This window comes from Pangasianodon hypophthalmus, chromosome 19 (assembly GCF_027358585.1).
Source record: "Pangasianodon hypophthalmus isolate fPanHyp1 chromosome 19, fPanHyp1.pri, whole genome shotgun sequence".
Classification (NCBI taxonomy): Eukaryota; Metazoa; Chordata; class Actinopteri; order Siluriformes; family Pangasiidae; genus Pangasianodon; species Pangasianodon hypophthalmus.
In genome coordinates, this window is record NC_069728.1 from 16,994,683 (window position 1) to 17,055,630 (window position 60,948).

At 37.9% G+C, this 60,948-nt stretch overlaps 5 protein-coding genes across 6 annotated transcripts in view; 2 read left to right on the top strand and 3 right to left on the bottom strand.

The window, feature by feature from the left end:
• Positions 1 to 6,733, top strand: part of slc22a2 (solute carrier family 22 member 2) — a 9,206-nt gene extending 2,473 nt beyond the window's left edge. Inside the window, exons 3-11 of the mRNA XM_026923620.3 lie at positions 1,206 to 1,360; positions 2,235 to 2,403; positions 2,498 to 2,612; positions 3,028 to 3,128; positions 3,207 to 3,421; positions 4,345 to 4,453; positions 5,340 to 5,452; positions 6,280 to 6,379; positions 6,476 to 6,733. Of these exons, the coding sequence (XP_026779421.1) occupies positions 1,206 to 1,360; positions 2,235 to 2,403; positions 2,498 to 2,612; positions 3,028 to 3,128; positions 3,207 to 3,421; positions 4,345 to 4,453; positions 5,340 to 5,452; positions 6,280 to 6,379; positions 6,476 to 6,563 (1,165 nt within the window). The 3' untranslated portion in view covers positions 6,564 to 6,733. The remainder of the gene's footprint in view (positions 1 to 1,205; positions 1,361 to 2,234; positions 2,404 to 2,497; positions 2,613 to 3,027; positions 3,129 to 3,206; positions 3,422 to 4,344; positions 4,454 to 5,339; positions 5,453 to 6,279; positions 6,380 to 6,475) is intronic.
• A 1,824-nt stretch (positions 6,734 to 8,557) lies between these two features.
• On the bottom strand, positions 8,558 to 26,960 carry plg (plasminogen). 2 transcript variants are annotated; one of them, XM_026923762.3, is made up of 20 exons: positions 26,834 to 26,960; positions 26,575 to 26,604; positions 25,491 to 25,614; positions 25,287 to 25,393; positions 23,701 to 23,815; positions 23,479 to 23,618; positions 22,136 to 22,256; positions 21,236 to 21,354; positions 20,901 to 21,063; positions 18,255 to 18,379; positions 17,986 to 18,142; positions 17,274 to 17,473; positions 16,449 to 16,597; positions 14,258 to 14,351; positions 14,054 to 14,168; positions 13,901 to 13,975; positions 13,667 to 13,807; positions 13,023 to 13,129; positions 12,765 to 12,910; positions 8,558 to 8,902 (listed from the first exon to the last, which is right to left on the bottom strand). In XM_026923762.3, exons 1-20 carry the CDS (start codon positions 26,880 to 26,882, stop codon positions 8,738 to 8,740), a joined length of 2,442 nt encoding a protein of 813 aa, XP_026779563.3. In that variant the 5' UTR covers positions 26,883 to 26,960; the 3' UTR covers positions 8,558 to 8,737. The 2 variants fall into 2 exon arrangements, with proteins under 2 accessions (XP_026779563.3, XP_026779562.3); XM_026923761.3 differs by having other exon boundaries at positions 16,449 to 16,600.
• A 2,213-nt stretch (positions 26,961 to 29,173) lies between these two features.
• si:ch211-140l13.3 (centromere protein J) lies at positions 29,174 to 57,109 on the top strand. The gene is made up of 18 exons (XM_026922904.3): positions 29,174 to 29,383; positions 30,284 to 30,539; positions 31,569 to 31,647; positions 36,504 to 36,695; positions 40,801 to 40,942; positions 42,365 to 42,464; positions 43,318 to 44,317; positions 44,946 to 45,066; positions 45,406 to 45,499; positions 46,830 to 47,027; positions 51,592 to 51,652; positions 52,840 to 52,928; positions 53,634 to 53,768; positions 55,415 to 55,504; positions 55,589 to 55,729; positions 56,214 to 56,298; positions 56,384 to 56,504; positions 56,818 to 57,109. Exons 2-18 carry the CDS (start codon positions 30,297 to 30,299, stop codon positions 57,005 to 57,007), a joined length of 3,081 nt encoding a protein of 1,026 aa, XP_026778705.3. The 5' UTR covers positions 29,174 to 29,383; positions 30,284 to 30,296; the 3' UTR covers positions 57,008 to 57,109.
• Positions 36,651 to 39,659, bottom strand: gpr31 (G protein-coupled receptor 31). The gene has a single exon (XM_026922778.3). It carries the CDS (start codon positions 39,487 to 39,489, stop codon positions 38,542 to 38,544), a length of 948 nt encoding a protein of 315 aa, XP_026778579.1. The 5' UTR covers positions 39,490 to 39,659; the 3' UTR covers positions 36,651 to 38,541.
• An 826-nt stretch (positions 57,110 to 57,935) lies between the features above and the next one.
• On the bottom strand, positions 57,936 to 60,112 carry ttll2 (tubulin tyrosine ligase-like family, member 2). The gene is made up of 2 exons (XM_034313493.2): positions 60,046 to 60,112; positions 57,936 to 59,926 (listed from the first exon to the last, which is right to left on the bottom strand). The coding sequence occupies exon 2, from the start codon at positions 59,865 to 59,867 to the stop codon at positions 58,233 to 58,235; it is 1,635 nt and encodes a 544-aa protein (XP_034169384.2). The 5' UTR covers positions 59,868 to 59,926; positions 60,046 to 60,112; the 3' UTR covers positions 57,936 to 58,232.
• Positions 60,113 to 60,948: the final 836 nt, after the last annotated feature.

A 60,948-nucleotide genomic window follows, 5' to 3' on the forward strand; every position in this document is an offset into this window, starting at 1 on the left:
TGATCAGAACAAAAAACATGAGCAAGTCAAAAACCAGAATGAACAGGAGGCAGGAAAACAGGTGCATGGTAAGACTTCGCAATGAAAGACATAAACAGCAGGGTTTAAACAGATGAACTAATTACAATCTTAACATGGAACACATGGACACAATCAGGAAACACACCAATGACAGGACAGGGGCGGAAGGACAGAAATCTAAACAAAAGCAAATGACAAAAACAAGTCACATGACGAACTCAAAACAAATCAAATTGGAACAGCGCACGTCACGCTGGGAGCCATGCTGCATGCTTGAGAGGAGGGATTTCTGACCGATAGCTAATGTTGCATAGTTAGCTAGTGTCAAACCTATTTTAACTCTATTTAACTAACTGAGCAAGTTTGCAAATTACCTAGTTAGCTACTGTTTAACATGGTTTCAGAATTCCTGAATAATCTGACTGGTCAGAGGTCTGACAGTAATTCCCACTGCAATGCAAATGACAGTTTTTTTTCTTTTAATTAATGCATTCATCCTAATATGTTATTGTTTCTATAGTAACATCTTGGGGGGCATGGCGGCTTGGTGGTTAGTGCTTTGCATCTCCAGGGTTGGGGGTTTGATTCCTGCCTCCCCCCTGTGTATGTGCAGAGTTTGCATGTTCTCCCTGTGCTTCGGGGGTTTCCTCTGGGTATTCCTGTTTCCTCCCCCAGTCAAAACACATGCATTGTAGGCTGACTGGCATTTCCAGATTGTCAGTAGTGTGTGAATGGGTGTGTGCGATTGTGCCCTGTGTCCAGGGTGTCCCCTGCCTTGTGCCCCGAGTCCTGTGGGATGGGCTCCAGGCTCCCCCCTGACCCTGTGTAGGATAAGCGGTACAGAGCATGGGTGGGTAGACAGTAACAACTTTCCCAGATGTGGCTGCTGACATAAACAGATTTTTTTCATTGATATGGTTTTCTTTGAGGAGAAGTTTGTTTAGCATTTTTGGAAGGCCAGCATTAGCGCTTTATAACAGGCAGAGGTAAATCTGTTTCTTGTGTATGGTATCTTATGTATGTTTGATTTTGCTTAAATACATGAGCCTGTTTTATTTAGGAACAATATAAGAAGGCAACGTCATTCACAGAGTGAACTAAAATATATGCAGTGTATTGATGTATTTCAGTACCAGTAGAACCTTAATACATTGACACACTTTTCTTCTGCTCTGTTTCTATAGGTTTGGTCGAAAATCAACTTTCCTGATGTCCTGTGTTCTGAATACAGTTACAGGAATTCTAGTGGCAGTATCTCCTAATTACATCTCCCTGCTGGTGTTCAGAGCGCTGTATGGGTTTGGGTCTAAGGGCGGCTGGATGGTAGCATTTGTTCTGAGTAAGAAAGCAAGCTCTCGCTGTTATTCAATGTTGATGTAAGGAATTTTCTGGAAAATAAAGAGAAGGCAGTGTTATACAACTCGTATACAGCCCAGCTCTAAGAAACCCAGAAATAAAAACCAAAACACACTACACAGTGTTCTTTAGTTAGCCTAGTTAGCCTAAGTTAGCCTAGCTAAATTTAGTAAAAAACTTTAACAGCAAATTAGCTACATCCAGCCAGTTTGTAATTATTATTAAAAAATAATTAATTAAAAAAACATGTCCACAGTATCTCAGAAAAGCATATTGTGACATAAATTTCATGATATTGGTATCATCATATCGCCCAGCCCTATTAACCAATATATGTAGAATACTATAACTGTACATCTGATTGAGATACATGCAGAAGTGAAACATTTTTCAAATTCAAATTTTATTGGTCACACACACAACCATACACAGTACGATGTGCAGTGAAATACTTTTTATGACTGTCTGGTGACATAAAAACAGAATTTACATAAACCAGAATTTATTTATTTATATAAAGGATATAAAAGTATATAGATGGCACAAAAAAATATGGACTATATGTGAATAAAGTGCAGATATGTGCAGTTGTATGTGCAATATAATGCTGTGCAACATCAGGGTGAGGTAGTTGCAATGAAATAGCTAACATATATAATAAATATTTATAAATACAGGGTAATATGGGTATATTAACAGGGGGTGTGAGTGTTGTATTTCAAAATATGCAGGAATTTATTTAAAAATATGCAGTTTTCAGAACTATATATAGTAGAAAATGTACATTTTCAGCATATGAAGGGTTTTCCCAGGCCACCACATGTAGTAAATCCATGCCTCCTCTGTTCTGCTCTCAGTTACAGAGCTGGTGGGCGTGGAGTACCGGAGGCCAGTAGCTGTGTTCATTCAGATGTTCTTCAGCATCGGTATCCTCATCCTGCCCCTCATGGCCTACCTCATCACTAACTGGCGCTGGCTGCAGGTGGCCATCACAGCTCCATACCTCTGCTTCCTGGCTTACTATTGGTGATTCATGGGGTTCATAAAGTCATACAGCTTTAAACATTTTGAGTCACGGATGGCGTTTTTTATAGTTTTACTGTATGGATTTTTCCTCCAGGTTTATTCCTGAGTCACCGAGGTGGCTTATCTCCCAGAACAACTCCAGTAGAGCTGTGGAGATCACAAAGAAAATGGCCAAAGTGAACAAGAAGACGCTCTCCAAAAACATTGAGGTGGGTTCATACTGCTGCGTTGTAGGGTTGATCATTCATTTGAAGCATGCATTTACAATTATTCACCAAGCAGAAAGGTTTTGTGCAAAAGACTGTAAAATGTCATCACCAATGCACACTTGAGATCTTATAAATTCACCACAGAATCCTTACTTCAGTAGAGCTTTAGCATGATACTCACAAGCTGACATTCAAAAATCATCCTGGCTTAGAAATTATAAAAATAAATTAATTTATTTAATTTAAATAAATTTATAAAATAATTTTAATTTTTTTTACAGCAGGGATTAGAAATGAAAGAGAATGAAAGTGAAAACACAAAAAAATGATAAGGAATGAAATTTGTAGTGAACATAATCAAAAACAAACAAAATCAGGTTAAAGAACGGTATTTGAAAAAGTCTTTTTCCCACAGACACTTAAAGACGATAGCATAGACACTGCTGTTGCCTCGTTCATGGACTTGATCCGGACCCCCAAGATGAGAAGGAACACATTCATCCTCAGCTACAACTGGTACGTCTGAGAACCACAGCATAGATGTGAAGTGCAGAACACAGAGGTGTGTGTATGAGATGTGTGTTTGCCTGCCAGGTTCACTAGTGCTGTGGTGTATCAGGGCCTGATCATGCGTCTGGGGATCCTGGGTGGAAATGTCTACATTGACTTCCTCATCTCAGGCATAGTGGAATTCCCCGCTGCCATCCTCATCCTCTTCACAATTGACCGTATCGGTCGACGGCTGCCGTTTGCAGCAGCCAACATTGTCTCCGGAGCCGCCTGCCTTATAACGGCTTTCATTCCAGAGAGTAAGTTATACACTGCAGCCTGTAGGAATATGTTTAATGGAAGTAAAAGCATGTTGATGAATTGATGCTGAAGGCTTTAAAGAAACAGTCTTGCCAAAGAAGAAATTTTCAGTTTTCACTTTACGCCTAATGTATTCATTCAGCCATTCAGTTGAGACATGTTTACTATCAGAAATGTGATTTTGTAGTTTTGTACAGGCTAATGTAGCTAAAAGCTTAGACTGTTTTGTCCTCATTTATCAATCTTTTAATAAAAATGTGTGTAAATGTTTTTGTAACCAAACTAAACTAAAAATTCCAACCAAATTTACAAAACTCTCATTAAATTTCTTCGTACTCATCTGCATATGTTAATAAATGCCAATCACCCGTAAATTTCGCTTGGGCATGGATTTAGCCATGTCCACAAAACTCCATAAAAGAGAAATTTCACAGAAACCCGAAAACAATAAAATGGCAACTAAATGATGAAAGAGCACCTCGTAAACAAGCCTTGTGTTAAATCTTGTGCTAAATCAGATATACACTAACTCTTCCTACTTTTATAGGATGCCTTTACTTTTGTCCTAGTTGAATTTATCTTATATGTTGTAATTTACGGATTTGCATTAATATGAAACCATTGAGTTTCACAAAATGTGATTTAAACTTGACAGTGTAATTTGTATATAAATTCACAGTAACTCTCAACAGTTATACAGTTTGAAGCCAAGATTCACATTAGTGTGTCTCCTTGTATGGAAATTTACACAAACTCAGGAGCCAGCCATAGGATACGAACGTTTTTTTTTTCTGAACCTTTTTTTTCAGTCTCGTGTCAGATTAGTAAAAAATTATATTAAGAAATTATTTTATGCACCATTTGCATGAACTCCCAAACACTCTAAGGGTTTTCCTTCCCTTTAAACATCTGTTTCCTACAGGTCTGTTCTGGTTAAAAACAGCTGTGGCTTGCATTGGGAGACTGGGAATCACTATGGCTTTTGAAATGGTGGTGTTTGTAAACACTGAATTGTACCCGACCTTCATCAGGTAAAGTAGCTCTGAGGTCTGAAGGTCACATGCTGCCAAATGGCCCAGTATGACCTTGTACATTTATGCACGTTACATATTACACAAAAGAACACTGTGCTGCTGGTTCAATTTGGCCTTAATATGCAGGGGTGTAGACAATTCAGATAATCACGAACCCAGGCACCTGGGACGAGCACAATACATATCCGGGTTATTCGGTTTTCCATTCACGGGTGGAAACACGGCAGCGAAGCCCGGTTCAGTAGACTGTTGATGTAATTGTCACCAATGCTTTTTGCGTCGCAACTCCAATCCGTATTGAATTTCACAAAAGAAAACTTTCCATTTGATACGTTTGTTTACACTTAACACTCTCCAACTGGTTTTTATGTTTCTCTGTGGTATAAAGCATCTCAAAGTTATGGCACACCCTAATGTTTTCCAAATCCTACCACATATAGTGCGACAAAAAGTAGAACTCTAATACTAGCAAAACCTGTGTTTTTTGTGTTTTCTCTCCCCCGAGAGAAAGCAAAGACGCTCAGCAGACTCAAAAAGCTTTTATACATGAGACGAGAGAACACCACAGCTCATAGCCAAAATGTTAGCCAAAGATTTTTTTGCCTTTTTGTTGAGGGCAAAAACACAATGCTGGATTAACACAGACTGGATTAATATACATTATTAGCTTGTCATACATTTGAGTTAAATTACATTTGTTGTTGCTTTTTAGCCTAGTTAACTGGACATCTGGGCAAACATAACATGGGGCTGGGACCCCGGTGGGTTTACTAATGAATTTTTGCATCCAATAAAGAATTTGTCAACTTCTGGTGTGATAAATTTGGCTCACAATATAGCATAGTAATTTCTAACCAAAGAGTTATGGCGCATATTCCCACAGGAACTTGGGTTTTTCTGTGTGCTCCACTTTATGTGATATCGGAGGGATTGTAGCCCCGTTCCTGCTTTACAGACTTGCAGTCATCTGGCTGGAGCTACCGCTTATCATTTTTGGTATGTATGAAACACTGCAGTTTTTCTTGAAGTGATATTTTGGTTTCACACTTTCTTTTCATCATGGCCAATCTACAATCACTTTTTATTTCTAACAGCATTAGCTCCATTTTATTACTTTTTTAATTGTCTTTTTTTACTCTTAGTTTCTCTGATTTATGCTATACTCAAAAAAGTAAAAGTTTGTGTAGCCTTCAGACAAAATAAAAGACATTTACTTTGAGTTCTATCATTACTGCAGATAATACAAGGGGTTAAATAGTGTATGGTGGGGTGGGGGGGGGCAATTTGGTATCAGTTTAGAAGATTGCATCTCCGTTTTGGAATGTGATATAAATATTCTCTCATAACTTACAGTGGCTTGAACAAGTATTCACACCCACTGACCTTTTCCACATTTTGTGGTGTTACAACTTGGAGCTAAAATAGACTTACTTGAGATTACATGTCATGAAGAAACCTAGAGGCCAAGGATAACGCGCAATATGATGCTACCACCACCATGCTTTACTGTCAGGACAGTGTTTGGAGTTTCTGCCAAATATAATGGATCTTAGTCTTCAACATGTCTTTTGGCAAACTCCAAACAGGATTTCATAGGGCTCGCCATTGTTATATACAGCCCAGCTTTTTGGAGAGAAGTTCCTGATGTCCTGTGAACAGCTTCTCCCATCTGAGCTGTAAAAGTTACATTTAAATTATTGAATTAAATGTTTGCAATGACCTCAGCTCAGTAGAATATCTGTGGTAGTATAGAAGTACTCAGAGAGAGAGTACAGTAAAACAGTACATAGTGTATTAGACATAAATTCTAACAACTCTGACAGGAATCCTGGCAGTGGTTGCTGGTGGTTTGGTGCTGCTGCTTCCTGAGACCAAAGGCGCACCCCTTCCAGAGACCATCGATGACATTGAACACCCGCACAGGTGAGATTTTTTTTCTTTGTTTGTTTGAGTTGTTCGAGCAACATCACTGGCATGACATCACATGCGGTTGTTATATTTTGTCTATTCTTATCACAGAAATAAAGAGGACACGGTGAAAAGTCATCAGCTGGAGAATCTACTGAATCCAGATGTGACAAATAATAAAGAAACTACGACAGTCTGAGTGGAACATTAGCAAGTCTCCTTAAAAACTTGAATTTACACAAACTCAGGAGCGAATCTTAGGATACACTGTTTTTTCCGACTAACAGGAATTTCATGAACACCAGGTTTCTTGTGTAAACACTCCTGCAAGTGATTTACAAATAAATTCATTCACATCCAGTTTGACAACTGAAGCCCACTGTGTGCATCATTCTAATAACCGTGTTGCATGTTTAGTAGTATGTGAATTGTCCTTGTGAAAACAGATACATAAAACATTTAAGCTATACATGTTGGTGCATGTTTTTAAAATTCTAGTATTGTGACACAAAATGTGAATTGAATGAAAATATTGGTGCTAATTTATGAATAATTGCTGAGTTTAGCCTCCAAAATATCTCCAATCTCAATTTCTGTCAAGCGGTATCTTTATTGAAGAAATGTTCTTTGCATTTGTAGTTGTTGTTGGTGTGAAATAAGCTTGAGTATTTGTTAGAGGTTAGAGGTTTAACCTAATGGGTGTTGATTGTAAAGTCTGAAAACGCACAACATGTATTCAAAACTTTATATCAGTAAAATAAATAGATAATATTCAGGAAACACTCAGCATTCATTATATCTAGTGTTTGAGTTATTTTACTCCTCTTATCTTGCAATTCCTTATGATGCAGTGTCTACGGATGCTGCCCCAAAACAATGGTCTTGTAAGTTTTCTCAACATCCATAATAAAATGAAGGCCTTGATTTACTGACATCCCAAATAACAACCACTAATTTGCATGTGCATGAGGATACGTTGTGTTTGCAGGTAGTGGAATTGTTGTGGATCATTTATAAAGAGTCACAGCATGAATGACATCACATGCAGGAAGCGCGTGAACCAATATGTACATGACGCTTTTATGTTGTTGTTTTTTTTACTTTACGTTTTATGTGCTTTTTGTTCTTGATAGCTGAGGTGAGTTCAGATCTCTTAGGGACTCGTGTCCCGTATAATAATTAAAAGTGGTGTGTTGTGTTGAAAAACTAAGAGTGTGTTTTGTTCATGAGGTATTGTGTGAATGAAAACTTTTTACATACTCTGCTACAAATCCTGTTGCCATGGAAATATTAAGACATTTTGAAATATTTAGGCATAATCTTGATAGACCTTCTCATTATTAATACACAGTCTGGAGAAAATGGGCTTCTGCAAATTTAATGCCTGCCATTCAGTCGTATTAATGACCATTATTACGTTACATTGCAAATTTAATTAATTTACAATGGCAGCACCCTGTGTATTCCACTTTCAGGCAGAAGTGCTCCAAATTGCATATCAGTTAAAGCAAACATAACAAAAAATGAACATTGCTATTTTGCTCATTTAAAAGATGCAATCATCTGTAGACCCTGTTAAGTTAAGGCTATGGGCTGCTAAGCAGAAGGTTGTGAATTCAAGTCCCAGTACCACCACTGATACTCCCCTCTGACTCCTTTATCAAAACAAGTTGGGATATGTGAAGAAAAGTATTACTTACTTACTTACTTTACTGTACAAGTGAGTTTTTTTTTTTTCTCTTTTGGTGCCATGGTGCCGTTATAACATGTTTTAAAGTATTTTATTTTAGTACATGCATAGTGATGTACAGTATGTCTGTTATATTTTTGCAGAATTCTTTGCTTATTACTGTGGTTTTTAGATGATTTACAGATTCTGTGGACACTGCAGTTTCAAGTGTATATCCATCCATCTTTTTTCTGTACTGCTTATCCTACACGGGGCTGCAGGGAGCCTGAAGCCTATCCCAGGGGACTTGGGGCACAAGACAGGGGACACCCTGGCTGGGGTGCCAATCCATCGCAGGGCATAATTGCACAAATACTTACACACTACGGACAATTTGGAAATGTCAAACAACACGTCTTTGGACTGGGGTAGGAAACCGGAGTACCCGGAGAAAACCCCCAATACACGGGGAGAATATGCAAACTCCACGCACACAGTTAAGTGAGTAAAGAAATACTCCAGAATCCAAATTTTTCTTCTTTAATGTGTGCATATAAATTGCCATCTGATAAAATTAGGTGCAAAATGAAAGCATGTTTTTATTAAGCTTCAAAAAGAGTTCAGAAACAGAGAACTGTTGATTTACATTTCCTAAGTTTTAATTTGCACTTCAGACTTGGATGCCTGTCATTGGACTGATACACTCAAGAAACTGACTTTGTCTCGTTTTCGATCCAGTCAGTGAACTTGGAGACACGAGCATACACACCAGGCTTCATGGGATTGGCGCAGCCGAGACCCCACGATGTCACTCCCTGAAGAACGAAGGTGTTCTGAGCAAAGCATACTAGAGGACCTCCACTGTCACCCTGAGAGAGAGAGAGAGAAAAACTGAGAGTGAGACTGTGAGAGTGAGTTAACCAAATGCTGTCACTACAATCACTGGATATTAAACACAAGGTCACCTATAATGGCTTCTAATAATTGACTTTTTCTATTCAGTCTTGTTTAATGCCATGTAATGCACATTAAAAGCATTTTATCTTTAGTTTACTTTATTTACCTTGACACTTTAGTTTACTTAATACTGATACTTGACTGAAGGCACGGCCTCCCAAGCATTGTTCCTGCCAGTGGCCGACGGTACGGCCTCCCAGGTCCTGCTTCTGCCAGAGGCCAACATGGCGGTCTCACCTCCAGAGCTCCAGCATGAGACCAATGAGGTGATCTCCCATGCCGAGCTCCAGCCAGAGGCCAATGTGGCGGCCTCACCTCCAGAGCTGCAGCCTGAGCCCAACGAGGTAGTCTCCCCTGCAGAGCTCCAGCTTGAGACCAACAAGGTAGTCTCCCCTCCAGAAGTCCAGCCTGAGCCCAATGAGGTAGTCTCCCCTGCAGAGCTCCAGCCTGAAACCAACATGGCAGCCTCACCTCCAGAGCTGCAGCCTGAGCCCAACGAGGTAGTCTCCCCTGCAGAGCTCCAGCTTGAGACCAACAAGGTAGTCTCCCCTCCAGAAGTCCAGCCTGAGCCCAATGAGGTAGTCTCCCCTGCAGAGCTCCAGCCTGAAACCAACATGGCAGCCTCACCTCCAGAGCTGCAGCCTGAGCCCAACGAGGTAGTCTCCCCTGCAGAGCTCCAGCTTGAGACCAACAAGGTAGTCTCCCCTCCAGAAGTCCAGCCTGAGCCCAATGAGGTAGTCTCCCCTGCAGAGCTCCAGCCTGAAACCAACATGGCAGCCTCACCTCCAGAGCTGCAGCCTGAGCCCAACGAGGTAGTCTCCCCTGCAGAGCTCCAGCTTGAGACCAACAAGGTAGTCTCCCCTCCAGAAGTCCAGCCTGAGCCCAATGAGGTAGTCTCCCCTGCAGAGCTCCAGCCTGAAACCAACATGGCAGCCTCACCTCCAGAGCTGCAGCCTGAGCCCAACGAGGTAGTCTCCCCTGCAGAGCTCCAGCTTGAGACCAACAAGGTAGTCTCCCCTCCAGAAGTCCAGCCTGAGCCCAATGAGGTAGTCTCCCCTGCAGAGCTCCAGCCAGAGACCAACGAGATGTTCTCCCCTGCAAAGCTTCAGCCACAGACCAACGAGATGTTCTCCCCTGCAAAGCTTCAGCCACAGACCAACGAGGTGTTCTCCCCTGCAGAGCTCCAGCCTGAGACCAATGAGGTAGTCTCCCCTCCAGAGCTGCAGCCTGAGGCCGAAGGGGCGGCCTCCCACGCCATATTCCTGCCAGAGGCCGATGGCATGGCCTCTCACGGCCTGCTCATGCTAGAGACTGACAACATAGCCTCCCGTGTTCTGCCCCAGCTTGAGACTGATGGTGTGGCCTCCCACGCCATGCTCCTGCCAGAGGCTGATGGCGTGGCCTCCTCCATCCTGCTCCTGCCAGATGCAGACAATATGGACTCTCCCGTCCTGTTCCTGCCAGTGGCTGACGGCGCGGCCTCCCCGTCCTGCTCATACCAGAGGCTGACAAGGTGGCCACCTAAGCCTTGTTCCTGCATGAGGCTGACGAGATGGCCTCCCACACCACGCTCACACCTGAGACCAAGGAGCCGGCCTCCCACACCATGTTCCTGCCTGAGGTTGACAACGCTGCTTCCCATGACCTGCTCAAGCCTGAGACTGACGAGGCAGCCTCCCAAGACTTGCTCACACCAGAGGCCAATGGTGCAGCCTCCCAAGCCTTGTTCCTGCGAACCTGTCCCCGCCCCTCCACCTGACCCCAGCCAGCCTGTCATTGACCCACCACCTGCTACCCACCAATATGCCCCATGTTTGCTTCCCGGGTCCTCTGGGAGAGTCCAACAGGAGAGACAATGCCTGCCTTGGGACCTTGGGTCTTTGGTGAACATTTTGCCCAGAGGGGCAGGACCACATCAGGAGAGCTGTTGTAGGTGCTTTGGGAGAAGCATCCTTGGTGGGGGGGATCTGTCAGGTGTTTCCCCCTTGCGCCGAGCTCCAAGTGCAAAAGCACTCAGCACGCTTAAGCAACCGGCAGCCCGACAGTGTGTGCTCCCAGGTTTTGTCCTTGTTTATGTTTGTGGTTTTTTTTTTTGTTTCTATCCTATCTCTGCCTCTGTATTGTTATTGGATGTTTCCCCTCATGTGTCATGATCAGTCTCACCTGTTTCCAATTTGCCCATGATTAGGAATTATACCCTCCTGTGAGTCTTTGTTCTTCACGCAGTATTGTTCAGTGTTTTGCTGCCTGCCTTTACCTAGTTGTTTTGTTCTGTGTGTCCGCTCCCAAAAACACGTCTGTTTTTGGATACTGTCTCTGCCTGTCATTTTCGGGTTTGTCTGCCTGCCTCTCAATAAACGCAATTGCATCCGTCTGCACTCCCATTACATGACAACAATAGGTCATGTTTCAGCATGAATCATTATGTCTTGAAGGGAAATGTATGTGGACTACAGGGCATTATCATTAAAAGGGGAAAAAAGGGATTCAGTATGGCGAGACTTAAAAACGCCTGTTGAACGTTACCTAAAAAAAAAAAATACAACAACGTTATAGAAGCTATATAATATAAATACGTGTATGTGACGAGGAGGAGGGAGTGGCCAGGCTGTGAGGATGCACGCTCAGTGGTCTAATCAGGAGGAGAGAGAGACGCACGCATGTTTTATGTTTGCTGTACGTTTGTGTTTTATGTTCTGTTTTGAGTTTTGTTCATGATTAAACTTTACTTTTGTGTTCAGTCGGTTCCCGCCTCCTCCTTGCCTATCTTTGAAGTTTGTTATATTGGTGCCGAAAGCCGGGAGGGAAGAGGGACATGCTGTCAGAGAACCCTCACTGCTGTGGGTGGATCGCGGTGGTGCTGGAGCGGTTGCCAGGGGACAGAAGACCTGCTGCCGTCCGCTGGGAAGGCAAAGGTGTGGCTGCCGTCTGCCTGAAAAGGGGAGGAGCTGTAGCCATCTGTCAGGAGGTCCCGCGCCATCGCCCGGCGTCGTGGGGGATCGCTTACCAGCTGGCTGAGGACCAGATGACAGCATTTCTGGGGAACGGGGAACCAGTTTTCTTTCTCTTTCTCTCTCTGGTCTAATCAGCAGGAGAGAGAGATAAGGAGCAGGTGGAGACGCGGGAGAGGGAGAAAGAGATGTGCACATGTTTTATGTTTGCCCTACGTTTGTTTTCCATTCTATTTGAGTTCTGTTCATGATTAAACTTTATGTTTGTGTTAAGTCGGTTCCTGCCTCCTCCTTGGTGTTTCTCCCTGACATTTGTCCTGTCCCAGAGAAAAAAGCAACAGCTATACCTCTGTCTGTTACAAAGTGCTGACACTGGAGACTCCTTCCTTAAATGTTAAAGTAACATCTCCTTACAGAAAACATTTTCTTTTAATCTGTTTATGTGGTGCGTCCACCATAGGTTGTTACTACAGAAACGATAATGTATTAAAACATGTGCATTAATATAGACCTGTGATTTGCAGCTGCACTACTGTCAGAGCTGCTATTGGAAAGGAATGAAAATGAACTAATGAAAATGAAACGAATCAACATTTTATGACCAATAAGAATCGAGAATTCAACAGCACAACAGCACTGTGGTAAAAGTATAAACCAAAGGATTTATATCAGTACCTGGCAATTTCTTACTTTGCATGTTATGGAAATATGGGGCCTTAAAATAAATAAGGTAAAATTTGTTGTGGTTATATACAGTAAACTGGCGTATTCTTTAATTGAGTAACTGATCATCGGGTGATTCAGCTTTTGTGAGTGTTGTTACCTGACAGCTGTCAGTTCCTCCCTCGATGTTTCCTGCACACATCTCATTGTCCTTCACTCGGTTGTTCAGGTAGGCTGCACGGTTGCACACTTTATTTTCAATGACTGGGAAGCCGGTCTCCTTCAGAATGCCGTCTCCCCCCGTTCCTGATGAACACATCATGAGGGGGATATAATTACTGATTCTGGTTAGTGTAAACTAACATGCAAAGAAAAATGAGGAAGTGTGTGTGGGTGTGTGTGTGTGTGTGTTCTGTACCTTGGGTGTCTCCCCAGCCTGTAACATAGCATTCTGTCCCGCTGGGCACGATGTAGTCTTTCTCAGGCAAACACACTGTAGACACTTTATCATTTAAAACAGCTGGCCTGAAATGAGGGGAAAAAAAGTCTCTGTGGCTTGTTTAACAACTATATAATAAGGACCTATAGTTCTCTCCAAAATTATTGGCACCCTTCATGAAGATGAGCAAAAATTAATAACATGCAAATGAGGGATATTTTGATATTTGATCACTGCATATTTTACCCTGAGGGGAAAGTGACATTATATATTTATACCCCTGGGAATCAGGATGTGGTTAAAGGCAACAACAGAGATTCTAAGGACTGAGAGCCATTTTAAAAAAACAAAATATTCTTTTCAAGAATGACAATTTGTTGCCACAGTTTTTAAGAGAAAATATTATTAGTTAAATTATTAGTTTTTTTTTTTTGTTACCATGTAGACACTCCCCTCCCTCATCATTTTTACTCATTTTTCTGGAGGGTGCTAATACTTCTGGAATGCACCATATTGTTCTATAGTCTAAGCAGAAGTGGTCAACAAATATTTTATTTTTCAGATCCTTACTATGCAAGGTCTAGAAATCATAACAAGACTAATGCTGCACAAAAATTCCTCACGTTTCCAGCTTGAGTAAAGCGATATCTGTTCCTGCTGGCCCCTTTATAATCTTTTCCAGGTTTCGGATCTGTCTGGACTCCTCATTTGCCCTTTCTGAATGGATTCCCAAGTATACTTTGTAGGCAGATGGTCTGTTAGATCTGGAGAATAAGTGTAAATATGTCACCATCAAGACAAGATGTTGTCAAAGACCAAACTCTTGATTTCTTATAAGTGACATCACTGTAACTCACCGTTCAAGGCAGTGAGCTGCTGTAAGGACCCACTGAGCATGGATTAAAGTTCCTCCACAGAAGTGGAAGCCATTGCTATAACACACAGTTACAGTCAACAGTGTGGACACGGATGTAGTAGATAATCACTGTAATATGTTTAGAGATTCCTACCTGGTTCTGAGACTGATCTGCCAAGGCCAAGAGTGAGGCTTAGAGACGCATCCTCCGACGATCCGGCCAAAGCAGCGTCTTGGTTTTACTGCTGGCTGTCCGCATTTTGGTGTATCTGTTTGGAAAAGGGTTGCTCATATTTAAAACCTCTGCTATGCCTTGACATGACATCAGGAAGTCAGGTAGAGGAAAGACATTTCATACCACAGTCTGGAATATAACAGTAGTCCCACTTCTTTCTAGGATCCATAGTGTAACACCAAGGTCCGTTTGGGTCATTATCAGGATTTCTGCAATTCTAGCCATTAAAAAACAAGTTAGAAAGTATGGGAACTCTTTACTTAAGGGTAGCATTAAGCCCTTAATGGCACGTGACATTAACATATGTAAGCATTTCTAAAAGTTTATCGTAAGAGGCATCAGCTGTCACAAAGCCTGTTTTTGTCAATCTTGTCAAGTTGACTGAGGTTAACACCTCAGTTAAGTGATGTAGACTTTCGTCATCATGAGTTTGGGGTATGACATTTTCCTGGTTGACTTGGAATGTTAGAATTTCATGGTATTCATAAAAATCTTAAGTGGAACTATAAAACACAGTTTACATTACAGTGTCATGACATTGACGTAGGTATTCATAAAAAAATGATAAGCAGAACTATAAATCTAACTTTACTTAAGGGCCATGGAAAATATATATGATACCGACATTACAGTGTCATGGTACTGGCACAGGTATTCATACTGACATCACAGCGTCATGACATTGTCATAGGTATTCATAAAAATCTTGTAAGCAGAACTAGGAAACTCACTTTACTTGAATGTCAAAGAAAATATACATGACTGATATTACAGTCACATGACACTGACATTACAGTGTCACGACACTGACATAGGTATTCATACTGACATCATAGTGTCACCACACTGACGTAGGTATTCATACTGACATCACAGTGTCACGACACTGACATAGGTATTCATACTGACATCATAGTGTCACAACACTGACGTAGGTATTCATACTGACATCATAGTGTCACAACACTGATATAGGTATTCATACTGACATCATAGTGTCACCACACTGACGTAGGTATTCATACTGACATTACAGTGTCACGACACTGACATAGGTATTCATACTGACATCACCGTGTCACGACACTGACGTAGGTATTCATACTGACATCATAGTGTCACGACACTGACATAGGTATTTATACTGACATCACAGTGTCACGACAGACATAGGTATTCATACTGACATCACCGTGTCACCACACTGACGTAGGTATTCATACTGACATCAAAGTGTCACCACACTGACGTAGGTATTCATACTGACATCACAGTGTCACGACACTGACGTAGGTATTCATACTGACATCATAGTGTCACGACACTGACATAGGTATTCATACTGACATCACAGTGTCACGACACAGACGTAGGTATTCATACTGACATCACAGTGTCACGACACTGACGTAGGTATTCAAACTGACATCACAGTGTCACCACACTGACATAGGTATTCATACTGACATCACAGTGTCACGACACTGACGTAGGTATTCATACTGACATCATAGTGTCACCACACTGACGTAGGTATTCGTACTGACATCACAGTGTCACGACACTGACATAGGTATTCATACTGACATCATAGTGTCACGACACTGACGTAGGTATTCATACTGACATCACAGTGTCACCACACTGACATAGGTATTCATACTGACATCACAGTGTCACGACATCAGCGTAGGTGTTAATGTAAATGTTAGAAGTGGAGCCCTAACCATATGAAACTCACTTTACTTAAGGGTAAGAGAAATTATACACGGTTCTGACATTACAGTGTTATGACATTGACATATGTATTCATAAACATATTATAAATAAATAGTGTTTCTTATTTCTGCTTATAAGATTTTTATGAGTAATGTCCTGTCTAACAACAGTCTATATTTTCTCTGACCCTATTCATCACCATTATGTGACATTATGTGACATACCTGTACACAGAGCTACAAAGTCACTTGTTATAACATTCTAATGTAAGGCAACCCTATGTCTCTTGACTCAGGTGTTAAATCAACTTGCTATCAAAATTGACAAATGTAGTCTTACAGCTGATATTTGTTGGAGCAAGCCTTTATAAGAGATTATGTAGTTTTATGTCAGGTGTTATGTTGGAGTTATATAGCCTTAAGAACACTACTGTTACTGTAGTATAATTATTAGGAATACATTGACACAGCCACTGGTATTGGGTACCAGTAAAAAATAATGATAGTGATGCATTTCTAATATGTACTGTGGAATATGTATAATTAAAATATAATTATTAATAAAGCCATGACAGTCTCCAAGCTTTATGACCTACATTAGACTCCAGACCCTTGTCAGGGTGAGTTGAAGGTGTAAAGGTGGTACTGTGGGGTGTTGTGGCACTCCAGGCTTGGCAGCTCACTCCTGTTACGGTCCTCGATATCGGACCTCGATAATTTGCTCCATTGCCAAGCTTGCAATCTTCTTCTTTTTTTTTTTTAAAAAAAAGCACAAGCAGTATTAAAAATAAAAGCCCTGCTGAAAGGAAAACCCCACAAAGTCAATAACACAGCAAATAATGATGCTTCAATTGAGGGCAAAAGTTTGTACACCCTTGGACAACAATAAAGACGACAAATTTATTTTATAACAATAATGAAAAATCTAAATATTTAATAAATATAATCTAAATATAAAAATAAATAAGATAGAGCTTATTTATAAAAGTTTGTACCTAGCTTTATGAATGTGATAATTATCATCTGCTAACGTGTATCCTCTTGCCATTTTCTTTATTTTTTTAACCCCTTTTTCTCCCAATTTGGTCATTTTGACAATTCCAACCCTAGTGCTCCCCTATCACATGACAGCTACCAAATGGGGAAGGTGAAAGCTTGCACGTGCTTCCTCCAAAACACGTGAAGCCTTCACATCTTTTCAGGGAGAGTAATTCCATCACTCCCCCCAAGAGTGCAAGGTCAATTACACTTTCCTGAACTCTTCATGGTTGTGGCATTGTTGGGATTCGAAGGCTTGCTTGTTTGCTAAATTGCAAAATAGAGGCACATTTTCATTTTTTTACATCCAAGAACCATGATGGACACAAACTTTTGCACTCAGCTGTATAGTTTCAGATATATTTGGTTTCATGAAGACAGACCTGCGGGTTGTGAAGAAATAGGAGCCTGTGTTACGGGGGCCATAGGGATACGCCCACTCTGAGTGGACTGAATGGTCTGATTGGGGCGAATGCTACAGCGCTCTATCTTACAGTACTCCCAGCGCACAGAGGGGTCAGTTGTGTAGCACCATGGAGCTGTGTCACCATCAGGGTTCCTGCACAGGTTTCTTCTTAAATCTCTGCGTGGTGAAAGAGAAATATGGATTTAAACATATAGTCAGAAATTTTAACAGGGGTGAACTGAAGCTAGCAGTTTTGAAATTTGAAGTCCAAACACACACAGCTATACTACTAAGCCCTGCCGACAAATTACACGCCTAGCCTGGAGCTCCTGAATGCTAATGTTTTGACATGTCACTTATAACTTCTGGAAATTTTAAATTGAATTTATTTTTAATAAACTGTAAAATAGAGGTGATAGTTTGCTAGAGGTAATAGTGTTCTTTGCTGCATCTCACAGTAGAAAGTAACAGGGTTGAAAGTATGCAAATTTTTTGCATGTTTATGAGAGATTATTGAGCGCTTTACGGTTTCTAAGTAGAACCCTTTTAGCTAACAACCTTTACCAATGTGAAAAACTCATGTGAACCAGGTTTTTTTTAAGCATATTGAAAAAAATGGTTTGTCAAGGTTTCTTTGGATATTTAGAGGTTCTAAGCTTCAATTCATTTTGCAGCATCTTTTGCCTTACGCATTGGGGTATGTCTGTGGTGTCTTTGTATGTCTATGAGGTTCCATAGAGGCCCAGAACTGGCACTTCTTCCCACTGATGGTCTCTGACATGACTCCACGGTACGAGCTGCCATCTCCTGTGTAGCAGTCCTCAGCTGGAGCGATAACTGGCTCGTCTGTAAACACATTCACATTATATAAATGATATTTAAATAGTAACGCACTCATCGAGGGTGTGTATGATGAGTTATAGCAAAGGAAGAAGTTATTCCTGTATAGAGGGCTGACCTGGGCGTGGCTCGGCACCACAGCTCGGTATATTGCAGTACTCCCAGCGAGTTTCTGGGTCGGTGGTGTAACACCAGGGACTCCTTTCGTTGTCAGGGTTTCTGCAGTAGTTGTTATCCAGACCTCTGCAACAGACACAAATAAATGTTTCCACATACAGTACAGTGCTATCTGGCAGTGTTAGGGTGATTCCACATTTATGGTGCCATTTGGCTCTTGTAACTTCTTAAAAAAAAATTTCAGTACTGAATCTAAGAAAACCTGCATTTAACCATGTCAGGAAACACTGTGTAACTTTTTACAAGCTTCTTTTGCTGCATCTCACAGTAGAAAGCAACAGGGTCAAAAGTAATAGGATTAAGGATTTTTAAATCATAGAATTAGCAGATGCACAAAATGCTCTGAACCGAGCAGCTCTGTTCCGCTCTGGAGGAACATTTCAACACCATCAAATTTCTCAGAGAAAAAACCTTGAAACAAAGAATTTAGCAAGAGCCATGGTATGGCAATTCTGCAGTAGACTTTTACGCTTTTAAGGTTAAATCTAGAACCTTAAAGTATTTGTCAGCTTGTTATAGAACCCTACAACAGAGGATTTTTGTTTCAGAGAGACTTCAGAGCAGAACCCCTTAACTGAGCTTTTCAATTCAATAGACATCATCACAACTGGGTTCTTGTTGGAAACCTTTTGTAAACTGAAAGCACTCTTTTGTAGGTAAATGATAAAATGATAAACCAAAGAACCAATTTAAGGTGCTACAGGAAACCTTTTGTTTCTTTAGTGTATATTCTTGGGGGGAAAGGGTTCCTCAAGGGCTTGTTGGATTGTTAATGGTTTCAGGTTTCTAAAAGAGTACTTCTTGGAACCTATTGAGCAGACATGATTGCTTTAAGACTACAACTCTTCCCCTAAAACTTTATTAACATGTGGCAGTGAAAAGTTTACTAATGTGTCTATATTATTCCTTACTGAAATTCAATATTTTAGTGAATCAAATTATCAGATATCTCTCTGCAATCTCACACTGTTCATTAATTTAACACAAACTGTTTTCAGTGGGCTGCGTAGCCTGCATGATGCCCGTAGACACCCCACTGATAGAACTCAAGTGAAATCAGGATTCTATGCGCTTCTATATGCTTCTATGGCAGATTCAAGTACAATGTGTTTTAATGGGAGGAAAGATTAATGGTTATTGGACAACAGACTTTTAATACATTATTTTGGGTCCTGCCCAGGTGCACGGCTTCACTGGGAGTGAATGGGATTGTGTCCGGTTGGGTTTTGCATAGAAATAAACACAGTCCCCTAAAAAGTATTGGAATGGTAAGGACAATTCTTTTGTTTTGGGGTGTCTGGTGATGGACTTGGCCAGTCTAAAACTTTCCACTTTTTTCCCCTGATGAAGTCTTTTGTTGTGTTGGCAGTGTGTTTTGAGTCATTTGTCTTGCTGCATGATCAAGTTCCTCCCAATTAGATTGGATGCATTTTTCTGTAAATTGTCAGTCAGAATGTTTCTGTAGGCTTCTGAATTAATTCTGATGCTACCATCATGAGCTACATCATCAGTAAAGATTCCAGAAACAGCCATGCAAGCCCAAGCCATGACACTACCTCCACTGTGCTTGACTGATGAGCTCATATGTTTTAGATCATGAGCAGATCCCTTCTTTCTCCACACTTGGCCTTGGTGATGGCCTTTCCATCACTTTGGTAGAGGTTTGGTAGAGGAGGCCGGACCTGTTCCATGTCTGGTTGTTAGTACACTGGTGGTTTCTTTCTTTGTCAGGACATTCCAAATTGTTGTATTGGCTATGCCCAATGCTTGTGCAATGGCTCTGATTTTCCCTCTTTTCTCAGCTTCAAACCAGCTTTCTTTTCTCCCATAGACAGCTTTCTGGTCTTCATGTTGGTTTATTCTTTTTTTATCCTTTTTAGCTACAAATGCACTCTTCACAGGTGAAACCCAGGGCTCAAACCAAGAGTAGACATTCAGAGCTATAAATTGTTTAAATAATCAGTCTAACAGAGCACACCTGGGCAACAAGAAACACCACAGTCACCTGTTCCAATATTTTTGACACTTGAAAAATGGGTGGGTTCAAACAAAAGGTGCCATGTTCTAAGTTGCTTAACTCAACTAGATGCAAATATCAGGAAATGAAAGTTGAAATTCTATCATCTCACATTTGTCTTTTGTTTTCAAACCCAAATGTGTTCAGCGTATAGCAAAAACAAAAGAATTGGCCTTGCAGTTCGAATACTTTTAGGAGGGGACTGTATCTCAACATTTACTGGACAATGCGCTCTTTGTTTGTCCCTCCTGGAAACACGGCTTCTCTGTATAATTGCAAGCTCTCTCAAAGGCGCCGAACCTCCTAACCAACTGCCAATTTCTTGAAAAATCTTTGGAATGGGTAACAGGTCTGAAGGGGTTGTACATAGAAGCATTTACTATTACCCTAGAGGCACCAAGAAGCCATCAAAAGAACCCTGCTAGATGAAAACACTTTTATCTTTGTATCTTAAAGATTACTTGATTATTAAATGCCTAGAAACACATAAGCATTAAACTGCACCTTTAATTGACAACACGTTATTTACGCTCATCATGCTGTCATAGGCAATTACACTTTGTTCCTCACTTGCAAGGGTAGTTCTGTGGTGTTCTGGAATGCTTCTGAGGAAACTGAGATGACCACTCTTGGCAAGTTTTCCCTGAAATGGTCACAGCAATGTTGCCTCTATATGAATTCCCGTCTCCTGTAGCACAGGTCAACTCTGTTGCGATGGTTGGAGGCTGGGACGCTGTGGGGTTAAAAAAAAACATGTATAAAATGTATAGTGTTCAGTGAAACCATACAGTAGGCTCTTGAGAAATTATTTAACAAATTAACATCTCTCGATCCTCTCTTATTGGGTTGTTAGTTCTGTAATGGGTGTGTTAGTTATCCGAGAAGAAAAAAATAAAGGAGCTTACTGCAGCGAGGGACGGAGCAGTAATCCCAGCGTTTGGATGGACTTGTGGTGAAACACCAAGGTCTGGGTTCTCCGTCTGGATTTCTGCAGTAGTTCACCTCCAAGTACTTGTCAGGAAGACTACACACACACACACACACACACACACATACACACACACACACACACACACAGGCTCAGTATGAATTTAATAATTAATCAGTATGAATGTGATAATTAATTATATAATACAGGGTTTCCCAACCTTTTTTGTCATCTGAATACCTTCAACCTAATTAATTTTCCTCATATACCTCCAGAGGCATTGAATCTCACTTAAACTAAGTGAATCTTTTGCTCGTTGAAGAACTTTGTTTTATTCCTTTACAGCTTTTGTAACTGTTTTAATCGACGCAACCTTACCTTGTTTGGTTTTATGGCCAGGTTTTCATGTTTTGCTTCAAAATGTCTTTTTAAGAAAGCTGCTTCAAAAATATAACACACTTGGGAAAAGGTTTGGCCTTCTTACTGTCCAAATGTGAAATATTCCTTCACTGTACTCACAGAACTTTCCCCAGTTTTTGTTGTTCAAATTTTGTTGTTCAACTTGCACCTGGATGTTCCTCTTCCTTCCCGATTTTCTTTTACTGACAATGTGAGTGTCCATTTCAAGTGATTTTAAGGATGATTTAGCTAGCTAACACTGTAATTTATATTTAAATATCACATGCTAGGAACTGTTATCTCATGACATGACCCATGAGCAATTCAGTCATCAGTTTTTTTTTTTTACTTTTAACAATATTTTATTAAAGTTTAATTTAATGTGTCATTGATATTTCCATCACAGTCTCATGACTCCCCTGCAATGCCACCATGAACCCAAAGGGGTTGGGAAGCCCTGACGTAATAAAAGTCTTACACTGAGGGAATGTATCCATGGTTATGGGGTTTCTGGGAGTCCCAGCGTTGACAGGTGAATCCTCCCTCAGTAATGGAGATCTTCCCTCTGTAGTTTTCTCCACTACAGTACATGCATTCCACTGTAGGCATACAAGAGCATATAATAAAAATAATCCTAATCATAATTATTTATATAGCACTTTTCCAACCCAATCTCACAGAAAATAGCGTTTGCATGCAACTTCTCTTTATATATGTTAAATCAATGTTAAAATAATATTCTGGCTCAAGCATACGAGGGAAATCAGCATATCAAACATTCACTCAAATGCTCTGTATGTCGTGTTCTGCACAATCAGACTTGCAAGTCACTTGGCAACATGTGGCAACTATGGTAAAGTGAGTATTTTCAAACCGCGCAAAGTTGCTGTGTTTTCAGTAGCCGAAAGAATTTACAATTCTTTTGTAAATTCCTGACTGTGTTTGCAGAGAAGAGGAGAAGTTTATTCATATGTGTCATGAAAAGCACAAACTTTATGCATGAAGTGGGCTATGCTCAATATGTTTAATAAAAGAAGGCAAATTATTTATTACGTATTGATTTTTATTCTAACAGCATAGTGGGAGCAGTGGGTGTGGTTAAATGACATTGGTGCAGAAAGTCTCATACAGAGCATTAAAGTGAATATTTGATAATGATGATATGCAATGTATGCTTGTGCCAGAATATTGATATTTAATGTATATCAGAATATTATAAATAAATAAATAAATAAATAAATAAATAAATTCTAAATTAAGACCATTGCATCAAATCAAATATAATATGTGATCACATAACTTTAAAAAATTAAACCAAAAAAAGAAAAAGGAATCAGTATGAAGACAAATGGTGAGGTGAGAACAATCTTAATGGTAGATTTGTGCGCTGTAGTCATGTCACGCCTGTCACGGGCAATTCACCTCCAGGCCACCAGAGGGCACTCTCCCCTGGGTTCTGAACTACTCTCTCAGTTGTGGTTCCAATTTCCTGTTCCCACTGTATATAAAGCACAGTCTAATTGTGAATGCTTACTTCAGTCATGGGAGTTCTATGCTCTAGATTTATCTTGCTATACTGCATAGGACTCCGTCTAGTCCTGTCTTGTTCCTGCTGGATTCGTTTGCATATCTGATGACGTGTATTGCCCCTGCCTGTGTTTCTGACTTCTGACCTGTTTTGAATCTGTGATTATTCTTATGTATGACTCCGACTGGTGTTCAGGCTCTGATTTTTTGGGGATTGGGTCATTAAGCCTCTTGCATATGCATCCTAACCCCTTGTCTGTGTCATCTGCATTACAGGTGAAATTTCAGTTATACCACTGCAGCTGGGGATGTCACAGTGCTCCCATCTCTTATTCGCATCCACGGTGTAGCACCAGGGGCCCTCGCTGTCTCCATCTGGATTTCGACAGAAGTTGGACTCCAGGTCAGCTTTCGGATGCGTCTTCGGTGTGATGCTGCGAGGACAGTATAGTTATCTTTCAAAACCTTAGTCATAATCTGTTACTGTATGAATACTATGACGTTAGTAATGCATACTTCGGCTTGTGAGGGAATGTAGATTCCCAGCGCTGACATATTATTCCCGATTTTGTCCTGCTCTTTGTCCCTCTGTAGTTGCTACTGCTGTCAGTCAGACATTCAAGTAAATAATCTGAATGGAAGAAAAATGCATTTTTTTCAGATGGCTTGTGTGAAATCTAGAACTTTGAATAAAAATAACTCAAAAATAAATTGGTGCATAACAATCTCTCAACAATATATAGCAGATTCAATCTCTGTTTAGTCAACGCTGCAGTGTATCTTAGCAAAGGTGTAAAGTACTTAAGTACATAAATTCAAGTTCTGTACATTTTAACTTCATTTGTTAAGTATGGAATAAAACACAATGGGGCATAAAAACTATAAACGAAAGAATTTTTTAATAACAGCATGTCCCAAAGTGTCTTATTCCTCTAGTATCACAGGAATTTGCCAACGTTAAAACAAACAAAAAAAAAAACCAACATTAAAACTTCCCTTTTTCAGAAAAATTATAGTTACAGCTTTACCTCTGACTGTTACAAACCACTGACACTGGAGACTCCTTCCATAAATGCTACATAAACATCTTATAATTACATACGATCATCACAAGCCAGACAAGTTGCTTTGATTGAGCTCTTACTATAGAAACAATGACATATTACAATGAGTGCATTAATATAAAGCTGGGGTTTGCAGATGCACTACTGTCAGAGCTGCTGTCATTGAAAATTAATCAACACCTTCTCACCAATCAGAATCCAGAATTCAACAACAAAGCCATACCAATTTGCATAAATACCACAACTAGTCATTTTCGAGCAAGGACAATTTGTCTATTACGCTTTCCCTTTAACTTAAAATATAACCTCTGTGCAAATTGAGTCATACAAATTTTATAGTTTTAGTTGAAGTCATTTATTTATTTTGCTTTATCCAATTACTTTGAATAGTAAAATTTTCTAATTATTTAAAAGTTATTAATTTAAATACCTAATTACTTTAAATATCTTACTAATATAATTATATAATCAATTAAGTTATGGACACTTTCAAACTTAATAGGTTTGCTAGAATTATAGTTTTGCTACTTCCACAGAAATTCGAGTCAGATTTTAACACAAAAAGTCATCTTTTTTGTACTTTATATGCTGTATATTGGTTATTATTATTATTATTATTATTATTATTGCATCTTCGATAAGAAAAGCTTAATTTTCTAAAAAAAATAAAAAAAAGAGCTCTTAGAAAAACCGGGCACACAATCACCTTGAAAAATAAAATCCTAAAGGAGGAGGCAGGATTATATAACCTTTTTCACCCATTTTATGTTTGTTTAGTGACATAAACATCATAATGATGGGAAGTTGGAAATGACATATTAATGAGACACTGGGTTGTTTTTAGGGCTGATGTTTAAACTCATCTGAAAGCAAAACATAATTAGTTTATTACAATTACAAAAAAAAAACCAACAATTACAATCAATACAATTAGTTATTATAATTACAAAAAGAATACAAGTCCTGACTAAATCATATTAACTTCTTTTTTTCTGGTTTAATGACTCCATCTAATCAACCGTCTCTCTAAACACTTACCTTTCTTCTCATAAAGAGCTGTACTCATTCTCCGAAGCACCGGCTCTATCTTCGAGTTGGCTGGTATTGTTCTGCACTCCTGATCTTTTTCAGTGAATAGAAAGGACCTGAAAAAGACAAATTGAATCCAGATTTAATAATCAGCTATACGCCGTATAGACTGTAAAACTAAACGACAAGGTTCAGCATGTCACAGTGTGTTACCTGCATGTGAGCAGTGTTTCTGCGTTGCACTTTAGTGCACATTCTTCCGCTGATGTTGCACGGTACTGATTTTTTTGCAGTGTGAGAATCCAAGCACCATCAGTTTTAGTGTACTCATCTAAAACTGTGAACAAAAACAAAAAGACATGACGAGTTAACACGACAGTGAGAACGCTAGTAATGATGTATTTATAAAGTCTTAATAGAGTGACTATCTAAATACTTAATCAAATCCTTAAGTGACTAGAAACAGTGATATATATATATATATATATATATATATATATATATATATATATATATATATATATATATATATATATATATATAAATATATATATACAGTCAAGTGCAAAAGTTAGCATACCCTAGCATTAAGTATGTTAGTCAATGAGCAGTATTAATCAGTATTAAGTTGGAAGGCTTGTGTATGACCACATCTTTATTTAGTCTTTGCAAAGACATGTTAAAAATGTTTATTTAAAAAAAAAAATCAACACCTTCTATGTAAAAAAAAAAAAAAAAAAAAACACTGACTACTATAACTGTTTTTTTATGTTTACTGTGTAAATTGATTTCATAGATGCAACTTACAGCTTAATCTTCTAAAAATAAACAGGAACAGGAAGACCTGCAATTATCTAATAAGCATGCAATTCATGCAATTATCTAATAAGCCAATCATGTAGCAGCAGCACAATGTATAAAATCATGTAGATACAGCTCATGTAGTTACTGCTCACATCAAACATCAGAATGGGGAAATATGTGATTAAAATGTGTACATAAATAACACCCTGTGAGCATGATAAAGCACTAAACTATTATACTGATGGCATGGGGTCATGTACCTTAATTCAGAAATCAACTTGATAACTAGAATTTCTTGTAAATGAATGAAATTTAACTGCATAAAATTGAACTGGAGACAGAGCAGTTTATGAAGGTATGGAAGGGTAACATAACTTAGATTTAAAAAATATCAAATGTCATACACATTCAGCATTGTGATATATTAACTATTTCATATTTCTGCAGGGAAGATCTCACTCAAGTTTTGATCATGCTCTGATTATTATCATACCTGTGCTCTGGGTCTGAACTTTAAAGACACCTGTTAAGGAAAGAAGTTACACTGTTCAGCAAGCAAAAAGTTACAGACAAATATATACGCATATAATAGAGTTCAGCTCGATTAAAAACCTACTTTACATAGAGATTTTCTGAAATCACTAGAAAATTTAATGCATTAGTCGCTACACATTACCAATAGCACATAGTCTCATCCTGAGAAATAACATTATTATTATTAGTATTATTACTCTTTTAATCCACAGTCTCACCTGCGTAAAGGAAAACACAGAGAATTAGAGTTGCTTTGTTGACGTCCATGCTGTAGCACTAACACACATTGATTTCAGAGCAGGTTTTGTCTCGTAGGCCATGTCAATAAGGCAAATAATCATCGGTCAATCATTTTCTTAACAAGGACATAGAACAGAGTTCATGTTGTGTTTACTGGACCTACATTTACTGTTTGTGATCACGTTGTATCGTTCAGTTGTATATATATATATATATATATATATATATATATATATATGTATATATTCTTGTGTATGAATTTCGATTCACAGTTTGTTTTTCTGTGTAATCAATTTTCATTATTTTGTTGTTGATATTTTTTTTTAAAAAGTGGATAACCGGTCTCGTCCTTCAAAATCGTCTCACCCATGTTTATCAGTGATTGAGAGAGGCATTATATATCACTATAAACAAAACTTTTACAAAACAAGCAAAGCATTTAGCACTAAATCCAGCTAGGCATTAAAAAAAATACAACAATTTAATCTCCATACATTTTGAAACTACAATTCCAGCTCTGAGTCTCAAATCAATAAGTTAATAACTAACCTTTGTCCAAACTCAATTTGCCAAACATCCAAGTTTTCGCAAGTCTAAACACAATGTACAAATAGAGCTGGAGACAAAGATTTTCACCTCTACTGAGCAAAATATCCTTACTTATCCTTAGTCACTTCGTACACAGGAGGTTCGTTGAATTAAAATACTAACCATTTTGTATTTTAGAGAAACGATTGTGCCGGATTTTATTGAGTTCTTGATTCTGATTGGTCAGAAGGCGTTGATTAATTTTCTATAACGGCAGCTCTGACAGTAGTGCATCTGCAAATCAGGGTACTTATTCTAATACGTCATTGTTTCTATAACAACAGCATACCGTATACAGGGACTTGTTTAGTGAATGAACAGATTTAAAACCTGTGTAAGTGTCGATATGGTGATGTTTTTCAGGAGGAGACATTTATTTTAATAAATAAAATTTATTTCTTTTTATTACTCATTCACAGAGGCTTGTATGGTGAACCACAAGAATCTATATCTAATAATAAATGTATTGTTTTTAACAAAGTGTCAACATCGACATGATGAAGTTTTCTGTAAGGAGATGTTTAAAATTTATAGAAGGAGTCTCCAGTGTCAGCGCTTTGTAACAGTTTAACAGCATAGGAAAATCTTCAGGACTTCCTTGTAACATGACAAGCTGCAGTTTCTGTCTTGTTAAATTTGAGAGAGGAAGAAGAGAGAGGTGAAGGAACGACTGTTTATAACTGTTATTCATGATGGCGGCATGCATGAGTGTATGCACTGCTACTTTCCTAATTTGCACTAGATATTGTCTGGTGATTAAGTATTGTAACTTTGTATAATAAATAACACTAAAGACCTTGGAGAATAATGCTATTTCATCCTACTGTATACTTGCATATGGCTAGAATGACTAGTCTAGTCTTATAACGTAATTGATAACAAAAACTATCTTGTGGATTAAAAAACTATCTGCAACATTAAATGTACCTAAAAAATGGATAAAAGCGTGTGCCATGTCGTTCTTTAATAAATTAAAGACTTAATGCTTGGCAAATTGCTGTCGTATAAGAGGAATAAAACTCTTCAGGATGTCCTGTTATAGTAAAAATTCAGTGATTCTGCATCGTGTCGCATCATATCAGCCTGTCACTGATTACTTTCCTATAACAGCACATCCCCAAGTGGTTTATTCCTTACTTAATTATTGGGGAGATGATGGGGGGAATATGACCCTGTTTTGTGGGTTATGTGCCTTACATGTAAAAATTTAACATGCAAAAAAACCCAGGCTGAATCATGTGAGAAAAATGAAACTGTAAAAAATTAAAAAATTGAAAATCACATATAAGTAATGAAATCACATGCTCCATTTGTGGAAAAAAATTACATAAACTTAATTAGATTAATTAATTAATTACATAAAATAAATTAATCATGTGAGAAAATCCCAAGTGCAAAATGTGAAGAACGAACATGTGAAAGTAATTTCATTGTGAAAAAAACTAACATGTGAAAATAAGAAATCATTTGTTAAAAAAAAAACTTATGTGAAATTAAATGAACAACAATTATTGTTAATTATTGTTATTGTTAATAATAATAATAAGTGTGTTATCATGTGTAATTTTGTGTGTGTGTGTGTGAGTGGGTGGGGTTTGGAAGAAAAAGAAAAAGAAAAAAACCCTTGCACATTATGGGAAAAATGTAAGAACTATGTAAAAACTGGACGTGTCTAAAAACCAGGTCTTTAGTGTACGAGGTGTTTTGAGAACCTTATTAGTGTCTTTGTTTGCAAGAGGATCCTCGGACAAAAGAACAGGCTGGTTAAGTAAAGCTTGAGTAGTGAAGCTGTGTTTATAACGCCTCAGCGTCCTCTACATGTAGTGTTTACAGTTACTATAACTACTGAACACCGTCAGCTGTCCCAGTCAACACCAGTGACTTCAGGACGGAGAAACCATTTCTCTAATTCACTCTTCATTAAAGAAACAGCAGAGAGGGTAGGTGTGTGTGTGTGTGTGTGTGTGTTCCTGCTGTTTTATAAGCATATAAACTATTGTGTAGGCCTAAATAATAAAAGGAACTCTAGAGTAAAGACAAACGGGTTTACCACTTTAGAGGTCTTTAGAACTGATGAACCTGCATCCATCCTGTACGACTCTGATTCCATTCCTCACATTCAGGTTTTGCTGTGTCTATATTTCCTCTGTGTTCTTGGTGTCTGTACACAACACAACACACAACACAACACAACACACAACACACAATACACAATACAGCTGTACAGTGGATGTGCTGAGAGCTTCTTCGCTCTTATTTAATAAAGAAGTGACTCACACCAGAGCACTCTTTATATATGCATGTATGTGTGTGTACAAATAAATACAGCTTACGCTGTGTGTGTGTGTGTGTGTGTGTGTGTGTGTGTGTGTGTGTTTGTGTGTGAGAGAGAGAGAGAGAGAGAGATTATTTCCTTTTCATGGACACACAGCTTTCAGAAACATTATCATAAAGTCTATTTGTTTGTTTTTCATCCATTTATTTATTTATTTATTTAAGCTTCTATTTCCTTTTTCTTAAACATCATATTTTCTTTCTTTCTTTCATTCTTTTGAATATCATTCTTTCTTTTACTTCCTTTTATTTCCTTTTTGTTGAACATCATACTTTCTTTCTTTCTTTCTTTTTCTTTGGTTTTACTTCCTTTTATTAAACATCTTTCTTTCTTTCTTCCTTTCTTTCTTTTTATTTCCTATCATTAAACATCTTTCTTTCTCTTTTTTCTTTCATTTATTTCCTTTTATTAAACATCATACTCTTCTCTCTCCTTCCTTTTTCCTTCTCCTATTTCCTTTTGTTAAACATCTCTCTCTCTCTCACACACACACACACACACACAGTTTCCTCAGGTCAATGTCGGTGAAAATCCCTCCAGCCGGGAGATGTGCCGCAGGAGCTGACCCTGAGAGGAATCCTGACCTGACTGAGGCTCCTGTGAGTGAAGAGAAGATAAAGCACCAGCTTCCTCCTGCCAGTCAGTCATGTCCACTTCCTCCCTGTGAGTCAGTGAGCCGAGGAGTCCTGCAGGGAGCGCTGCAGTCTCGCCTGAACCAACACGACTACCAACATACACACAGCCACACCGCCGCCCGAGAGGTCAGGAGCTGTGTTTAAGAAAATAGCTTCATACTCACACTGTCATAGTGTTCACACTTACCCATGAGTGCCTCTCAAATCTAGTGTAATAATAATATAGCTAATTATACTTAGTGGCCAGATATGTTACACACACACACACACACACACATTGAATTAAAGTAATAAAATAATTCAAATAAAAACTAAGACAACCCAATGACCCCTAAATGCTCCACTTCATGTAGATAATTTCTTTAAAAAAAAAAAAAGGTATAAAAAACACTTCATAAATGAAATTGAGCCATTCTGTCTTGTTTTATATATTTAATTTTTTAAACATAAAATTTTAGCCTATTTTTTTAGCCTGTTTATGGGTCACTGGGTGCATTTTAGTCCTTTAAATTCTAATCTTAGAAAAATAGTATATATCAGGCTCTCTATAGCACTTCAAATACAATATGAGAATAAATTTTAATAAATAAAGTACTTTAAGTCTTAGCATCTTAGTAGATTACCTACAAAAGACCAAGTTATGTTTTTTTTTAACCTTGTGATATACTGCTTCGTGCCATGGTGTTGTTTGTCTCTTATTTCCTCATGACAGGACACTGTGTTGGAGCTTCTCTTTAGATTAGATTAGATTAGATTACATTACATTATATTACATTACATTATATTGTGTCTTAAAGACTCAAAAGCATTTCTGTTCACTGCTTTCAACTTCTTGCACTTTCGTTACTACTTTTCACCTAAAACCCTTTATGTTATCTCAGGACTTCATGAGGTTATCACATTACAGTTTTGTTCTCTAAAAGAAATTGCAGTGTGTGAATTTGAATTCGGTTCAGCTGACATTGTGGGTCAAAGCAAGCAAAACAAACTTGTATATTACACTTTAATTATTTCTACAAGTGAATTATTTCTGTGCTAATCAGAATTTATTGTAACTCTGAATGACTAGGATAATTTTCAGTAGTTCCTCTTGGTAATGATCCGGATTGGTGTGTTTGTGAAACTGAGGTGTGTGTGTGTGTGTGTGTTTTTTAGCAGCTCCTACAGATGCAGGTGAAGCAGCTCCAGAAAACTCTACACGAGCAGAATGCACTGCTCAACTTCCTGAGCCCGGGTGAGTCAAAAACACAAGACATGCCATTATAGAAACATTATGAGTTAGGAGTTCTGATGACACATTTTTATTGTTTAGCTGGAAATGTTGTAAATCACACAATTATATTAAAGCGATTAGATAATTCAGACTATTAAATGGTGTTGTGAAAAATGTAAAATTGTTGATATGGTGAAGTTTGCTGTAAGGAGATGTTTAGTTAACACTTATGGAAGGAGTCTCCAGTGTTAGTGCTTAGTAACTTTCAGAAGTAAAGCTGCAACTGTAACTTCTCCAACATGCGAGGATGGAGGAGGATGCACTTTGTTGTGCAGTTTCTCTGTAATATAAAAAGCTGCATTGCTAACATCAAGAGAGAGAAAAAAAAGTGAGGCTGGCGAGGGAACAACTGTTTATAGCTGCAATAACATAAGTGATAACTTGTTCTATGGATGTTTCATGACATTACATGTAACTATACATGTAACAGGCAGTAAGTTTTCCGACATGGGAAAGTCTTCAGGATAGAGGATGTTGTGCTTTTCGGTGTATTTGATAACAATAATATTAATAATAATAATAATTATTATTATTATTATTATTATTATTATTATTATTATTGTTATTATTATTACCTTCAAGAGAGAGAAAAGGAGAGGCTGGTATAGGAATGACTGTTTATATCTCCTATAACGTAAGCGATAACAGTAATTATGTTGCTTCACAGATGAAATTGATTTTTTTGAAAAGTACATGTTGATATTTTATTAATTAAAATAAATAATAATTAACTTTGTGGTGGTAGCAGTAACTCTGCTTATCCACAGCATCAACTATTTTCTTGGAAATGAAATGGAAATGTTTAATTAATCTCAAACTTTTGTGTGGTTTCATTGTACAAATCCCCTCAAAACTGTAGGTTTTAGATAAATGTAAAAAGAAGAAAAAAGTAAAAGCTCTAACATAGCGGCCTTGGCTATTATATTACAGAATATAATACTTACCTTGATGTTAGCTAACTTGTTAATGACATTCTCCACAGGTTTACACAATACAGTATAATAACTGTTAGTCAAATGTTAACCAGTATAATAACTGTTAGCCTAACTTGGAATATAGTTTAGCCCACTGTAATGTTAGCTAGTTTGCTACTGGTTGAAAATTATTTTCTGGTTTACACAATGTGCATTAACTTACTGTATGTTAGCTTGTGAAACTGGCTACCGGATATAATTACAGAATATAGCAGTTAACCTAATGTTAGCAATCATGGCTACTGATTTATGCAATATTTTAACAACTGTTAGCTTAATGTTGACTAGCTTGACAGTGATCTTAGCTGCTGCAGTATCTGGGTTTATACAATATCTTAGCCTTATGGTAGCTATCTCCACTGTGCTTGGTTTTGATTGTATGGAATAACACATTAGCTAGCTTGTTAGAGACCTATAGCTACTGTTAGCAATGCTAACTATTGAACTACTTAGCTGGAACTAACTTAGTTGGTGCTATAAAAACAAGAAAGACACATTCATGTGTGTTCCAGGGTGAAAATAGCTGCTGTGTGGTAAATGCTAGGTGCAAAGACACCTTATTTTATTAGCACTCATAGCAGTGTAACGTAAGGCTTAAAGCGAATACACAGGCACATGTACAGAAGCACAGGAAGTATAGCAAGATATAATTATTAAACATAATGCTCATGACATGACTCCAGACATAGTAAATAAAAGCTATTGGGTATAAATAGAGGATAATGAGTCCAAACATGTGAGTGTTGACACATGAGACTGACAGCCATAACCCAGAGGAACAGCAGTTCACCTCCTTTGGCTCATGACTATAAAAGTGTAAAACCATCAGTTTTGAAACATTTTTAAAATCAAAAACAGGTAATAAATCAAGAATATGATCGCAACCCTTGTAATGCTGTAGTAATGCTGTCATGTTTTAAGAGCAGGAGTTCCTGACAGATTTAAAGCTGTTGAATTTACTACATATATGTTGAAAACAATAAAAGTATAGAAAAACCATTGAATAAGAAGGTGTGTCCAAACTTTTGACTGGTACTGTATATACATACATACATACATACACATACACACACACACACACGCACAAACACACACACACACACATATATATATAAAACAATCTTGAAGGAGTTCCCAGAGGTGTTGAGTAATTGTTGGCTGCTTTTCCTTCACTCTCCTGTCCAACTCATCCCAAACCATCTCAACTGGATTTAGATCGGGTGATTGTGGAGGCCAGGTCATCTGATGCAGCACTCCATCACTCTCCTTCTTGATGATGATGGCCCCACTAAGTGCAAACCAGATGGGATGGCATGTCTCTGCAAAATGCTGTGGTAGCCATGCTGGTTAAGTGTGCCCTCAATTTTGACTAAGTCACCAACAGTGTCACCAGCAAAGCACCCCCACACCATCACACCTCCTCCTCCATGCTTCACAGTGGGAACCACACATACAGGAACCGTCCATTCAGCCTCTCTACGTCTAACAAAGACATGGCAGTTAGAACCAAAAATCTAAAATTTGGACTCATCAGACCAAAGGACAGTTTTCCACTGATCTAATGTCCATTCCTTGTGTTTCTTGGCCCAATCAAGTCTCTTTTGCTTGTTGTTCTTCCGAAGTAATGGTTTCTTTGCCACAATTTGACCATGAAGGCCTGACTCATGCAGTCTTCTCTGAACAGTGGATGTTGAAATATGTCTGCCACTTGAACTCCGAGAAGCATTTCTGTGGGCTGTAATCTGAGGTGCTGTAAATTGGCGGTTTCTGAGGCTGGAAATTCTAAGAAACTTATCCTCTGCAGCAGAGGTAGCTCTTCGTCTTCCTTTCCTGGGACGGTCCTCATGAAAGCCAGTTTCATCATAGCGTTTGATGGTTTTGCCAACTGCACTTGGGGATACATTCGAAGTTCTTGAGATTTTTCGGACTGACTGACCTTCATTTCTTAAAATAATGATTGAAAATAATATAATGATGAAGGACTGTCTTTTCTCTTTACTTAACTGAGTGTTTCTTGCCATAATATGGATTTGTACAGTAGTTGTAGTAGCACTTAATAGGGCTATTGACTCTGTACCCATCCTTCCTCTGCACAAGACAACTAATGGTCTAAAGCACATTAGGAAGGCAAGAAATGTCACAAATTAACTCTTGAAAAGGTACACCTGTGAATTGAAAACCATTCCAGGTGACTAACTCATGAATCTGATGTGAGAATGCCATGAGTGTGCCATGCTGTCATCAAAGCTAAATGTAGCTACTTTGGACAATCTAAATTATAAAACATATTCTGGGTTGTTTAACACTTTTTCGTTTACTACATAATTCCATATTATGTGTTCTTTCATAGTATGGATGTCTTATGTCTTCAGTATTAATGTACAATTTTGAAAATAATAAAGAATTTCTTTATTTAAAATAAAGAAAAACCACTGAAGGAGAAGGTGCGTCCAAACTTTTGACTGGTACTATATATATATATATATATATATATATATATATATATATATATATATATATACACACACACATATATATATAATGTGTGTGTGTGTATGTATTGACATGGCCAAAGATAATACAAATTTCTGCTCATTTTAATTCAGAAAACATATAATAGTATAGTATGTGACATCATTATTATAGCATTATTCTAATTACTTATAAATAAACAATGACGAAGAGGTGTGATGAAGTGCAGTTACTATTAAAACCTTGAAGTGGATTATTTTCCAGTTACTGCACACCCTGAACTGTTTGATTCCTTATACATAACAGCAATTTTCCAATACTAACAAAATTTCATTTGTTAAAGAACAGCGTACTTTTTGTCCAGTTACATATAATGTCAAGCAACATCTACAGAACAAGTTATCACTTATGTTATTGCAGCTATAAACAGTTGTTCCCTTGCCAGCCTCACTTTTTTTTCTCTGTCTTGATGTTAGCAATGCAGCTTTTTATATTACAGAGAAACCGCACAACAAAGTGCATCCTCCTCCATCATAAAGGCTTTCCCATGTTGGAAAAGTTACAATTTTACAGCTTACAGCTTTACTTCTGACTGTTGCAAAGCACTAACACCAGAGTCTCCTTCCATAACTGTTAAGTAAATATCTGCTTACATCAACAATTACATGTTTTTTCAATCCGTTTATGTGGAGTTTCCACCATAGAAGTCCCTATTAATTAGCTGTTACTATAGAAACAATAACACATTAGATCTACCGTATTAATATAAACTTGTGATTTGTAGCTGCGCTATTAATTACTAAAAAATAATCAACACTTTCTGAACAATTTAAAATTGAGAAGTCACATTGCTGTAATATGCGTAGTTTCGTGTGTGTGCGTGTGTGTGTGTGGGTGTGTGTGTGTGTGTGTGAATAAAGTAGAAAATAATGTGTGCAAGTTTTGGAAAGATTGATCTGGCAACCCTAAAGATAGAGCATTCTCATGTCAGTACATGCTGGACTGAATTTAATTTTGCCTTCATGAAGGGGCTTGTTGTAAATTACTCAACACAGTTACTGGGAAAAAGCGTCATGAGCAATGAAATCTTGGCACAAGCAATGCGTTTAAACATACAGCAACATACTTTTGCACAAATTACAAGAAACATCTATATTACACATCATTTTTTTTATTGCTGTGAGACAGTGCTTAATGACTTGATGTCACTTATTTCACAAACCACTTCCTGTCACTAAGTTTATGAGGTAATCAAGTGACAAATTAGTATGAGGAAATTTGTAAATGCACATGACTTTAACACCTTTTCTCATGATTATAAAGTCAAATTAAGATCCAGTCAAACACGAGTTTGTCTCCTTTCTTTTTCAGGACTGATGTTTTCCCCAGCTTTCTTAACTCAGTTCCAGGCTTATTCACTTGCACAGCGTCCTGAAACAGATCCAGTCTCTCACGCTGATGGTGTGGTAGATTGCAGGAAGTGTGTTTCCAACACTGTTATTATTAGAGCTGGAGTGGAGCAGGAAGTCCCAGCCTGCAGTCCTCAGCTAAAACAGTGCACTGGTAGGCTCTGACTGTCACCACTGAATAAAGCTTAATAACATTTCTACACACTTCTTAGTTTTCCATCCAGTCTCTTTACTCATCCCAAACCCATCTCATGTATGAGAACATGCCCTTGATCTGTAGCTAGGGGTTAATTTGAATTTGAGGTTGAAAATGACAAAATTCATCCCTTTTGTAAAGGTAGAATCCTCTAAAAAGCATGTTATCACTAAAGGGTTAAGCAGATATTATAAAATCTGCTGTCCTACTGTCCTGCCCCCAAACAAACCACATGTTGTAATTAATTTTAAGGGTAACATTTTATTTTAAGGAACAAGGGGTTAACCAAGATCTTATTTGTTGAATAAAGCTCTTGTGTTGTGTAAGTGACTACAGTTTATTGAAAATGCATTAATTTTTAGTCACTAATTAGTGATAACTAAACATCTACTTCAGAATATGGAATAGAAATGATATTATTAGTGACTTATTCAGCTTTTATTAGCTCTTAAAGCCATAAAATGCAGTCACTTGATGCTACTTAGTACCTAAAGGTCTAACATGGACACTTAGGTTATTATATTATATTAACTGTTTATAGCCCATTATCACGATTAATAATGCCATAATTGCTCACTGCCTCAGTTTCACCTAAAAGATGTGTAGTTATGCAGCAGTACAGGTTATGATGAATAAAGACTAATACATAGTGAATAAACCTTTTACTAGTGTCTAATTTAAGAAAACAACAGGCCCCTAATAAACCCCTTATATGTGTTCCTTAAAATGAAGTGTTACCATTTTAAGATTTATTTTAACTTTCTATGGGTTTTAGGGTATTTCCAAAGCTAATGCATATAATTGCTTACTAAGCTAACTAACTAGGCTTTTTCCTTTAAAAATTGTTAAAAAAAAAATAATAATAAGGGCTGTATTCAGAGTCGACAGCTTAAGTCCAAAGGTTATCTCAGTATATATGCAGAGGAAGTTATGCGTATTCAGAATCGGGTTCCGCACCTGCTTAAATTGATTTTCTCTTCTAGAAACATCACCTATGTGATTTGCCAGATTTTTCCTGAGCAGAAGCATTTGAGATGATGTTTTTCAGTAGCATCTTGACCACCGCCTTTAAGCAAAATTTTTACATTTACATTTTTTTATATTGTGCTCTGTTAATTGTGCGCAAAGCTTAATGAAGCTACAAGATATAAAATCGAGGTCATGAAGTTGAGTCGAGGTCATGACGCATGCAAAGAATGTAGGTTATTTTACCACACATGCAAGGTCAGAATTGTGCGTCACCCAGACATACCTTTATTTTCAACAAACTCTTTCCTGTGCATAATTAGCACTTAATAAGACCTGAGGTCTGAATTGCAATGTGCACAATTTCATTAACTCCTCACTTCATGCACGTAACTCCACTCTGAATACAGCTCTAAATTTTTAAACATAACGATACCCTTAAACTCTCTGCTGTGAGAACCCATCACAGCTCTGATTTTTTTTTTTTTTTTTTTTTTTACATTTCAAACACTGCCTGCAGCAATTTATAGTAATTTAAAAAAACACGTCTTTGATTAAAAAATCCCAGCATGTTTAATGAGAATAAAATATGACATGCAAAAGCCTTATAGCACATGATATGTGATCTGGTGCATGTCACTGTATAAATAAAAAAAAAAAAAAATCAATACAACAGTACAATTAACAATAGAACTAATAACACATTAATGCATTTTTTTTACTCAAATGTAAAATTGTAAAACTCCAGAATTTCATGTTGGTTGGTTGTTGAAGTTCAAGCTTTGGTTTTTCTGTTATTACATTCACTCATTTGTGTATTTGTGCAAATGGTGACGTTTCAGTGATGTTCTGCATGTTGTCCTTTCATCAGAAAAGGCAGATACGTGGATATATACAACCGTTTGAACTTGGTACTGCTCAGACAGTAGACAATTGGGTCCAGCAAGCAATCCAGATATGAGAGGCACATGAGGCCATCGTATACCTGAACCGCGATTTCTTCTGCTCTCGGTAGCTCCTTTACTCTGACCATCAACAGCACCAGCCTTGAAATGGCAGACGGCCAAAAGCAGAAGGAAAACACCAAGACAACCAGAGTGACCAGGAACACCGCTCTTCTCAGCTTGGTCCTGTCGCCGACTGTCTTCTCCTTCAACCTGTTTGTGATCCTTATGGTACAGTAGACCAGGACGATAGACGGGATGAGAACCGGTGTGAAAAACACGAGCTCTCTGAAGGTATCAGTGGTGGTGTTCTCTGGAATACCATCTGTGGGTGCCTCGTCCGTCTCGTTGCTGTTGCAGCACTCGAAGGTGGTCAGCATGGACGGGATGGTCAGGGGCAAAAGCAAAACCCAGACCAGAACAGAGATGAGAACAGATCGCTTCCGAATCTTGAGGGTGTTCTTTATCCCGGGATGGACCACACTGAAGTAACGGTCAATGGAAATAATAGTCAGGAAGGCGATGCTGGCTCCACGGTTCAAAAAAAGCATAAAGAGGACTGATTTGCATACGGTGTTGTTGTTACTCCGTCTCTCTCCACGTTGAAAGTAGTACGCCCTGACTGGCAAACAAATAAGCAGCAGGATATCCGCCAGGACGAGATTGAACAGAAAAATGTTGTTGCTTTTAGATTTCCAGAATTTGAGTTTAAAAATGAAGAGGTAGATCACAGTGAGGTTCAGAGGAAGTGCCAGGATAAACTCCAATATCATCACTGAGAAGTAGAACTTGTACAGATCCTTACTTCCAGCTGTACAGTTGTCACTTGCGTGGTATGCCATTATTATTATTATTATTATTATCCTTAGCTTAGGGAATCCAATGTCTCGGAATGTCCTGAAAAATTCAGCACAATTTGCTTTCAGCTAGAAAGCAAAAAAGTCTCCTTGCATGCTTCTGAGATCCTGATACATACTGCTTGGTCTTTCCACAGCTGTACTCCGGTGTAAGAGTGCTTCAGTGACTCTGCACCTCCTCTTAAAGTTGCTCAGACTTGTTGCCAGAGCACTTCCCACGACTGAGGAGGCACGTCACAACAGGCTCAAGAGTTATGCATAATAACCGAGAACAAACACAACGGGAAGAAAAAGTCATCAGTCCCTTGGACTACTAGTCACCGTCCCAGATTTATCATCTGTGACAGTTTATGTGTCTTCCTGATCTTCATTCAGCTGGTTCTCTGGGGTTTTCCTTTGCAGAGTAATGTCTGATGATGTGTTTATGGTTGGGCAATAAAGATCGCACAGAAAGATAGAGTAATTTGCACACCATAAATTCCTCATTTGTCAAGGACATGAAGCAAAAAATTTTTCTAATCTGAGTAGATTTACAACAAAAAGTACATGAAAGTGGCATTACAGTATCACACTGGTTATTTTGCTATTTATAGCATTGTGATTTTACTATGACGTGACTCAAAGCTGAGTCTATTCCTTGGAAATTGAGTAAAACAGGTCTGAGCCTGTTTTGCACTTAAAAAGAATGATTCATGTACAATTATTTCACAGCAATTATTTCACAGATGTTTTTATTAACATGGGTTAATATGATTATATATACATATATATATATATATATATATTTATGGGGCACATGGGTAGCGAGGCTTTGCTTTGCCCTCATGGAAAAAAAAAAAAAAAAATTGCAAAAGTGCGCTCTAGGGTGCCATGCTAAAATGGAGGAAATGTGATATAGTGCCATAATATCTGTCCTTCAAATGGAAAAATCGTGATGAAATGCCCTCTAGGGCACCCCACCTTAGAGAAAACATGTTGAAGTGCCCACTACCTTGCCCTTCTAGTGGAGAATATGTGATGCAATGCCCTAAAGTCTTTCTTACAGATGAGGAAACATGCTGGAGTGCCCTGTCATTTGATCCCATCAACCCTGTCATTCTGTTTACAGTTTAAATCCTGCCTACAGCTATTTATTGCCATATTCAGAAAACTTGCATCTATGATTAAAAAAACCTCACATGTGCATTTGTTATTGAGAATAATAATGAAGGCAGGAGCTACTGTTCATTACACTGTGTGTATAAGATCTGGGGATAAATTGCAAGCAGTAGTTCTTGTTTCTCTATTTTTTTTCAGACCATACGCCTCTACAGACAGTCAGTACAGAGCAGAGACGTTTATCTCCTATTAAAGAGGAGGCGTGTGAGCCGGGGGAGGAACCGTGTACAGTCAGTCCTTTTGGAGTCAGGAGAAAAGTCCCAGTGAATCCAGAGGAAAGGTGATGATCACTAAAACACAGGAGATACACAACATATACATTTCAGGAGAAGCTGAGAACTAATTAATCTCTAGTTAATCTAAGTCCACTCGACTGCAAAAAACATCCTAGTAGGTGGATTATGTATGCTAAATTGCCCCTAGAAAAGAGTTCATACTATGATAAATATATTAAACTGAAAACAGTAGACTGTTATAAAATGACAAAAAATATTTTAAAAAAAAAAAATAATATTTAATATTTTCACATCTGTTGAATGTCCTAGGTCTCCTGTTTCCCCCTCTGTGTACTAAACTTTTTTGGTTAATATGATTTATTGCAGATTTCTTTGAGTTTTAGGGAATTTACATATCAGTGCCATAATTGATAGTTAATCTCTAGTTAATCTCTAATTTCACCCAACTCCCAAAAACATACCAGTAAGTGGTAAATTGCCCCAAGGTGTGAATGAGTGTGTGAATGAGTGTGTGAATGAGTGTGTATGGTGCCCAGTGATATCCAGGGTGCCTCACACCCAGTGATCCCGCCCAGGGTTAGGCTCCTGATTCACCACCACCCCAACCAGGATAAACCACTTAGTGAAGATGAATGAAAGGATTTAATTCAGTTTCAATGTGTAACATTTTCCACATTTTTTCAGTCAAGGCAACTGTTAACAGCTGTGTCTATGCATTTGATATTTGATTTGATATGCATTTGTTAATAGACTTTACTGTTATCGTGTATCTTTGAAAAGAATCAGAACGTATTTTTGAATTTATTTTTTCATTCGCCAAAATTGACAGAAAACAGAAAAATGGAGGAAAGTAGATAGTCAAATTATCGCTTCAGGACCAAAAAATTGATTTGTTGACAAACAGTATTAAACGCATAGGTTCCCTGAAAAGGTCGTTCACCAAGGTCCTAAAATGCTCAGGTATTATTATTTGAAAAAAATAAAATAAAATAAAAAACACTTGCACTGAAAACCACACACCAGCCAACACGTAAGGCATTGATTTCCACCTGGTTTTGGGATCACACACAAAACAGACCACATCTAACTGACCACGCTTCCCATCTCTTTACCCTCCTCTTGTTTTTGCACCGACTTCCCACGATGCTTAAATGATGTGTTCTGGCTTGTCTACCAGTTTTTGTGTTCTTTTGCAGCTTTATGCTTAAAAACAGGCAGAAACAGTTTAGTACATCTGAACCTTTCACAGTGCATCTGTGACAGTTTCATTCACGTACCCTTTGGTCCAAAAAATATGTGTTTTTTTTTCTGTCAATTCAGTTCAACAAACATGAAAAAATGTGCATTGTTTCTTCTGCACGTGTTCACATTGCTTAACCTTACTTACTCATAACTATTTCATAACAAGAATTTGGGGCAATTTTGTGAAACCCTGAAGTTATTCATGATATTTTATTGTAACCCAGGCCTATTCGCCCAGGACTCAAAGAGACAGAGAAGACTTTTGATGATTTTGTTGAAGAGCAGCTGAAATTGGATAAAGAGTTTCTAAAAAAGGATAAACAGGTAAAAAAAAAGATTACTTACTTAATTACAAGAACCGTAAATGTACGTGTATAACAAAAATCTCCGGTTATGCCATGTTACAACTGTAACATCCAAAAGGAAACCTCCACCTTGAAACACATTAAATATGGTTATATTGAAATATTTGTGATGTGTTTAGCGACTCTGGTGCTAATTTGTTGGTCAGTACTGTTTTTTCATTATTCCTGTGAGATGTTAGCACTTGTGTGCTGCTCTGATGCAATGGTGTTTTAAAATGTAAGCAATCTCATAAATAGTTCGTGATAATGATCAGGTTTCACTGCTCCTAAAAATAATTTAAAAAAAGAAGCACAAAAGCTTTTTTTCTTATTCACTATTTTCCAGCAGCGACATCATATTAATGAGAAATCCAGCATAGAAGTAGTGGAGACGTTAATGCAAACGCTGTGCTCAACATTCCAGAATGCAATGCAGATATATGACACTGAGTTACAGCAGAGATTCGACTTGGCTAGTTAGCGATCTACGAGATGATGAGCAGGATGGTGTTGACGTTGGTATTAGCGTGAAATTTGAAGCTTTGGAAGCTGACCTGTTTGAGCAAAGAGTAAAGCTTAAAGGACAGGCTAAAGGACTAAAGCGCTGCTGCATCACTGTCGTGAAGCAAATGCGCCACTATAAGCAGATAGTTAAAGTTTAAAATTTTTTTAAAAAGTCAACTTCATTACAAAATAGATCTTGGACACCATTGAAGATCACATGTTAATTATAAATATTAATATGCTGGTTCTTCAGGGTGGATTTTTCCATTAATATGTGTGATGTATAGGAAGACTGGTGGAAGGTTTCAGTTTATTATCCTTTGCTGCAGCTCAGAACAGCAGAGAAAAGGAATTTCCTGCGTAAAGGTGATGGACAATCTAGAATCAGTAAAAGTAAAGACAACATCCAGGAAATCCAACCAGCCTCCAAGAGCACAACGTCCACACAGCTTCAGAGACCCTCAACACCATCTGCTGTCCAGGACAGTGACAGAAGCAGAAGGATGAACAGTAGCACTCATACCCAACAAAGCAACAGCCCAGCTCTGGAGAACCTGTTGTTAATGAGAAAAAGTAAAGCGAAGTGCTCTGACCAGACATCTGGCCAGGAGAACCTATTGAGGAACAACGTTCCTCCACATGAAGGCAAATCTCTAGCTTTGAATCACAATGAACACTTCTCTCAAAAAAATGAAGAATGTTCAAAGCAGCCAAATCAAATAAGAAGTACCAAGTTGCAAGATGGATGCATTATGCTTTCTGGTAGAAATGTTGCTCCTAAGATCCATCACCTTGAAGAAAGAGTTGGCTTCAAAAAGGTAAATGATCGCATTGTTAGAGTGTGTGATCTGGACGAAGCAAGCACCAAGACGCTAAGCTTGACTACTGAAATAAAGCAGCTGGTGCTCAACAGCGCTTCTGATGACAGCACCAGTGCTGAGGATGATCCCAAACCTCCAACACCTCCTAACCCCTTAAGAATAAACTCGGATCAAAATCTGGATCTATCTGACGAGGACTACGCCAGCGACGCTCCGAGTGACACTGGTCCAAGTGAATGTCCACGAGCTCCACACTGCTTCTTAGCTCAACTTTCTAGTTCATCCGGATCTGACGATGGGAGCGACCCAGAGCTACAGAAGCTTTGTTGGTCTGAACCTCACAAACCCTCAAGAACTCCAAAAGAGACCAGCGGTGAGGCTGCACCCCCCTCTGCCAGTACCTCAGACCTCCTCGCTAGGATTTTCCCTCAAGTGAAATCTACGGGAAAAACCAAAACGGACAACGAGCTCTGGGAGAAAGCCTTGAAAACTCAGCACTCCATGAATGGTGAGGATTTACACCTCTTCTAAACATGCTTATACCACTGCACTCTTAAATTCTCAATTCTGATTAGACAGGAGGTGATTAATTTTCTAATAACAGCAGCTCGGACAGTAGTGCGGCTGCAGATCACAGGTTTATATTAACACGCTCGTTCTATCATTTGTGTAATAACAGTGAGGTTTTCTGTGAGATGTTTCTTAAGCGTTTATGGAAGGAGTCTTCAAGGTCAGCAGCCACTGTAATGTAATGCAGTAACTTTATGTTTTCTGACACAAGAAAGTCTTCAGGATGGAGAACTTTGCAGTTGTTTTTTTTTTATTATTAATATCAAGGCAGAAAAAACAGTAAGGCTGGTGAGGGAATGAACAGGAACTTACCTTTTTTTCACGAACCTTCCACAACATTAAAATGTATCTATAAACAGATTAAAAAAAAGTATGAAATTTAGTTCTTTAATCAATTTAAAAATTTGTACAAGTGAAAATGCTTAGTAGTACCTCTGCTCCATAACACTGCCTTGTCACTGATTATTTTCTTACTTACACCACATGCCCGAGTGTTATATTCTTTACATAACAAACAGCACTAGCTATGATTGGTGTGAATTAAAATACATCTTGCTGCCTTTCAGGAAGTGAACCAGTGAAGAAAGTACAGGAAAATACTGGGTTGGATATCAGAGATGGAACAAGCAATGACATGATGATGGACAAGATGAAAACAGAGCAAGATAAAGCACTGAATTTCATCAGGTTTTGTATAATAACTCAGGTTCTGTATTGCTTTTGCATTTAGAAGGAAAAAAACTGGTAGTGATTTCATCAGGAGCCGGTTTCAGGAGACTGGATCAGACTTGCAGATGATAATCATCACTTATAGCGTGGTTTAATCTGTATCCAGAATGTTAGCATGCGGTGGGTCTATAGTTTCATGAGACACAGCATATTATCAGATTAGATATACATCCTGTTTACCTTACCAGGAAGCTTAGCCTGGAGTGTTAGTCCCATTTTTGGAGTTGATATTGAATATGACTTTTTTTCCTTTGTAATCAGATGCATTATTTTTTACCTGTAATTTGATTTGTACAGATCTGAAATGGACCGTTTTTCAAACAGCCTACAAAACTGCAGATCTTCAGACCACACTCCTCAGGATGTCACACAGCACCTTAATGAGGCTGAGGTAAAACCAGGATCTGTTCATTCCTTACTAATAGTGAATATGATTTCTTCAAATTCCTGAACCAATGTTTCCTTTAACCCAGATCCCTAAAGCTCATTGTGTCTCAGTGTTCAAAAGTGTGTATACACAGCAGTGTGGATAGCCAATCAGACAGCTCTGTTTATAATAAATATTATACTTATGGTGGAGAATGAGGGCAGAGTGTTTGAGGTTGGAACCAAGAGATTAATCAAGAGCTAGTTCAGGTTTGTTGGAATGTAGTAAGAGCAAAAATGTGACCCATTATGGTTTCCAATCACGACTTTGATGCACAATTCATTCTTCCATTCGTCTTCAGTAAGCGCTTTATCCTGGTCAAGGTGGCGGTAGATCCGGAGTCTATCCCGGGAACACTGGGAGTGAGGTGGGAATACATCCTGGATGAGATGGCAGGGCACCATGCACACACACATCCGCACACTTATTCACACGTAGCGGCAATTTAGAGTCAGCAATCCACTTACTGGCATGTTTTTGAGAGAAAACAGGAGAACCCAGAAGAAATTGAAACTGTGTACAGAGAGTAACACAAGCTTGGGATTGAACCAGGGACCCTGGAGCCGTCGACAGCATGATGAATCAGTGTTTAAAGCTTTTGGCTACTGATGGGAAGGTCATGAGTTCAAATTCCAGGACTTCCAAACTGCCATGGTTGGGTTCTTGAGCAACAGACTTAACCCTCAACTGCTCAGTTGTATTCTATCTGGATTGTAAGTCACTTTGTATAAGAGCTTCAGCCAAAAGAGTAAAATGTAAAACGCTACCTGCTGCACCACGTGCTATTAATTTCAATTGAGCTGCCAAAACATCATCAAAAGTTCAGGAAGACTCAATTTTGCAGCCAATCATGAATGCAGCCAATCATTCAGGCGTGGGCTCTGCAAAGTTTTACCAAGACTCTTGAGTCACTATAACCCAACGTATGGAGGGCATTTTTTAAGGGTTCAGTAACATCACTAAATAAGGAATAAAACACTTGGAGGTGTGCTGGTATAGAAAAATAGTCAACGACGTGATGAAGCGGAGTTACTGTTACCACTTCGAAGTTCGTTATTCTCCAGTAACAGCATGTAATTCCTCATATACCACAGCAATTTATTCACACTATCAATATTTTTATTTGTTAAAGAATGACACATCCCACTTTCTAACATTTATAGCTACATTTCATGCTGTTAATCCAGAATCATGTCCTGAAATCATCTTCACAATCAGTCATTTCTCTTTATAAGACATTTGAATAGGTGTGTGTATCCTGTGCCTGTGCTACATTCTTTTTCTATGTATGAAGGATCTCAGAGAGCAAATCCAGTTTCTGAAAGAGCAGCTGAAGAGAAGAGAGTGCGAGTGGTGGCAGGCTCACAGTGAGCTGCAGAGTCGAGTCGATGCCCTGACCAGAGAGAACCAGGTGCTGATGAGTCAGTGTGTCGTTCAGGTTAGACCTGAGAGCTCCGGCAGATCCACACCTCATCCCGATGCTCAAAACCTGGTGAGCAGCTTCACACGTTACAAACCTGCTAGCACTCTTATACAGAGCGCTACTCTGCTAGTGGAACTGGATATGAGTCACTCAGCTGTCAGGTTTTTACTTTAGAGTGAGTTTAATTTCATTGTGTCGTAATTTATGGAAATCCACATATTGCCCAGAGTCAGATTTGAGTCTGAAACAGAAAGTGTGTTCTAACATGTCAAAGAGGATAGCTATGGAAAGATTAAATCCGCACATTTGCATGGAGAACTTAATTTGCAGTTGAGTGCAAAAGTTTGCATACAATTTGGAAAAAATGACGAAGAAGAAACATTTAAAATGTCTTTCTTTTTTTAACAGGCATCACAGATGATACTTCTTTATCACAGAATTTAAGTTAAAAGCTAAGATGTTAATAATAATAATCAATCATAAAATACAAATCATCTCAGTTCATATGTAATTAATATTCTCAAATAACTATGAGTGTAAACATCAGGCTTCCATGTGATACAGTACGATTTCAATTCTTAAGGCAACAATTCAATATTTGACGATACCATTACATACGATGCTACGATGCAATTCGATTTAGTAGAAACTGATTGATATGCGACCAACTTTGTTCAGAATCAAAGGTAGTCCTAGCGTTGATTCTCTGATGATGATGTAGAGAGGACTATTTTAATAGTATCAGAGTTACAGGCAAATCGCTAGCCTACTTACTAGCCTATTTACGCATCAGTTTAAAAATATGAACTTTTTTACACATCTTATCTGTTTTTTTTCAGTAATAATCAATATATTATCAATTGTAATAGATAGTAATCAATTTGTAATCATTATAAAGGATAATAATTAGTAAGAATAGATTTAGGATTGTTGCTTCGATTCATTTCAATTTTAATAATTATCATTTAACCTCATGCATTGATCCAAATCGTCCGATCCTATAATTTGTACACACACATTGTGTATTTATATCAGCCTCCATCCGTTCTCTTATCTTCTGAACAGGTTATGGATCCTCTCAGCTGTAATATTCACCCTACACATTATTTATGATAGAGTATTTCCAGTGGTTGCTGATGGTGATATGAGATATGAGAAATCTAATATCAACTAGCAAAAAAGTTTTTGTACTTTCTTTAGGCTTTTGTGTAGGAAGTTTGACGGATACCAGAGATACTGAGAAGGACAGAATAGTCTAGTGAGCAACAGAAATCAGGAAAATGTTTTACGTTAATTTATATAAATGCTCTGGAGTGATTCGGAGGTGATTTACATCTTATGTTTTCTTAAAAGAGACATTGTGCATGAAAGGGTTAATGCTTATGAATGTGCTATTAAAGTGCTACTGACGTTTCTTATAGAGAGGAACTGTTGAGTATATTGTACAAGCTGTCTAAATTTACCACAACTCATCATTTCTCAACAGTATTCTTCCATCCAGACTGGTAGTAGCAGTAGTAGTAGCTGGATTTAACCTGATCCTCAGGATGTAAACAGCAGTAGAGGAAGAAGATACTTGTGCAATTTCCCTTTTTGCCTTGCATGTGACGTTTCATCTAGAAACTCATATAAAGTACTGCGCAAAAGTCTTGGGCATGTGTAAAGAAATGCTGTGAAGCAAAAAAAAAAAAAGTACTCTAAAGAGAACACTGCAAAAATATCTTGAACATGGTCAAAATTTATGTTGTATTTTATTTTTATAAGGTTACAGTAAACCAAATATAAGATTATTAAACCTATTTCTAGACATTTTTACTAATTGCAGAGTGCTCTTTAGAGTACTTTTTCTTTGTTATTTTTGCTTCACAGCATTTCTTTACACATGCCCAAGACGTTTGCGCAGTACTCTGTATGAGTTTCTAGATGAAACGTCACATGCAAAGCAAAAAGGGAAATTGCACAAGTATCTTCTTCCTCTACTGCTTTAAATTTTCTTAGTCTGTTTGCAGATAATTTTGCTTCTTTCTAGAAATAAATATAATACACCACAAATATAATTACCACAATTACTAGAAATAAATACTTATAATTACCACAATTATCTATCAAAAGTAGGACTAGTTCAAGCTTGAAATGAGTTAAAATGTCTAGAAATAGGTTTAATAATAATATATTTGGTTTGTTGTAATCTTATAATAGGAAATGCTAGATAAATCTGATTATATTCAAGATATTTTCACTTTATTTTATTTATTTATTTATTTTTTGCAGTGCATTAAACAGCAATAAACCAAACTAAAAGCTTGACAACCCTTTGCCATCAAGTGCACTTTAGTTTTGTACATTTAAACATACAGTTACAATACTTACAATTACAATACAGTTTCATGAGAATATTGGCTGGTAAGTTTTTAAAGCATCTTGGAGAATCTTCTACAGTTCTTCTGGAGACTGTGTCACTTTCTTCTGTTTTGTTTTTGTAAAATCTGACAGACTTCATTCATTTGCTGTCTCAAAAGTGGTCTGTTACATGACGTTACTTTTTTTACTGACATATATACATTTTTCTGTTACATTTATTTTAATTGTTTTTGGGAAAACAAATGTAAATCCAAAAATTGCTATTTCATGCTGATGCAATAATACAAAATATAAAATTAAATATATAATTAAATGCTTTTAAAAAGTCTAAGACTTTTGCACAGCTCTGTATTTCAGGGGGTTCACTACACACGGGCTTGTTGTTAAGGGAAAACTGCTTTTATGCATTTACCCATAACAGTATGAACCCAGTTGCACATGAAACTATGTGTATATATAGACAACAGCAGTGTAGCGATCATGTTCACAAAAACAGGAATTACAGAACAGCATGTTTGCTGCTTTTGAGACATAAACACCTCAGTGACATGTGATATGGGCATGTGGAACAACGCTGTTATGCCCTTGAAATTCCACTTCCTCAGCAAGACTCAAGCCCTGATTTACTAAGATCCTAAATAAGCAAATGCAGCCTGATGCAAATCAGAGTTACTGTTACCACTCTGAAGTTGATTGATTTCCTATAACCGCATGCCCTGAAGTGTTTTATTCCTCTTATTCCACTGCAATATGGCAAAAATGACATGTGCGAAACAAGTACATTCCTGTTTTCAGTTATGTTGTAGCAGCTATAAACAGTCATTCCCTCATCACCTGTCTTTGTCTGTCTATTGAAGACAAAAAAATTCAGCTTGTCATGTTACAGAGAAACCACAAAACATAAACTCACCTGTCCTAAAGATGTCGGAAAACCTACAGCTTTATCTTTGACTGTTAGACTCTCCTTACCGAAAACTTCACCATATCAACAATTGCACATGTTCTTGTAGCCGAAACTGCTGTTATAGAAAATTAATCAACACCGTCTGACCCATCCGAATTGAGAATTCAGCTGTGGTACCACAAGCATTTATTTGTGTCTAAATGATTGATAAAGAACAGCTGTGTGAATTTCGCTACGTATAAGGTCATGTGTGTGTTGTTTGTGCATGAGACTCCTGGAAGAAAATCTAGCCATGTGCACATAGGTGTGCATTAAATAAAATGGTAATTAAAAGCTAGGTTGTGTCAGAAAAATCATACAAAATAAAACATGAATACAAAATAAAAGAGTGTATGATTCATAGGTTTGGGTGAATGGAAACATTTTTATAGTTTATTTAAAGTTGACTCAAATCAATGATGTGATTTCTTTTTAAGAAACTGATTATTTTTGAAATACTGAGGCATAAACTAAGTACGTCATGTGGTGAAAATTAAGTAATGGGATCTTTCTGTTGAAATTTCTGAAAATTAAGTAATGTTGAAATGGTTATTATACTCTATGTAGGTTTATATGAATCATGAAGGGCTTATTAACACCACTCTTAGGTAAAGCATTACACTTTATATGTCTTGTCCACTTTTAGAGATTTTAAGTGTCATTCTAGCCATATACAGGTATACAGTAGAAAGAAATAGCATTCTCCAAGGCCTTGGTGTGACATTACAGAGGTCACAGACAGCAGTGTACACAAGACACTCAGCAGACTATAAACAGACAGGTTACCAAAATATTTCATTGTTACCAGTTTAATTCACAGAAATTCGAATTTCGATCCATCTTTAAGTTTAAACCATCTCTGATTTGTTTTTGATTTTTTCCCAGGAAATCTGCATTTCAATTCATTGTCAAGTTGTTGGGGTAAATTTCATTTAGCATTGACTCATTCAAAGTGGTCTGAAGTGCTGATTAAAAGCTTCAGAAATAATTCATGGCATTTCACATGGCCAATCAGCCCAGCTTCTCATAAATAATTCCTTCCTGTGTAACGGATCCACAGATCACCATTTCCCCAACAGTTAAACTCTGATTTTACAGTTTAGTTGTCTTCAGAATTGATGAATCATGTTAGTGAGTCAGTAAAATTATTTCATCATGGCCACATGACCATCATCTGGTTCCAGGTTAAAGTGTGTAATGTTAATATTAATATATATGTATATGACTCAGTAAACATTACACAATAAAAACCTCAAAACAAAGTATTCACTCACACACTGATATTCTTTATCATGTCATAAATATTGAGGTTTTCTTTTTTTTCATCAGACTAGAAAACACTCTGTTACCAGTTCCCAGGAAAAGAACAAACAGAAAATTTCATCTGCAAGTAAGTCTATTGTATTTGAACACTTCCTGTTTACTTCCTGTTTTCCTAATCTCTGCTCCATCTCCACCCAGACAACACCTTGTGTGTCATGTCTAGTTTGTCACACCTTTTGTGTTGTTGTAATCCTTACTAGTCCACACAATGCAAATCCAGAAGTATTGGCACCATTCATAAAAAAGGGCAAGAATTAATAACAGGTCCATTGAGTGATATTTTGAGCTTAATCATATGGAAATACTGTATACCTTTACATTTTAATTCAGTTTTCTTTAAAACATAAAATAATTTCTCAAAGGAGTGTAGTTTTTTTCTGCAAAACGCAGGTTTCAAAATTTTTGGCACCCTCACAATTGATATTTAGTGAAGCCAAAACACCCCTGGAGAGAATAACATAAAAGAGTTACTTCCTGTAGTAAATTCTAATAAATTGAGGTACTCTTTAATGAAGATTTTGGATACTCCTCCATGGATACATGCAGATCATTTCAAGCTTTTTACATGTTTAGGTTTGTGTGTGTGGATATCCTCTTCAATTCAGACCACAGGTTTTAATAGGATTTAAGTCCAGACACTGAAATGGGGATTACTAAACACTGATTTTGTATCCACAACCTTTTCTGTGTTGATTTGGAAGTATGTTTGGGCTCATTATCGTATTTAAAGTTAAATATACAGCTCCTGTGCGAGAGTACACTGTTGTGTCTGTCTACTGCTACTCAGACAGAAAAGATACTGTGTAGGATGTGAGCAATGACAGCAACAGTTCCTGGAGACTAACAGCATAAAAATAGATCTCTTCAAGGATGAAAATTTGTATTTATCGTAAACTTTTTTTGCCATACATGTATATACAGTATATACAGTATATACAGTATATATATATATATATATATATATATATATATATATATATATATATATATGTATCCAAATAAAGTTTTATGAGAATGAATTTGTTAGAAGAAACAGTAGTTCCTGCAGTTTCTGTTGTAATGGAAAATTTTATTCATTCTACATGAAGTTTATTTTATATAATATTTTTTCCCCATTATCTTAAGAGGTGCCAACTATTCTGGAGTTGACTTTTCCTGTATTTCACAAGCCTACTCAAAGGATGGAAACAGAGACATGTCTGATCAGATTTCAGTTGTGTATGTATACTTTATATGGCATCTATTTTTCAAAAGGACGAGACTCGTCAAATTCAAGGACTTCCACGGCGTCTCACAGTGCGGATGACAGTGACACAATCCCATACAGTGAGTATGGAGAAAAGGTACGTCCATTAACCTCACTCTGAACATTCATGTCTGACTTTCTTTATGTCTGATTATCGTTTCTATAGTAACGACTTACACAGGGACTTGTACGGTGGACACTCGACACAAAGACTAATAATAAACTGATGAAAAAAAATGTTATTTAACAAAGACAAATGTAGAATTCTTGACACAGTGAAAGTTTCTGTGAGGAGACATTTATGTAACATTTATGCAAGGAGTCTCCAGTGTCGGCGCTTAGTAACAGTTTTTGTGCTTTCCTTTTTCTCTGTAACATGCTGCAATTTTCTTATTAACCTTAAGTGATAATTAGGGAACAACTGTTTATAGTTGCTATAATGTAAGTAATAACAGGAATTAATTTATTAATGAACATTCCACAGTGGTAAACTATAAAATAGATGTACTGTCAATGTTTGTAACTATAAAAATAAAAAATTATTATACAAAATCTTTGGAAATTGCTGTAGTGTAAGAGGAATAAAACACTATAGGCCAAGCTGTTATAGGAAAAATATTAATAATAAGTAATGGAAATGGTAACTCAACTTCATCGCACCACTCTGTCATTGATTATTTTCCTATAACAGCGCTTTATTCCTTACTTATAGTGTTTGAAATATCAGGTTGAATTTTATTTTAAGTGTAGTGAGTATTTGTTCAGAAGCTTCAGTGTTTCAGCTCTTTGCCACTGTGCTCAGAGCTCGTGCAGGCCTGCGGAGAAACAGATTGGGATCGAGAGCAGGAATTCAGTGGCAAAAGGATTACAGAGTACATCGAAATCCGGGAAATCTGTATCATCTGAGTCTGATTATGGATCCACAGATATGACTGAGGTTTGATCTATATCTGGCTTTTACTCTTGGATATGATGAGGAATGTGTCATCACTGAGACAACTGTTTGTTTCAGTACAAAGCGCTATAGCAACAGCAACAGCATTTGTTTACTTACTGTAGGGAAAGTATAGTTCAAGTTCAAGTTCAAGTGGAGTTTATTGTCATTTCAGCCATATGCAAGTACATAGTGAAATGAAACAACGTTTCTCCAGGACCAAGGTGCTACATAAGACGACACAGAACAACACAGAACTACAAGGGACTACATAAATTATACATAAAGTGCACAAGTGCAGACAGCACAAGACAGTACAAGACAGTACAATGACTACAGCGCCAACCAGTACACAGTTCTGTTTAAAAGTGAACCTAGTGACAAAAAGTGCAAAGAGTACAAGAGTACAATATACTTTTCCTGGCCAGTTTACCCCAACTATACTTAATGCTTAATTCGATTGATGTTCAAAAGTATAGCTGATATATAGGGTACTTGTTCAAGTCTCCAAAGTTTGTAAGTGTATTTTGGAAATCACATTTCAAGGCATTCATTTCCAAACCTGAAAAAAAAGTGATGAAGATACAGAAATGTTTTAAGAAAAAGCATAAATATTCTGTTGTGATAGCTGAGACACGAATGTGTTGTAAGTCTTTACAGTTTCGCAGTTTCCGTTTTAGTAATACAGTCAATTTAAAGACCGAACATAGAAGGTTTAAAAACGTTTTAAAAGATCAATCTGCAAAAAGTCTTTTGGAAAAGGTGGAGCTGTTTAGAAATGTTGTCTTTGTTGAGGATACAAGTTGTGCGTTGTTTTCGGGGTTTGATCCCATCATCAGTCCACTCTGTAAATTATTATAATTATAATTAAACTGTACCATTCCTTGTTGCTGGAGTGGTATCGTGAAAAGTAGAACTTTTATACATTTTTAATTGTATTTTTTTAATCTGTGAAGGTGTGGTGTACCTTTAAAACTTTACTGTAAAAGGTATTTATGTTAATTATCTATAATGTCCATGTTTCCAGGTGAAAGATACAAGGTACAAAAAATAAAGGTATCACTCAAGTATAAGGAAAAGTACAGTGCCACATGTATTTTTAATCTCATATTTATAATTTGAGTACTGTAACATTTGAACTGACAAGTTTATTATGCCTCTAATAAAGTACATAAGTGACTAAAAACCAAAGGAATATTCCTTGCACCAGTTGAATGTTAAAGAGAATGTTAAAAGGTGAATGGTAGTTTGTTTAGTGGAGGTCGATGGACTGTGAAATGTGTCCATTTTTATTGCTGAACTCATACGCTAGTGCTGTGTATCAGGATAGTGAAAAGATTAAAATAGCATGTACGCTCAATTTAAATGTGGCTTGTGTGACTGTGACTCCTAGTAACATTTCGACACAAAATGTGTCTTCATAGGAGAGTGATATTTCTGACATTAAATTGTAAAATAAATGAATAAAAAAGAGGTGATTGTGAGTTTCTCTCATGACCCCAAGTTTGAAAAGCCCTGTTTTTAAACATTTAATGACAATGAATTATATAGCATCTCAGATAGATAAGGCATTTGCTGTTCTGTATCTATTATGATATTTTCTGCAGTTCAATGGAATCGTATTTATATGAAGATCTGTTTGATTTTAGGATTTGCTCAATTCTGAGATAAAGAATAACAACACTCAAGTAGCCCCTAAAGCTGTAGTTAGAGAGGAAACGCGATATCCAGATGGTAAGGTAAGGGAAATATTGCCTCACTGTAGTGATATTCTACTATTAAATCCAGGTCTAATTTTATTTCCTGATGATTTGATCCTGCAGGTAGAGCAGCTCCTGTCGGATGGGTCACGTGTTATTGTTTTCCGCAACGGAACTAGAAAGGAGATTGGAGCGGATCAGAAATCAATCACGGTCATGTTTTTCAATGGAGATGTCAAACGCGTTCTGCCTGATGGGACCATGGTATGTACAGAACGGCTTACGTGAAACACAAGTACATATAATTGCTACTTCCCACCTCTGATTCGAGTAATCAAGGTCAGATGTCACTAACAGCTTCATGCACTCGAATGCTGCTCTTGTCTTGTCTGTGAATCAGAATGAAAAGTTGTTTATGCCATTTTCCCCCACACATGGGATTGTGAAATACTCCTTAAGTGCTTCCTAAGCACATGTTGAATTGAGAAATGCCTAAATAAGCCTACATGTCAACACCCTGACGCCCTGGAGTGCTTTTCATATTTTGTTTTGCGCTGTCATTTACATCACTCTTTAAGTTTTTTTTTAATACTGCTTTCAGCGTCACTGATCTCCCTGTAATAGATTGTGGAAGTGCTGAAATAAACATTGTAACGGAAGTTCCTCATTATAAACACATCCCTTTACATTATATTGACCTTGAGTGTTTCCCCCTCACGCTGATGATTCAGTGTTTTTGTGCTTGCAGGTGTACTATTATTGTGATGCTCAGACGACTCACTCGACTTACCCGTCTGGCTTGGAGGTTCTGCAGTTTCCAAATAAGCAAAAAGGTTGAGCCAATAACACTCAGACACATTTGGTTATCTAATAGGTCACTTATATCAGCGTCTTCAAAAAGGTCTCGTGTTTTTGCAGAGAAGCGCCATCCCGATGGTACACGAGAAATCCTTTTCCCTGATGGTACTGTCAAGACCATGTACCCTGACGGCCGACAGGAAAGTTTCTTCCCTGATGGAACTGTTGTAAAGTTATCAAAGTAAGATGTCATATAGGGGTGTGTATGGGACTAATCCCATTCCCATCGCCTCCCAAAGGGAATCTGATCAATCCCACCCACTCCTACAGAAAGTGACAAATATTTCAACCAATCCTTCTGAACCTTTCACCAATCCCAAATGCTGTTGCGAAAAAAAAAAATTGACCAGTCCCACGCACTCCCATAAACCTATTTTAAGCCAGATTCTGTTGTCTAAAACAATAAACTGTCTTTTCTACTAACGTATTTGACTCTGTGGTGTAAAGTGAAGTACAGAAGACTTATTTTACTATTATTCCTTTTCTGTCTACAGAAATGGAGAGAAAACAGTGGAGTTCACAAACGGCCAACGTGAGATCCACACGTCACAGTATAAACAGAGGATTTATCCTGATGGAACTGTTAAAACGGTCTATTTAAATGGAAGGCAAGAAACTAAATACTCATCTGGGAGGATTCGCATTAAGAACAATGAAGATATTATTATGTTGGACAGAAAGTGAAAGATGTCTCGATGGGTAAACCATTGCTATGTTTTATACAAGAAACTTGATATGTACAGTCAATATTCAAAAATATTGGCACAAGAGAATGGGCAAAAATTACTATTTTAGAAAAAATCACACAATCAATGGCAGTGCTATAACACCATAGTAATATTTTTTTCTTGAAAATATCTGTGGCAGAAATACTGACACCCTGAAAGGATAAAATACATGCAAACGAATTGTCATCCTTGGGGAAGAAAAAAAAGAGGTCGAATTTCAAAATGCACTGTGGAAGTACACACTCATTCACACCTAGGGGTAATTTAGAGTAGCCAATCCACCTATTGGTATGTTTTTTAGGAGGAAACTGGAGAACCTGGAGGAAATCCACACAGACAGGAGCTGTGAGGCGGCCAAACTGCCCTCTCCACGACAATAAAATAATGTTAGAATAAAATATATATGGCATCCCTGAAGGTTCGAGCTGAAAATATCACTCCTTTCATGTTATTCACATTATATATTCCATGCATCCATCCATCCATTCTCTGTACCGCTTATCCTACACAGGGTCTCAGGGTAGCCTGGAGCCTATCCCAGGGGACCCGGGGCACAAAACGGGGGACACCCTGGATGGGTTTTTTTGCTTAGATGGAGATTTTGCTTATTTTACTGAAGTGTGACAATAATTGCTTTTTTTATTGCCTTTTTTTTTTAATTAAATGTTTATTTATTTAACCTTTAATGTTAGAATTGGACCATTATTCTGAATGACAGTTTTTATTCTCCATAAAGTATTGTTTTTCCTTCATAAGACCACAAAGCAATAATATCAGAATGGAATGATATCAGGTAATATTTATGCTTATTATTAGCAACCCTTGGTCACAAAAAAAGATACATCTCATCTCATACATGTCAAATTGTTATCGGAGGAAAATAAGTGCTCATATGTTGTTTTTGGATGGATCATGAACCTCGAACACAGCTCTCTGTCCTCTTTTTCAACTCTGTGTAAATAAATTTCACATCATAGTCATGATGAGACTCATGTTGCACCACATGGCTTATTATTCATGAGAGCGTGACCCGTACCTCTGACTGGTTCAGTATTCAGCCAAGGACGTGCAACATTCTCAGCCTTACAGTCTGGGTTCAGCACAGAGATAGTATGAGGTGCCATTCATAATCCTGAGTAAAATATTTTCTTCCAAAGTTTGGTCAGTTTGATGAGCAGTAGTCATTGAGAAGAGGAGGGGTTTCTAGAGGTGAATTTATTTTTGATAACAGCACCTCCATCATTGCTCCTCCTCGTCTCTCTGTGGACACGTGAGGACGTTAGCTGACTCATGAGCTTATGCGTCTCGTGCACTATTGTCCTGACGTCGAACGTGTCCTGCGAGGCTTTCTGTGTGACCTCGTTGAAAGGAAACGTCAGTATGAAATCCCCAACACGATGAGGTGGTACAGTCCTGTCATGCGTTCTCTGGTCCCATGAGAACATTGGGGGCTTTTGTGTGGATTTATGGAAGTGAATATTAGGTAATGCGCATGCATTAGACGATGAGCGTCTAGGATTTTGCCCCGGGCTTGGAAGTGAGACGAGTTCCCAGTCGTCTGAGTCAGTGGTGTCAAATTCAGACCGATGATGTGGCACTTCAAACGTTTTTTTGGTTGCTGTCTTTGGATTTGGATATGAATTTGAACGTGATGTCTTCTCAAGATTTAAACACTTGGACTGATGTTTGTATTCATACGCAGATTTCGGTATGAGAAGAACTCGTGCAATTTTTGGCACTAAACACTTGGTGTGCAAGCAGCATTTTCTAAGACATCCTCTTCGCCTCAGCCTGTCGATCTTCCTGTAGTTCATCAAGTCAATGAGGTCATTTATCAGACCTTTTTTGACCTTTATATCAACAGGGCAGTCCAAAGAAAGTGCTGGACTGCAGTTGACCTCTAAAAGCCAAGGCTTGAAGTTGGAATCGATGAGGATATCAAATCCAAACAGCTCCACACAGTTAGGACTGGAAGGAACGGATGGAGCAATCGTGAGCAGAGTCAGTGTCACTATGTTGCTGATCTTTTGCCAGAGCTGGGCTTCACTGATGTCTTGGCTGCGAAGGAAGCTACGGAATTTACTCATGGTCCACTTACACCCCTGACCTATGCGCTCTTTATCCGTGGTGTAGAATAAACCGAATTTGTTGATGCTTGTGTTTGTGAGGTGAGAGAACAGGTTGTCTAGAGATGCCAGGTCGTATTTCTCAGTCGCGAAACGCACCAAGCCCTCCTGGTGCATGTAAATCGTAAGAGGACGGAAACTCTTCACACACACATAGATGCGCAGGTCAAATTTGTAGCCTGAGATCAGAAACGGGTTGCTTATATATTTCTGTACGATCACTGTCGAGTCATAATTCAAGTGTTTGATATCCTTAAAGATAAAGATACCCCTCCCTCGAGAGAGATCCACCGGCTTACAGATCCAGTACACTCGCTTTCCTTTGTTTTTTGTGTACTCCTCCAGGAACCTGGTGTAATCGTTCGGCAGGATGAAGGCCAGGGGACTGAAGTCATAAAGTGCAGGGCCGTACGTGCCTCTCATTCTTCTCAGGTTGCGTGCCAGGCAGTCCTTGCGTGAGATAATCGCTGTTTTAGGGTGATGATTCAGCCTCTGCCAGGGCAAGATATTCTCATAGTCTGAGCTGCGAAAAGCCGAGCTGCGCCAGTACAGGTTCCAGTCTCCTTCCTCCTGCTCCTGAGGGTCGAACTCCTCCCAGCCGCGCTCCAGCAGCACCTCGCGCACCACGTCTGGAGCGTTCTCGTGGAGCCGGAACACCAGAGGGGCATTAACAGGAGGTCTTGCAGACATGGAATAAAAACCACACAGCTTTCAACAAAGCAAGGAAATGGAGTAGAATAGTGATATTCCTAAAGGAGAGGAAACAAAAACATAATGAAACGTGGAACTGAACATTACCATAAATTCATAAATCGTAAAATTGGCGTATTTTCGTTGAGAAACAAGACGTTAGTGAGAAATCCCTTACTGTGCCTTGAATAAGTATTCACCCCCCTTCAGCTATTCCACATTTTGTAGTGTTACAACTTGAAGCTGAAACAGAATTACTTAAGATTACACGTCATGAACATACACACAATAGCCTGTAATAACTTGTTTCTCTGAAGTCCCACAGCATTAAATATGATTATAAATGAATACGAAGTACGACGTGTTGTGTAATAAATAAAACTGGTTAGCACTGGCAAATTGCCACCCTATCAGTGATTATTTTCCCGTAACAGCATGCCCCCGAGGGTTTTATTCCTTACTTAATCTTACGGGATGTACTACCAGGAAGTAAAGAAAGTTAATTATACAATACTTCATATCTTTTCTTATATATACAGGTAGGTTTCTAGCAGATTTTAGCACATTTTGTTCGTCTAGGGCTCGATATACTCTTATAGGCAACTGCTTTTTTTCATTTAAAAAATAATTTTAAAATAAATTTCAACAATACGCTCTATTATAAATTCTGTTTTGGTTTCAACTGCATGGAAAAAATGCTTTGAGGTTAGTGATTGTTGTTTGTGAATTTTTATTTGAATTTTTATTGAATTTGAAATACATAATATATTTAAAATGCTGATTTTGACAAAACATGATCTCAGGAGATATGTTATACGGTGTCTGTTTGTTTGTTTGTTTGTTTGTTTGTTTGTTTGTTTTCATTTAAATTTTTTGGAGGTCTGCTATTCTAAATGAAACAAGATTTAATGTTTTTCTACAGTATATTTTCTTGTTGTGATTAAACCAATGTAAAACCAACATTTTTAATTAATTAAATAATTATTTTTTTATACTTAACTGTTAGATATCTCAATTAAAAAGGTTTTCAGAGGCAAGTAATGATTTTGTAGGGGGAACAGCATTAAATAAAGTTGTATAA

Bases quoted from the DNA above. Each gene is read 5' to 3' on its own strand.
- si:ch211-140l13.3 (XM_026922904.3), top strand. From the start codon at position 30,297: ATGTCGGTGAAAATCCCTCCAGCCGGGAGATGTGCCGCAGGAGCTGAC. The intron at 31,648-36,503 runs GTGAGTCAAAAA...TTTCTTTTTCAG, and splicing joins GCTCAACTTCCTGAGCCCGG to GACTGATGTTTTCCCCAGCT. The intron at 52,929-53,633 runs GTACGTCCATTA...CACTGTGCTCAG, and splicing joins ACAGTGAGTATGGAGAAAAG to AGCTCGTGCAGGCCTGCGGA.
- ttll2 (XM_034313493.2), bottom strand. From the start codon at position 59,867: ATGTCTGCAAGACCTCCTGTTAATGCCCCTCTGGTGTTCCGGCTCCAC.
- gpr31 (XM_026922778.3), bottom strand. From the start codon at position 39,489: ATGGCATACCACGCAAGTGACAACTGTACAGCTGGAAGTAAGGATCTG.
- plg (XM_026923761.3), bottom strand. From the start codon at position 26,882: ATGGACGTCAACAAAGCAACTCTAATTCTCTGTGTTTTCCTTTACGCA. The intron at 21,355-22,135 runs GTAAGACTTTTA...GTGTGTGTGTAG, and splicing joins CATGGATACATTCCCTCAGT to TCTTCCTGACAAGTACTTGG. The intron at 13,976-14,053 runs GTAGGAATCTCT...TGTGTGTTATAG, and splicing joins CAGATCAGTCTCAGAACCAG to CAATGGCTTCCACTTCTGTG.